General features: G+C 45.7%; 2 protein-coding genes across 3 annotated transcripts; both read left to right on the forward strand.

Moving 5' to 3' along the window:
* The first annotated feature begins 6,295 nt into the window (after positions 1-6,295).
* LOC135903625 (uncharacterized) lies at positions 6,296-26,201 on the forward strand. The gene is made up of 4 exons (XM_070531581.1): positions 6,296-6,321; positions 21,919-22,246; positions 24,200-24,492; positions 25,877-26,201. The coding sequence occupies exons 1-4, from the start codon at positions 6,311-6,313 to the stop codon at positions 26,001-26,003; spliced, it is 759 nt and encodes a 252-aa protein (XP_070387682.1). The 5' UTR covers positions 6,296-6,310; the 3' UTR covers positions 26,004-26,201.
* Positions 26,202-28,041: 1,840 nt separating this feature from the next.
* On the forward strand, positions 28,042-52,706 carry LOC135904306 (cholinesterase-like). Of its 2 annotated transcripts, none has more exons than XM_065434931.1 (10): positions 28,042-28,210; positions 32,265-32,419; positions 32,509-32,909; positions 34,246-34,379; positions 38,469-38,808; positions 40,328-40,540; positions 41,072-41,264; positions 46,983-47,095; positions 49,777-49,952; positions 52,032-52,706. In XM_065434931.1, the coding sequence occupies exons 1-10, from the start codon at positions 28,146-28,148 to the stop codon at positions 52,204-52,206; spliced, it is 1,965 nt and encodes a 654-aa protein (XP_065291003.1). In that variant the 5' UTR covers positions 28,042-28,145; the 3' UTR covers positions 52,207-52,706. The 2 variants fall into 2 exon arrangements, with proteins under 2 accessions (XP_065291003.1, XP_065291011.1); XM_065434939.1 differs by having other exon boundaries at positions 41,072-41,193; positions 52,032-52,293.
* Positions 52,707-66,181: the final 13,475 nt, after the last annotated feature.

Raw genomic sequence — 66,181 nt, forward strand, 5'->3', positions numbered from 1 at the left:
TTCGCCCTCACGATTTCTTTAAGTTCAGAAGTGGCCACTGCCGAGGCTACGAGCATGAGAACGCGACCAGTGGCCAGTCGACAGTTTAGCGGTGAATTTTTAGAATTTTATATCGACATTCGAAGAAGAGCGTCTGGCCTCATTCAGTTACAAGATTGCTGGTCCATGTGGTCTAGGATCTGTCATTTCGCGAAAAAATAAACAGATGATCATGAAACATGCTCAAAATAGTTAATAAAGATTGAATAAATCTTTAAAGAAACGATATGGAGAAATACTAAAATATCACAGGCATAATTATCGAACAAAGTGCGTGATAATAATCATGGCGCACCTTGTACAAACCTCTGTAATGTGCGCTGACTGTTTTCTGAATACAGGCCCCGTTTTTTGTCCGTGGACCTGGCGTATAGTCACGCCAGCTCGCATTTCCTCCAGCTGGCGTGACTATACGCTGGCGTGACTGTATGCCAGCTGCGACCGCGAGCTCAGTGGACCTCACAGTGGAGAGACATAGGTATTCCAGCAAAACTTCTTGTTGGGCTAGTTGGTGCATTACTGAAGTACTGTAGCGCCAAACAGACGACACAGGAAGAAGAGACGCTTGTCCGTGTCTCTTCTTCCTGTGTCGTCTGTTTGGCGCTATAGTACTTCAGTAGAGACATAGGTGCCATTTTTTTTGCTTTTGATGCGAAAGCATCAAATGGCCCAGTGAGCAAAAAAACGGGCGTCAGTAGGAGCGAAATGGCGCCCAAATACCCGTCGGATGCGGCGCCGCGTCACGAGTGCGCCTCGACGGAGCAGGGCGGCCGACACGGCGCTGCGTGCGGGAAGAGGGCGTCACCGCAACGCCACGTCACATCGCACATCGACGGGGCAGATGGGTTGTTGACGAGACGGGTTGTTGTCGACTAGGCAGTCGCAGGACGCGCGCGTGCGGGTGCTGCCGTCTTGCGCTCGGAAGACGGCGCACGGTCCGCATCTCTCTCTCTCTTTCACACGGGGCTTTGCTGCTGCGCGCGCCTGCAACGCCACCTACACTAGGTGGCGTTGGCGCCTGCCAGCTTTGGTGGCCGCTGCTGCTTCCTCGGTCTCTCGTCCCGCAGGACGTCGGTGGTATGCGGTGTTGGCACCGCCGGCTGCTGCTGCTTGCCGACTCGGGCAGCGCGTACCGCTATGGTACATCACTCGCAGCGAAAAACTCGAAGGATTGCTCAGGAACATCCCGGCTACGGCGGCCGCATTTCGATGGGGGCGAAATGCGAAAACACCCGTGTGCTTAGATTTAGGTGCACGTTAAAGAACCCCAGGTGGTCAAAATTTCCGGAGTCCTCCACTACGGCGTGCCTCATAATCAGAAAGTGGTTTTGGCACGTAAATCCCCAAATATTAGGAACATTCAGTTGGACATTAATGCTTTCGCATTCACAACTCATAAGAAGTGCTTAGGTGTCATCGGCTTTCTTTTATTCTTTTCTGCAGGTCTTTAATGTAACTACGGATGCTTCGACTGGCAAGAAGTCAGCTTCTTTTTTCCCGGCATGCGAACGATCATCGAATTCATTCTCAAAGGCGTCCAGATACCAGGATGCTATTCTTGGTACCTCTGAATTACACCATGTTATAACGTTTATAAGTTATAAGTTATATAAGTCAAGGAGGACGCAGCAGCTCCGTGAGCCAATCAGAACTGAGAAAAATGATGAATTATACAATATGGCGGAATTCCTCAATGTCTAGAATATCCCTTCCGATCTTTCTCAGGTCGCGCTCGAATTTCCAGCCTGCTCTGTCATCCGCTCTTTTGGCCGGCCGCGTGACCGAGTCTGGGCCGGACCACGTGGAGTCACCTCATCATATGACATTTTGTGCATGGTGGCGCCATGTCCGGGGCTCGCCGTCTAGAAACACCATAAAGAAACCCTTCGTCCTGACGGCGAACAGACGTAAGCACGGACGCGTGAACAAACGCACAATATTAAAACCTATGAAATGGCAAGGCAATGTGGGATTTGTCCGTGCCACTTGGTTGTTATACGAATATTCAAAAAACCTTAACTGCACTACAATTGAGCGGATATGAGAGAGAAAAAAAATTGTCCGTGAAAGCAACAGCGTAAGATATAGCGCACACGTCTTGGATTCTTCGCATTCTGCGCCGACCCCGTCCTACTATTCATCCGGCGTTCCTCTGCGTCGAAGCGAGCTGCTTCGTGAGCGATGAAGAAAGACGTCATATCCTTTCCCATAAGACTTGCGTTTGCAAAACTGGGTTGGTTGGTCAAGTTATGAAGCAGCGAGAAAGCCCGCGACTTCACGCTGAGCTCTATCCTCCGACACCCCTTCTCTCGTATCCTTTTTTTTTTCTTTCGTATTTCTTCTTTTCTCACCGGCTGTGCTTTTAGGCCTCCCTGAAAGGAGCGTCGAAGAATGCAGATCGCGGGGAGGAATGCATGGCTTCGAAGAATGACGTCGCTGCACTTTCTGCACTCCTGTTTGTTTTCATTTGCCGCAATTTTCACGTTTTATGAGTCTGTGTTCTTGCTAAGAATAAACTTTACGGAGCTTGCCTCTTTCTTTCTTCTTGGTGCTCAAACTCTAGATGCCTTTCTGCTCGCCCTACGTTTCTCAGTGCCTTTCGGCAGCGCTATGTACCCGCCTCCTGCTTTTCGCGTCCTGATCTTGCCACGTTTCTTTTTTTTTTGTTTTCTTATAGCTCTTGTACTTGACTGAAATGAAGGCAAGAGGACACAACAAATTCTTGCAGTGAAAGGAAACAAGCTGTTTTTCTTGGGGGGCGGCAACGGGTCATTAGGCACACAACCATTGTGAAATATACGAGTATATAGACGAGCTTCAAGATTGCCCTTTCTAAAGCAGCCCGTCTTGGCTGCCTCTATCTTTTGTCAAAATATATAGTTTTCTTCCCACGACTCGCAATATGTGAAGTATTGAAAATGCACAACATTAGTAGCCCCTTTGTAGATACCTATTTTTTTTTTGTTTTTCATTCGCGAAGTCGGACTTCATAACAAAATGACTTTGGAACCATATGTGTCCGAAGTTTCTATGAACTGTGAACCAGCATCACCTTAATTTTTTTTTTTGCCGGCTGACCTAGAGTACCTTGGTGGAATTAACCAAGAAAGGATGGAAAAAGAAGAAAAAATAGAAAAATACTGAAAGTAAAAAGAACAGCAACGGCAAAAGCACAAGATTTACACAAACATGTTTTCAGAAACGCACTCCTTCGTACTTTCTTCTGTGAACGGAACGGGGTCCCAACATGAAGCACTGAACGGGAGCTACTCGCCTTCATCTTCTCATCATCAGTGCTCGCGCAATCACTGATCAATGTGCGCGAGGGGCGTCTGCAGTGTTAGAAATGAAAAGCTTCTTGGTTATGGAGGTCCATTAGCGGGACCCGTGCTGTCGGCAGTGCACGCGAGTCTGTGCGTCAACTACGTTGTGGATGCGCTGTTATACAAATCCAAAGCAATCGCCCACGTGGACGACAGCGCGTTGCGAAAACGGAGGAGAGAGCCGGTGCTGTTACGCGAGCACGCAGCACCCGACTTCTGCCCGCGACCTCGCAAGACGGCGAGCGCGTATTCTGTGCTCGCGTGTACGTCTTCGAGAACGGAAGGCCCTCGTCGGGCGTGTGGGTGTCGCGGGGCCTCTGGTGAAGGCTCAGGCGACTCTGCAAGCTTGGCTTAACATTGACCGCAGTCTGTGCAAGCTCGAGTGTCAACAGTGCTTTGATTGTCGATGGCCTGATTTGATTGCCAACCAGAGTGACTGGAGGGACAGCGCTGCCGGTCGGTTGTGATGAGACAGCAATGCACGCGACGAACAGCGTGACTTGGCGCGACCGATAAAACGTGAGAGAAAGGGCCGCAAGCAATGCTGCGTTTGCGCACTGTAAGGAAGCGACGGATTCGCTAGCGTAGGCCCACGGCAACGACGTTTACGTGACTCGAAGGATTTTCTCGACGACTGTCGAGCCGTGCAGTCTTTTGAGCTCCGAAGTTTCCCTTTATCTTACCGCTGCGTCAAAAAAAAAAAAGGAAAAGAAAGAGAAAAGAAAGGGGAAGTATTCACTCTTAGCGTTCGTCAAAAAAGAGTCAAGGACTACTTTATTCAAGTAAAAGTGCTTACTGAATATCTCGATCGAATCTCTCTTTTATGTCTTCATCAAGACCTTAACTTCTTTTGTCATCCTAATCTAGCAGCACCTCACGAACAGCAGGCACATACGAATTTACTACTTTGTGAAGCTTTTCTGACTGAGATGTGACCCCGTCATCCAAGGCCCACGTTCAGAAACTTATTTGTACACAATAACGGCTCGAAGAAACTGGCGCCGGGCAAGTGTGATAGCGAGCTAGATGATTGCAATATCCCTGCGGCTAATGATACAGGAATCTACGCTTCAAAAGCTGTGCTCCGTCCCCTGCGTGGCACCCAGTCCCCCTGACACAGCATTTCGCAGTTTGTCGTGATTGCTTTGGGCGATTTGTAGTCAATTAAAAAGCGCTATGCTAGCCACAGCGTCGGCTGATCACAATTTGCGCTTACAGACAAGCGGCTTTTAATGTTCCGCTGTGTTGTGAACATCGGCCGGTGTTTTATCCATGATCGTCTCCTCGCATGTGCGTGCGAATAAAGAGGTTGAGACTTGGCCGCGAAAAGATAAACAAATGTGAATGGCAATAACGACACAGAAAGAAAGAAAGGCGACGGAACAGCGATACTGGTGAGACGAGTTACCGAGCGAATGGGAGCAGGCGCGCTACAGAAAACGGAGCTGACCGCTTTTTCGGGAACCCCGTGCAACCAACCCGATCTGTGCGGAGGGTGAGCGATGGGCGCGGACAATGGACGGCGGGAACCCCGGGAGAATGGGGCTCGAGGGAAGGGAATACGAGCCACTGCGAGTCTCGGTCGAATTGGTTTCGGAACCACCTGTCGACGCCACAAGCCGTCCGACAGCGCCTCGGGAAACTATGCACAGCGCCGGGCTCCGAGCCACGGTTCACGCTAGTGTTCGTCGGCACGCACGCCGGCTGTCTTCTGTCCGGAGCCTGATTACGTATGCATCGGGCGGCGCTCCTCTCTGGCGAGTGAGCCGCACGCGCGCCGGCTCACGCATGTTGCGGGCTGCCGAGTCCACGAGGCGGGCTTCGATTTTGTGGGCGCCACTCGGAGGTTTAAGTAAAGCGAGAATAAGGGCCATCGCCTGGTTCAGTGAGCTTGTGCGTCTCCCCTATTTCAAGGATGAAAAGATGGGTTTACGTGATGGCTCATTCTTTTCCAGGTCTTACTCACTTACATCTTTCGGGAGGGTTGGGAAGAAGTCTAGTAATGAAGGATCAGCAGCCTAAAAAAAAAAAAAGCTTTCTGCTCCTAGGCGGCCTCAGGAAAGTTGGTGTAACGCTGTCCTGCGCTCTTTGACTAAAGATAACTTCCAGATTTTTTAAAAAAGCGCGAACACTTTCGTCCATTGCTTGCAGATAGTATCTCGATCAGCAGTAGGCGAGGCATTTATATAGCGTACACGTAACGGAGGTCGGTGTTCGTGACAGTGGCACTCTGGTATACACTCTTGCCTTTTGTTTCCTTGTAGTGGCTTCAATGTTTCTTTGCCGAGTTAGAAACGACAGAACCGCCAAACTGCTAGTGTTCGGTTTTCATGAGCGGCATTCCGAAACATTTCATTACAACTGAGAAATCAATTACATTTGATATATGCAATGCATGCAGCCGCCCTTTCTTAGGATTTGACTGTATTATTCTCCGGTGCTCCAGCGTATAAAATTCGGCAGCGGATACTTCCACAGTGAGATGAATTACATTTTTTGTTTAAGTCTCCCGAAGTTTTTTGCAATATCTACGCGTACTTCTGGTATATACATATATATCCCAGAAGTACACGTATATATATATATATATATATATATATATATATATATATATATATATATGCAGGGATTTGCAGCCGACTGTTCGCAGCTCACGCATGTTGTTTCATGTATCATAGGCTCTGACAATTTCGAGAAGCAAGCGACCAAGCGACGACACGAAGATTGTGGCGCTCCAAGCTGATAGCTGGTCATCGGACCACCTGCCGAGCTGCCTCGTGGCTACAGCCTGATCGCCTTCCATCACGCAGGCGATCTGCGCCCCAACCCACGCAGAAGCGGCTGACATCGCAAGGAGCGCCCTCCACTCAGTCGCCTACAAAAGGGATCGTCCACAAGCACCGAGCGGGATTTGCAGCCGACTGTTCGCAGCTCACGCATGTTGTTTCATGTATCATAGGTGAGTGGGTTGTGACGAGAGCTTCTTCAACTTCGGTACTGTTTAGGCTGCAAATCCCGAGTGTCGTTTGATTCACCATGGGCATTGATCTGTGTACTTACCGTGCGCGGATAGGCCGCTTTGTAGCGCATGGCCATTTTGCCAGTGGTTGTTCGCCAATATGGCTTAGGCCTGCCTTGGCTACTAGTTGCTGGCGCATGGGTGGACGCTGTTCCTTGGTTTTGTTTTGTATTGCTCATTTGATACTCTGTGCTGGAGACGTAGAGACCAACCCAGGCCCGGATAAGGTGGACCAAGTTCTCGCGCTTGTTAAAGAGTTAACGTTGTCAAATGAAAAATTTCAGAAAGACACTTGAAACAAACTAAAGGATATTCAAACGAGCGTCACTGACATCAAAAGGCGACTCAGTGGTGTCGAAGAGCGACTAAAAGCAGTTGATAACCTGTGTCATGACGTCACCACCGTTAAGTCAGTCGTTCAGGAATCGCAAGAGCAGCTGAAGACCATAGAAACTAAACAAAAAAACTAAAAAAAAACAAGAAACAAGAAACTAAAGAGTTTTCTTGAAGACAGCGGCATTGCTGGAAGTTATTAGCGCTTTCATTGTTCTCTTCATTTCATTGTCACTGTGTATATCCATCTGTTTGTGAATTATGTTATGTTGACTGTTCTGTTGTGACTATATGTCATAATGCATTTACATAATGTATGCACCACCCGCTGACTAGACAATGTGTTATTAGGCGGAAATATCTTTTGTACTTTTGAGACTTTCATCTACATAAGTGTGGAGACATATACATTGTATTTTGTATGTACCATGTGTTCCTTACGTCATGGTGTTCCTGTGGAAACGCTGCGTGATAAGTCATGGTGCTTGTGTGAAAAGACTATTTGATATGTAACCTTGAACCTTGTACGATGTGTGACGGAACCACTCAAGAGATGAGGAGTAGCCGGCGCCTTAAATTGTGCGCCAACATCTCCTTATATCATATCAATAAAAAAAAAAGCAGTTGGAGCAGGCCAATCTGGTTGTTGATGACCTAAATAACCGCATGCGCAGAAATAACCTAATATTTAAGGGAATCCCGGAAGAACCAAAAGAAACATGGGTTGACACTGAACGCATCATCAACCAGTTTGTGTTAACTAAGCTAGGCTTCAAAGCAGGCGAAATTGAGCGAGCCCACAGAATAGGTCGACCTAAAGCCGGTCACATCCGACCAATTGTCGTGAAATTTCTGAGTTTTAAAGACAAGAGCATCATTTTAAGAAATGCTTCCAAATTGAAGGACCTGCAGAAGCCACGCGTGTGGATTGAAGAAGATTTCTCGGCCCGAATTCAGCTCATCAGAAAAAAACTCAGAGATTTCGCTCGCGAAGTACGTAAGCCTAACGAAAAATATACTGTGGTCTACGATAAACTTCTTCTTGGAAGCAAATGTTACACCTTTGATTCATCGCAAAACAATGTAACCTGTCTCTCAACGCGCAATGAAGCCGAAGTATGTCGGCTGAGTGAGCAACCTACTGTTGGCGCACGAGGGGACGAACCTAACCAGAATGATTGACACAGTCATGCTAATCAAGGCGATTCATTGTCACTCCTGCTGTGTAACTTTAGAAGCATGTTTCACAAACAAGACCAGCTATGTGCATTTATTGAGGCTTGTTCTGTAGATATTGTTCTTGGGACAGAAACTTGGCTTACACCCGATATTGGGGACAACGAGCTGTCGCTCTCTAGAAACTTTACTATATTTAGAAATGATAGGGTGGGCGCACGGGGAGGCGGTGTTGTAGCTGCCGTGAAATCTAATCTATGTGCTCGCGTTGTTGACACACAGTCAAATATTGAAATTTTGTGGATTTCACTTCAGGTCTGTCCCTCTGTGACTTGCGCAGTCGGGGTCTGTTACCGTCCGCCTGATGCTACTTCTGAATTCATCGAGAGTCTTAATCATTCCCTAACTTTAATCCAAGACAAGTATCCAACTTCACCTATAATCCTTGCTGGCGATTTCAACTACCCCACAATAAATTGGCAGACGTGTACGCCCCTAGGTTGCGCAAGGAAGAGCGAATGCAAGGAATTTCTCGATGTTCTTTGTTCATTTGATCTGCATCAAATAGTTTGCAAACCAACACGTGGAAACGCTATTCTAGATCTAGTCCTCACAACCGAACCGGAAAATATGCTTGTTCACGTCCTTGAATGTATTAGCGACCACAACGTAGTACACTGTGAATACCAATTACAAAGTAGTAAACCAGAAAAGGCAACGAAATCTATTTACGATTACTCCCGTGCAAATATCGACGCAATTCTTACAGAGCTGTCATATTTTTCTGTGTGGTTCTTGGAAACCATGGCTTGTCGCAATACAAATGATAACTGGCTCGCTATCCGAAGAAAGCTTATTGAACTGAAACAAAAGCACGTTCCAAAAATTAGAATAACGTCATCAACACAGAGCACATGGTTCACGTCCCAAGTGAAGAGAGCAATAAATAAAAAGAAACGCCTTTACTCTAAAGCTAAGTTGTCCCACTCGGATGGTGATTGGCAGCGATACCGAGACCAATCAAATAAATGTAAAGCTGAAATTGAAGAATCTAAAGACAAGTTTTTTAACGGTGACATCGCCAGCATGATAATGAACAATCCGAAAAAGTTTTGGAAAGTAATTAACCCTAAGCACTCTTCCCAATCCACTATACCAATCGTTAATAACGGTGTGCTACTCTCACCATCTGAAGCTGCGACTGAATTAAACTCGTTTTTCAGCTCTGTCTTCACAAACGAAAATCCAATTCCACCTGACCTTACGTTTCCTTCAATTAACTCATCTATGAATGATCTCATAATTACACCAGAGGGAATAGAATCGGCCAACGATCGACTTTCGAATAACTCAGCGCCAGGTCCAGACGGCATCTGCACAATGATGCTTAAAATGACTAAACCTATAATATCTCCCGTATTAGCCGCTCTTTTCCAGCAATCAATAGATACAGGAATTGTACCAGATGACTGGAAGGTCGGTCGTATCACTCCCATTTACAAATCAGGTGACCGATCAGTGCCCTCAAACTATAGACCCATATCCTTGACTAGTATTCCATGTAAATTACTTGAGCATATCATATCTTCAGCAGTTATGAAATATTTATCTGAACATAACTTTTTTTCTAACAATCAACATGGTTTTCAGAAAGGACGCTCATGTGAAACACAGCTTTTTGAACTTATAACTGATCTTCATCAAGCTGTTCACGATTCCATAAAAATCGATGCCATATTTATTGACTTCAAGAAAGCATTCGACAAAGTTCCCCATTCTCGCTTAGTAATGAAACTTAGCCGGCTTAACATACATGGTAAAATTGTTAATTGGATCTCAAGTTTTTTAACCAATCGCTACCAATTTGTTTCCGTAAATGATCACTTTTCCGCTTTAGCACAAGTTAAATCTGGCGTTCCTCAGGGATCCGTACTTGGCCCAATCTTATTCTTAATTTACATTAATGACATCAGTAACAACCTGACCTCAACAGTTCGATTGTTTGCAGATGACTGCGTTCTTTACAGACAAATTATCACCTCTGAAGACACTAATATTTTACAGGCCGACCTAAACAAAATTTCACTTTGGTGCGAGCAATGGCAAATGGAAATTAATGTTTCTAAAACAAAAACAATGACATTTACCAGAGCCAGTAACGTTCACTTAAGTTCATATTTTATGAACAGCATATGCATAGAGAATGTGTCTACATTAAAATATTTGGGAGTCCATTTAACTTCTAACCTTACATGGAATGATCACATTGATGAAATAATTTCGAAAGCAAATAAAACACTTGGATTCATTAGGCGAAATTTGTATTTAGCAAATCAGTCAACTAAATTATTAGCTTACACAGCTCTAGTTCGCTCAAAGATTGAATACGCTTCCATAATATGGAATCCAAATCAGACTTACCTAATAAACAAGCTGGAATCTTTACAAAATAAAGCAGCACGCTTCATCACTAAAACATACTCTAGAACATCCAGCATCACGGCTATCAAAGAGTCCCTCCAATTACCGTCTCTAGAAACACGACGACTGTTAGCACTACTTTCCCACTTCCACACATTGTATCATACCCCGTCATCCTTCACAGCATCCCATATCAAACCCCCACAAAAGATTTTCGCCCGCCTCGACCATCCCTTCAAAGTGCGTCCCATGTTTGCGCGCACGAATCTCCTACGACAATCACCGCTCTTTCTAGCTATTCATCACTGGAATAAGCTGCCAAAAGAAATTGTTTCTATACGTGATCATGACTCATATGTAAGTAATTTGAAGCGCAGTTTTACGCATGCTGCGTAAAAGCAAAAATTTATGCCTTTGACGCATTGTAAGTGTATCTACATGCTTTGTACGGAGTGTTGTTGTTGTTGTTGATTTTTTTTCATCAATGTATGCAATTCTCTCCTTTTTTTTCTTTTTATATTTTCTTGTTGTATTCGGTGATCTTTCCTACGCTGTTCTATATTGCCTTGCCCCCCTAATTGTGTTTGAAATATCCTGTTGTTAACGCCCCCCCCCCACCCCCCTATGTAATGCCCACAAGGGCCTTTAGGGTATCTGAATAATATATATATATATATATATATATATATATATATATATATATATATATATATATATACCCGCCGTGGTTGCTCAGTGGCTATGGTGTTGGGCTGCTGAGCACGAGGTAGCGGGATCGAATCCCGGCCACGGCGGCCGCATTTCGATGGGGGCGAAATGCGTAAACACCCGTGTGCTTAGATTTAGGTGCACGTTAAAGAACCCCAGGTGGTCAAAATTTCCGGAGTCCTCCACTACGGCGTGCCTCATAATCAGAAAGTGGTTTTGGCACGTAAAACCCCAAATATTATTATATATATATATATATATATATATATATATATATATATATATATATATATATATATATATATGCACACCCACCGGCTGTTTCGCATACCTTGGGCAAGAGTTCGAAATATGCACATCCTACGTAGCTGGACAGTACCAAGCTAATGTTATTTGCCGTCACTTGGAGATAGATTATTTTTGCATCCCACCTAATAGATCATTAATTTTAATTAATTAATTAATTAATTAATTAATAATCAACTTCTCTATTATTATAATTGGATGAAAAAATTAATGAAGAAATTGTGGAGCGACATTAGAAACTCCCGATACAGCTTCCTGTTGTTCAATACGCGCTACATAAAAGTGTTTTTCCAAACATGATACTTACCCGCGAATACACGCAAAGTGCATATATATATGAAGGAAGTAGTTCTTCGGATCAGGTGTTTAATAAGCTGAAAGAAATGCAGGCGCACGTAGAAAAACAAAAAGCAAGCATTTCATTCAGACGTTTTGGCCAGGGTCCGACTTTGTCGGCCACATCAGGGTTCGGCCTATATATGGCCAGTATTCTTTTCCTCTTATTCTATTAATTTCTCATCTCCCACCAAGTGGTGGCAAGTCTTGGCGATTGCAGGGACGTGGCTTCATGTGAGCCAAGACGACGGGGAAAGAAGACAAAAAAAGAAAATAAAGGAAAAAGAGAAAGACAAACAATGACACGACCCGTTAGAAAATGCGACTCCAACTGTGCCGCAAGCCCGCGTCAGTACAGATGCGTTTCGTGGAATGTCGGAAACGTGCCTTGTTTGAAATGCCCTTGCCGAATTTTGCAAGCCGTTATGAGGTGTACGAAGAACACTGCCAAAGCCCGTACTTCCCAGTTGCGCCCCATGTATATATAACTACAGCTACTGTCGCTAGCGCCACAACATTCTTAATTCACCGCTGCTTGTACATTTTTTCATCTGTGTTGGTGCGAAACTCATGGTAATTTTGGTTTAATTGCGTGCATTGGTTAAGTACTTTTGTTGGATGATGTTGCTCTGAATATGGCTGATTCGCACTATGTGCGATTTACCAATCTTTGCATAGAATTGGATTGTTAGCGAAGGATAAAAAGGAAGAAAGAAACAACGAAGAACTTGCTTACTCATGCTCGTGCGGTGTGCTCTACGTGTAGAATGAGAATGATCCTCGTTCGCTTCGGTATTCCTCAGCTACGCGCGGGCGAAAGAGCAGCGCGCGAACCGCTGATGACGAGAGTATACGCGTGCGAAATAGAATGATCTTCCTATTTCCTATCGTGGCACCCGTTACGGGGCGCAATTACAGGAATGTTCACACTGCAATGAAAAAGAAAAAAGAAAAATATATTATTCTCTGAATCTCGTCGTTGATCAGCCTAATTTTATAAGTTTATCGATTAGATGCCACAGAACGTGGCATCTTGATCGACTTGTCGGTATTGGAAGGTGCCCACGTACTCCCCGAGAACTCCAGCGCAGAGCACTCCACCTCGTAAAGCCGCTTAAGAAGTTACCGCCATGGAGCACGTTTGACCTTTTCCGAAAACTCGTTCTGTGGACAACTGGCCGCCGATTACTTCCCTTAGTGGGTTGAAGCCGAAGTTGTCCCTGACGCGTCCATACTGATTACACGTAGCCCGAGCTCCCCAAGAGCGCGGCCCACGAGGATTTTCACTTTTCGCACTTTGCGAAATGCGGCTATTGGAATGCATGGAATCGGATATGTAAATTCTTTACCTGGACGTACTTGCGCATTGTCACTTGATTAGCAATTACTAGCAAGCGAAAAGTTATCAGTGCTGCGCATATTTCATTCTTCTTGGTTTGTACCTCACCTGCTCCATTCATACTGCTGTCAGGCCTGATTATGTCAACAAAATAATAATCATAAAATTGGGGTCATCAGCGAATGCCATAGCCGTGCGCTCTGCCACCACAGTGGTTTACGTATTTTCGAATTTTATTATTTTTCTTCTACCGCTCGTGACAGTCTGACTGTTTTCAACTTCGAGGTTTTCACCCTTTCATTTAAGGTTTCGTGGATATTACTCAAACTTAGGAACCCCCAAATACAGGTTCCCCCTCATATTTCGCCGATGCCCCACAGTGTGTACGAGCGACAGTTGATGACGATGATTATTAAAACGTGGCCAGGGGTCACAGAGGGGACGGGCCAAGAATCTTGCGGTTTGTACGTGCAGATAATTGCAGGGACGAATAAAGACCTAGAAAGCGTAAAACTGGGAACAAACGATTATAGCGTACCTGAGTAGTCAGGCGAGACGAATGGATGCATGATTACAGGTAAAAGAAATAAAAATAACGTTCACCGATTTAGGCAGAAAAGAATTTACTGGGGTGATCGTCATTGTCTTCACTATTTTACGCGCCGCCCGTTCTACGTCACATGGCAAACTATCATCATCACCACCACTCGGGCCACCATTGTTGGAGTGCGCGTTCCGCTGTCTCACTAAGCTCGCAAGTTCACCCATCGCCGGGAAGAAACGAAGCGAGACTGCATCAGCACCCAGGTCCACATCCGCCGGTGCCGCGGAGCCAAAAAGCGTCTTGACATGTCGACGAAGTGGTGGCCGGTCGAGTTGACGACGGCGCACGGTAAAGAAGAAGCGGTGGGTGGCCGGCGCGGCATTGGGGGCCGGCTGTGCAGGAGTTGTCGGTGGCACCTGTTCGCCATCGTGGCCACGGGAGCTGGCTGCATGGCAACCGTGGCCATCCTCGTGTACCAGGAGGCGCAGAAGGCGCAGTGGCTCGCCGGATCTCTCGCCGTCCAGAGTTGAGGTGCATCGCGTGCCTGGCGTGGTGGCACGCATCTCCTCGGTCGGCGTAAGATACTTATCGCCGCTTTTTCGCCATGGGGAGGGACTTCGAGACTTTGAAGCGGCTCTGTGGTGGACGCAAGCGTGGCACGAAATAATAAACAAAGAACAGCCAGAAAAAGACAGTGTACGCAAGACGGGAGGGAGTTTCGTTGGTCGTTGTGGGTACATGTATTAAGTTTTCTCACGTGTTACGACCAGATGGTACAGGCTTCTGGCGACTGAAAATCGTGGTTTTGCAAGTTCAGTGTTTGCTGTGCCAAGGACATAAGGAGCACACTGTATTTATTTTCCTTTTTTTTTATGGCCAGAATTATAGTAGGTGGAGATATATGCCTTTGCGAGATGGTTCCGTTGGAGTGCTGAAAATAAGTAAATGATTCTACTTAGCACTATCCCTATCTAAGGCGCACGCACGTATGCTTGTACATAGTATCCCTTCTCGCTCGCCATTCACACTGTTCTTGTTAAATATGTTTACCAACCGAACGGGCAGGACACGTAGTATAAAAAATTCGCGCAAGCATTCCGCTGAAGTTGGCTAAGTATCCATAAGCATTGTGACACTTGCTCATCTTCACGCAGCTCATTGTCATTGTCAATCTTATCAAACTCGAACCGACAAGTATAAACACTTATCAACCCTTATCGGTCGTAATCAACCTTATCGGACTATATCCGACCGTTATCGGTTATCGACCGTATTGCAATCAATCCCATACTTGTCAACCCTTATCAACCTTATCGGACGTGATCCGACCCTTATCAACTATCATCGATCCTTATGAACATTATCGGACTCAATCTGACCATTATCTGTCCTTATTAACCTTATCAGAATTGCTCCAATATAAGCTCTTATCGCTATTTAGTAGCTTATCCATGCGTGTCGAATCATTATAAACGGTGACGAGACCCATATAACCCCTCATCACTCCATATCATTCTTATCAACTCATTGACTGCTTATGTGTCACTGCTGCACTACGCGAAGCGCATAAGCCCTCAGAGCTTGGTGGCATTTCGGTCGGTGATGTAATGCCCCAGCGGAAGGCGTGTCCCGCGACCACCGAAACGCATCGGGGATGTGGCGTGTTTGCCACAAATATTTGCAAACTCGGAATTTTCTTGATGTTTACAATGCTCCAAGTCGGCTCTACATGTGGTTCTAAGATGGCTCTTATTCCACCGGCGCAAAATCTTTCGAGAAAGCCTTCATAGAAACCGTTCTTTGACATTCGTTTTGTACCGCCGGTAGAACACATTCATATGGTTCAGATATATTTACTTTCTACAGGGGTGGGTGTTTTGTCCAGTGGGTAAGGCACTCGGCCTCTGAGCGTGTGTTCACCACTGCATAGCGTAGAAATGATTACGCATTTGAAAGCAGCCGCCAAGTACGCTGGTGTGTTGTGTGTCTTCATTCGCTGTGGCCTGTCGCATCCAAGCGAGGTAGGCAGCCCACTATTGTCACCAGCCTCGCGGCCGGGAACGACGAAGTGTAGCAGCGGTGCGCACGCAGATTCCACTGATACAGGTCTGGACGGGCTCCTCGAGCACTGTGCTCATTCTACGGCGCTCCAGAGACAATGGATCATTTCTTTTTGCACTGTAGAAGTTTCCCTATAGTAAGAGAAAGATTACTACAAACTGTACAACGCAGTGTTGGTATAGGTTTGTCCGTGCCGCTGATTCCGTATTTTGGAGCCCCTATTCTTGGTTTAAGGGACAGAAATGTTTGCTTGGTAATTCAAAATTTTCTGACTGAGTCCAATCAATTGCCCTGCTAAATTGATTCCTAACTTTTAAATTATGCGCTTGGAGTTATTTTTTTAACTCCTCGCGTACGCTATTCTTTTGATCTATAATTAGCAATTTATATTTCTTTAAAGTACCTCTCTTCTTGTTTTTTTAAACCACCTGTTTCATAGCTCTATGCCATTGTGGGTATGTGCCAGAATTATTGAGGACATCAATAACAACAAGAAATGCCGGCCATTATTACAAAATGACTTTTTTGCCAGGCTATGCTTATTACCTTGGTGACAAAGTTTTGCTGCTGCTGATTCTGATGATGATTTAACAATGGCACAAACCCGCTGCGGGGGAATAGGCCAGCATATTTCACAGTTCTAGCAACTAACTAGTCCGATTCTTACACATTAGCTAGTGTTTCTCCGACAGCGCTTCCGAAGCGCAACATAAAGGGGCAGCGGAAAAGTTTCCGATTGAATACAGTACCATTGAATGGCACTACATGACTCTCTCTGTGGCTTTAATATCACAAGGTATACCGGCATGTATGTCCTGTTAATTTGACCCTTGAGAGACCACAAGATTTGGTCGAATTATCCTGAAAGGTCGAAATGACGGCGGTAAAATGTTATGAATTCAAAATGTTTATTGCTTGATGCAGTCTATAATGTCTTTTGGTTCTTGTTCATGAAGCGGGACTGAAGCAGCCTGTGAAAAAGAGCGCTGGCATATTTAAACGCTGCTTCAGCGTTGGACTGAAAAAAGAAAGTAAAGTTCCACATCGTTGAGCGCATTCTCAACGTCAGCCGCACTCGGTGGCTTCACCGGGGCCCTGTGGGCAACGTCGTCAGCGTCGCTGTCGTCAGCGCAGTCTACGAGGCCGGGGGTGTTGCCGACGTTGTCGTGGTTGGTCAGTGGCCCACATACCTCAACACTGCGGTTGGCGCTGAGAAACTCCTCAAAGGAGATTTCCCAAGGCTCAGCGCAAGCCGTCATCCTTGAAACGTAAAAAGAGGAGCAGTAGTGCCGTCTGCAAAATTTCATGTGTTTTCAAGCTTTTAGAACGCGCTGCACGCATGAGGGGCCGCCATGGATATCAAATTAACCGAAGCGGCATGCTTTGGCATTAAAACTAAACCAGTGTTTCTACCATATCTATGGGTTGCCTCTCACCGGAGCTTTCTAGTAGGCTGAAATTAAGCAAAAATTCGAATTGGCAGAGGTTGAATTGACGGGAGTTGACTGTACCATATCAAAATGAGGCGGGGAGGTGCCTTAGCAACAGGACTTCGCTCGAACGTTCATATATTGAAATTGTCACTGCGCTCATGACAAGACCATGATGAAATCGACCACCGCTCAAACTGTTACTTCGAAGGTAAAGCTGTCGGAATATGCTTGAGCAGAGTTACAAACATCTTTGCCGAATCCTTTCACAAACAAGTTACATTGCGAGAAGTGCCTTGCAATGTTCGTTTAAGGAACGCTGGTAAATGAGTGGAATACTGGTCGAGTAGAAAGATGCGCAGCAAGCAGGTCTATATAGCACTGGTTATAGCATGTCCTGCGGTTTTTGCGTGCACTGCCACCAAGGTTTCCCTGCGTGCTCTCGGCTTCGGTTCGCCGCCACCGTCACCGCGTGCTTAGGCTCAGGGCGACGTGAGCTAGGGCGCAACGTGCTGTATAAATTGCAAGCAGCAGGTCGGCCTGCGTTTTACGACGTCCATGCCGCCAGTGAGCAATCTGCGGCAAATCCATTTGCATATCTTTGGTGGCATGTCAGGCACGCAGAAGAATGATCAGTTGCCGGAGAAAATGCGCTTGAGTCGAGAGGCTTCAGAAATATCAAAACTTTCCGAGATGATGCTCGCCACATTGTGAAGCGCTAGCAGTGAATTCGTTACCCTTTGAGAACCACAACAGAGGAGACTCACTTTGGTCGATAACATATTTGAACGTGAATGACCTGGGAATATGTCGGTGTGGGTCGGGCGCTATCAGACGCGGTCCAGACGGTGTTACATGGTTCGCAGCGCGCAGCACAATGCCGTGAGGAAACAGCCTCGCTGGCGGTTTAGTATAACCACGCAGGTCTTGTTATCGCCTCACTCCATGACCGTTGTACACTTACGAAAACTTCTTCCATTAGCTTTAAGACTGTTAGCATAGCCTGTGTTTTCGCCGCAAAGCGTCGCTCGTGGTTGTAAATATTGCTGGCAGCTGCAGGTTATGCGCCTGTGTGGGACTGCTCGAGCGTAGTAATGATGCGACAGATCCAAACACAGACACAAGAAAAGTGCTCTGCTAATAAAAAACATGGAATTTAGCAATGAGAAATCGATCTTTTCGTCGCCACTCTACTTCAGAATGCTACTTTAATGTAAGCACAAATGACAATAATGAAAGAATGAGAGTGAGGAGGGGGGTGAGAAACATTTTATAATAGGAAAGGTTTAGAGGCCGACCTGAGATGCTTGTCTGGCTTGCCACTCCACAACTGTAAAGGGTAGGATTAGGAAGGGACAAGGAGAGGAAGCGACACAAATGAGGTGATGATGCAAAACTACATTGAATGCTAATGATCAGTCCAGTGTACGCTATATACACACTATGCGCCGTTTTTACAGACACACGACACGTGGTGTCTTCAGTTCATTGCAGAGCAAGAGAACTATATGACGTCCGTATGTCTATACGTGAATGCGTCCTACGTACAATGCAAAACGCTCAAGTATAAGAGCACATGATCGGTATCGGGATGACATACACGAGCGCTTTACATATATGCATGCGTCACATTGGCAATCAAGCAAACAACATTTGCGAACTTTTATATAAGAGCTGATTAGCGAAGTAGCATTACTAAGTGGTCTCTTGCAGCTAAAGTGCATGCAGGCCGTTCCTACTGGGGCACCGCTTAAGTATGTTGCTTTGCTTTGTTTTTCTAATCCGGAGTAATCTAGGACAAAGCTGTGTTGACATAGTAGCAATATATGCCTCGAGTTCTATGTTATGGTACAAACGGGCTCATCTAAATTCAATAAGCGTTTACACGACAAACGAAATAACTTATTTTCGATGTCATTTCTTTTCTCTTTCATTTAACACATTTTTCCATAAATGCGCACACGGTCGGTACCGTGCTCCGGCCGGCACGTCTTGCGCAAGTTATACATATCACATATCGTAAGCCGTAGCAAGCATATTGCCTCACCTTACACAACTCATTCACGCCGAAGCTGTGCCCACCTCACGTAAGCAAATGACAGAATAGACAACGGCTTCCAGAGCATGTAACGCACTCGCTTCCTAAGCGAGCGCTCTGCGCTGTCTATACACGCACCCTCTCTTCATTGGGGCATCTTTGTTTGATCTTTTGTCAGACAAAGAAAGTAAGTATTTGAACTCTAGAGCTCTACAAAATGGGTTGTGTGCACAAAATGCATTTGCAATTATTTGGGGTGAATTCAACAAGAGCGGCTGTGATTGTCGCTTTCTTTTCATCATTTTTGTTCACCTGCATTTAACGTCGAAGTGGAAGAAGGTGAATGATCATGCCCTGATTGCCGGCTAGATTTTTATGATCATGAATTAACAAAATTATTTATTACGTATTATCTACCAAGTAACGTCGGTTAAGCTAACTATGACAATCCCTGATTCGAAACCTTCAATGCCATCATGTCCACGGCATCGTAAACATGCTTCGGTCCCGCTTCTCACGAACGCCGTTGCTACAGCGGATCGAAGTAGCCTATAGTAGCGTAGCAGAGAGGCCATGATCATTCACCCTCTTCCGCTTCGACGTAAATGCGGGTGAACAAAATAAGCCCCAGTTTCGCCCGAAAGGCGAAGCAAGGATTGCGATAGCAAATTAGTGGGAGCGTGTACGAAGTAAGGATAGCAGCTTTAGCGGCCGTATTAACTTGTAAACATTCGCTTAGTAACAAAGATAGGATGTGTAAGCGTGACTCAATGAGGACGTAGGAAGAAACAGACACACACAGACAGCCCATTCCCAATATCTATACTTCCGCAAATAAGTGGATCATAGTCGCGACAGATTGCTTCACGCGATATGCTGAAACCAAGGCACTTCCTAGCAGCACAGCAGTCGAGGTCGCACAGTTCATCGAAAACGTCGTCCTGAGGCACGGTGCTCCAGCGGTCATCGTAACCAACAGGGGAACCGCGTTCACGGCTGAACTTTTGCGAACTGTACTCACCCTCAGTGGCACGGCACACAGAAGGACGACAGCCTATCACCTGCAAAGCAATGGACTTACGGAGCGCCTCAACAAGATTCTCGCAGACATGCTGTGCATGTATGTCGATGTGGAACACAAGAACTCAAGCCTCGTGTGTGCAAGCGAGGCGCTAGAGAAGAAGAAACCTGGACTGAGGGCTTGCTCTAATTCTCTGGATTAAATACCGCTCTCCGCTCTTGTCTCCAGTGAGCCCTACATAACGTGGGCTTATAATATGGCTCGGCAAGAAACAACAAGAATGACGCCATTCAGTCTCCTCCACGGTCGAGAAGTGACTACAATGCTGCATGCTATGCTTCCTCATAATTCCAGCGATACCGAGACTGACGCCGCAGATGTTACAGAGCGCGCCGAAGAAGCCAGACAGCTCGCGCGCGTTCGCATAGCTAGCCAGCAAGACCGTGATGCCCGATGTTACAATCAACACCATCGATGCGTCGTCTACCAACCGGCCCAAAGAGTCTGGGTTTGGGCTCCACTACGCCCCCGAGGCCTCGCGGAGAAACTTCTGCGCCGATACTTCGGACCGTACGAGGTTCTACGACGCCTTAGCGACGTCAACTATAAAGTCGTTCCTGACAGCCCATCTTGCTCAAGGCGCCGTCAGGACCTGCCTGAGACTGTGCACGTGGTGCGCATGAAACCTTATTTTTCTGAATGACATGGACACTCTCTTGTTTGCTGGACACCGGATGCTACCCTCCGAGCATCGGGACGATGCTTCTTGAGAGAGAGAGAGGGAGAGAGAGAGAGAGAACAACTTTAGTAAATATGCCTGCAGAGTCGGTTAGGCTCCCTCCACGCAGGGAGGGCAAGCTTTTACCGCGACGCGGCCACTGGAGGGGGGCAAATGCCGCGACGCCATCTGTGCCCAACCACGTTGACGATGAAGACGACGACCTCGTGGGTGCAAGCGAGGCGCTAGAGGAGAAGAAGCCTGAACTGAGCGCTTGCCCTAATTCTCTCGATTAAATACCGCCCTCCGCTCTCGTCTCCACTGAGCCATGATAATATAGGAAATCCTGAATTTACCCACCATCTCACGTGTAAATATTAGTATCAGGTCCACTTGTGAATTTCATCTTAGTTTATTTGTATGCCTCCACGAGTGGCTTATACCCACTATGGGGCATTGCCCAAGAATCTGGTGACTTAATAAAAAAGATTGAAGGAATCTAAAAAGTAGCACTATAGAAAATTTTGAATAGCTGAATAACTAAAGTGAGATAAAGCTTTAAAATTTATCAAATGAATCGTTCTGATTAAATTATGCATCTTGCAACAGCTGAACCAACATTCCTATGATAGTGTCCCAGAGAACAGGCTCCGAAAGATATAATATCAGGAATCGTCATATACAATCCAGCATCATGAAATTGCCTTTCTAAAGTATGTTTACTTTTTGATGAAAGACGGCGACATGACAGGAAGAAGTGGTGCGCTGTCTCAAGCTCACCACAGTAATAGCTCAAGGAGGAGTGCGCCAGGCCAGACAGATGCCTATGATAGTTTAACGTAGGTATTCGACATCTAAACTTTGGAAACAGGATTTCAATTTTCCTATCACGGCAGTAGTTTCTGCCCCATGGAAATAGATTCGTTTTAATTCTTTTTCTGGTCTTTTTTCGCACTACTCCGGAATCTTTTAATTCCATTCCCCATCGCTATGCAGAGTAGTATGCCAGCGGTTGTACACGCGCCGGCAAAAATCTATGTTTTTCTTGTAAAGAGCAACTTTCTCACCGTCTCTCTATCATAGAACTTTCTTTTCTTCCTCCACAGCGTGCACGGGCCGTTCGTGCTGAGGGAGCGCAGCTGCAGCAGCAGTATCAGAGCGCGTGAAACCGTCGCCACCAGCCGCCGATTCGTGATTCTACGTTTGCCTCGACGCCCAGACTCCAGCGTCACCATGGTGGCAGCCGCTCCAACGGCCGCAGGAAAGGCCCCGGCGCTGAATGTGGCGCCCGCCGCTGCCCCCGTCAAGGCGACCCCCGCAGTGGCCATGGCGCCCGTCCCTGCCCCCGCAGTCGGAGCGCGGCCGGCTGTGTTGGCGTCCCCCCATGCCAACACCCGGGGCGCAGAATCTTCCAAGATGCACAGCGACGTGCAGGTGAGCTGTGCAGAAAACTGACGCCTCGTTGTCTCTCAAGGGCGCCCTAAACAAGTCAGGTCACCTGGAGCCACGTGACAAGTATATATATTGTTCTAACTATACCTCGTTCAACTTTCATTGCTGAACCATACGTTTACTGACGGATTGTGCGTGAATTCAAACAAAAGCCCACGCTTGACACTCGACTGCAGTGCGGTATTCCTCGAAGTCCACCAGTGACGTCATTGTTACAACGTCAACGAATGAAACACTTCGCCGTGGGTTACAAGAAAGTGCAGGTGCTGCCGATGACGACGAAGTTATCGCGTAGCAAAAGAAAACAAGAAAACAAAAACGAAAAAGTGCAACGCCGCATCTTTCTCAAAGATCTCGAAGGCTGCAGTGCTTCGTGCACAAGATCCTCTTGTAGTGTTAGGTTCAGGTAGAGATCCTCGGTCAGCCATCGATTCATTATCCACCATTTCGTTAGCCATACTTGAAAAGCACCTTGATATGGGTTGTCGAATAGCAATATTTCTGAATCGAATCCGATATAAACATTCGAGATAAACTACCTAAGAATATCAAATCAAATATCGAATATTTTGTCATTTGTAGACCAACAGAAATACAAAAGATGCGTGGAGCCCGTTTGGCAAGGAAATACTCATTTAAATTTTTTGATACGTTTAGCGCATTATTAGAACTGTGCGCACGGTCAGCTGGAGAGCTTGTAAATGGGCAACAACTGAAAGGCGATCGATGGTGTAAAATTTCCTCAGCACGAAGAAGGAAAAAGGAAGAAGGATTTCAAGGATTGGATGTGACTAGTGTCTCTTACGCTGTATTTAATAACCATATCACCTTGTGTATATGCATGCGTGTGCTTTGTGACCAATAAATTCACTAGGTAGTTAACGCTCGTGTTGTCCTCTTGCCATCCCTCTTCAATCGTCCTTTTTTGTCTTTTATTTTCCCGCACTTCCGTACTTCGCGCTGCAGAAATTTTACACCATGTACCTAAACCAACTCGCCCACAGCGCTATTCTTATTGAAAGGTGATCGTACGCGGTGAGCAGGGGCAACGAGAGTAACGATACAAATGAACACCAAGTTAACAGATGTGTTTTAACAGATGTCGTTTTAAAGGGAGGCAAATGGGGTGAGGCTGGCTAAGCAATAAATTTCTTCGAATTAATCGAAACAGTAAATTTGCAGGCTATGTGAAGTCAATGTGCAATTTTAGACCGAGTGAAATTTATTGAACCGAAGTCTGCTCCAAACATTCACTCAAGGAGTGATACCTCGGCGCAACAACTATGGCTCTAAAGTGGTTAATTTAATTCCAGGAATTCCGGGGCGCAACGCCAAACTTTTGCAAAATCTAGTGCGTTGCAACTGGGCGGAACAAATCAGTAATACCGATGACACGTGGGGCTTGAGAGAGCGCCATGGCTGGAAAATTCGATGCAGCTGCAGGGAATTTAGCTGGATCAATGCCGCCTGCTTATGTGGATAGCGTTTGATACCAACAGAGGCCGCACCAAAGCTTTTGCAAAAGCTGTTAAAATGCGTCATTCGACCGCCTTTTTTAAAGGCAGCCGGGCTTTTCTCGGAACATCTAAAGTGATATGTATGAGGGCTCGCATTATAACTAATTTTAAGACAGCCACTTTCTTCTTTCAAATCGTGTCAAAAAATTGGCTTTAGGATACAATCACTGAAACTTGCCGCTACGTGCTTATCGTTCCAAATGTAAATGTGTCTGTGAAATCAAAGATGAGAAATAGTCTGATGCAGGAAACGAGTGACGACGTAATGGAGGAGCCATAAGTATTGTATAAATGAAAAGAAGAAAGAAAAATCAGGGAAAGCCCCAGGAAAGCCAGTTCGGCGCAGCGTATAGCCCCAATTGGCCACCCTATATAGTCGCCAAGTGCAGCGCCTTCTCCTTTCCACGCATACACACAGGTGCTTATGGTGGAACAGAGCGGCGACATGGCCGAGCTGGGCTCGTACGGCGCTTTTAACATTTGCTGCAACCTGTTCATGGGTGCGTGCATCGGCGCGACGACCGTGCTACTGGTCATGTTCTTCTTCACCGACTGCCGCTTCGTGATGACGAAGAAGAACGTCGATAAGAACAAGTCGCGCGCCGGCATCGAAGAGTTGGACAGTGCCGCCCACCTCGGCCTCGCCGGAACCACGCTCACGGTGTTGGCGCTGGAGGACGCGACTGAGCTGCCGTCCGCCGGAGAAGAAAGGTGCGCTTGCTCGAGACGTGGTTACGCCACGGCGCCCTTCAACAATGCGTACGCTCGTTGCCTAGAAGACCACGCGATTGGAAAATCAGCAGCCCACTCTATACGCGAGCGACATCAACTGTGTGTCGCAACCAGATGATATACCTGTACTGAGGAGAACCTCTGATAAAATCCTAATTAATTATTCAATTAACCAATCGATTGATAATTACTGTAACATTATTCGCCTAATTTTCTAATTAGGTGAATAATTGGTGGCGGCGATAAACGGGAGCATCAATAAACTACTGCGCCAAATGATTCACACGAGCTGTCTGTTAGTTGTCTTTCCGAACCACAAAAATCAGCCTCTGATATGGAAAGGAAAGGGAAATAACCTACGGACGCTTCCGAGCGTCACGTTCAGCTTATCTATTACGCTCAGCACTCTGTAATCCGCAACTTTCTGCTTGATACGTGCGTCTTCACGTTTATTGTTCATGTTGATGTAGTTATGGGCAGCATGAACAAGAAATAGAAACACCACCAGATTGGGTATGTCGGTTTCACTTCCGTTATTACGTTCAGCGAAATCAAATAATACTTTGACTCTCTAATGGGAGCCGCATCAACAATACGGCAAAAAGTCCCGTGCAAGAGAATTTGATTTCATTGTATCAGCGGAGCCACTGATTTTATTCGTTTCGTATAGGCAATAAGACTGCGCTTCAGTGGCAAATGTGCGTCAAAGACAAGGTCACAGAACTTCCACGTGGAGAGTGCTCGCACAATGCATTATGCGAGATGCATTATGCTTTTATGCAAGCCTGGAGAGGCGGTTGGGCCGTTGCAAAGATTATTCATCCCTACGGCATCTCTGCTCACTTTCTATTTTTCTGCGAAAACTAAGCCCACGTAACGCTCTTCGCTGCGTATTTTTTTACGTCACCCCTACATTTCAGTAAGCGTAGCACAACGCTCATACCCCCGTCACTATCATAACTTATCCCCCATCTTCTTTTCAATATTTCCGATTTCCTTACTCTCACATTGCTTCCATCGTACCCGCTTAAGCTCCTGGCTTCTGGGGAGAGTGAGCTATACAATAAGCGCGGCCACAGAAGAAGAGTTTTACTCGGATGAAGACAAGTCTTGTGTAAACGTTGGCAGCAAGCTGCGCTCGTCCTTGCTCGACCTTTGTGGACCACTTCGTCTCCACGCCTCCGTGAACCCATTGTCAAGTTCAGAAAACTGTTGAACGTATTTCACGACAGATTAGTGTTACAAATTTTGAGTGCGATAACCTCATTATAGGCATGCGTGACTTCGAGCACTGCATGCCGCTCTTCCGTTCCGTAATGGGATGCGCGCGCCCTAAAGTGAGCCCCTCTCGGACTGTACGCAGCTCTCCGGAGGAGGCAGGTTCGTCGACGCCCCGCGAGGACGCCACGACGAAGGGCGTCCGCAAGCGGCCTGCCACCGTGCACGCGCCAGACACGGTCTACCATGAAGGCCGACCGCTGAATGAGTGAGGAGCGACGGCGGCGAGCTGGGGCTACGCGCATTGGAAATAAAAATTGACCAGAATGCCTGGGGCGAAGCTGCGGTGCGGATGTACGCCTCAGAGACAATATCTAGCGAATAGTAAAATGCATCGATGACGCTGCGCGTTATAACTGTTCGCGGTATGTTACTGCTTCATCGATAAACCACCTCTTTCACAAACGCTATTTTGAGCTTATTGTATATACATGTTGGTTTTCTCGTAAAATTTGATTTTCCTGATAACTTACGCCTGTTTAATCACTGCTGTAATGAGCACGATACAATGTCTTCATATCAAAGTTCAGGCTGAACTTCTCAATAGCACTGTTTTAATCAAAGTCGCGACAGTTCGACACGAATGTTGAATATTTCCAACGCTTACACTGTCATGTTTGCCTCGTATTTTCTTAAATGTGCTGAAAATATTCAACGATAATCATTTCTAAGCTACCTGTAATATTGTATGCAAAGTAATCCGGTTTTCTTACGGTAATGCTGGTCCTTTTACTTTTACTCACAAGTGTCATTTTACAAACGTTTCTGTGATATAGTGCTGCTGAAGAGCGCGATTTTAATGTTCTCGTTTCTGCACCGGGTGTGCCGACAATTGGGCACATTGCAGATCCCAGGGCCTAATGCATTAGTTTGTCACTGCAGTCAGTGATAATGCGAAAGAAAATGACTTAAACGATTCTAAACTGATCTGTTCAGACATTTTAGTGAGATACTAATTAAGATGCAACTAAAGGCCGACCATAAACCTCTCAAGTCTACTCGAACAGGTTGTGTCTATCGGAGCATTAATAGAGGCCCGCACTTACCCGTCCTGATAGATTTTCTCTTGCGTACTGACTTCCAAAATATATAGTATAGCACACTAATGTAATACACTGCGTATTTTTGGAAGCATAAGCCGTTCTTAAGCTCATATAAAAGATGGGTACAGTGGTGGTCGGATTTAGGCCCTTTTTTCGCCCTCTTTCGACATTGCGGAGTAAAATGATTAGTGACGGCTTCTCTGTTGCAGCTATCTTTGAAAGCAAATTAGGCAGCCAGTAATATAGAAGCCAGGCTCGTGACTTTTTGTTTTGTTATGCATTCTTTTTTGTCGGAATCTCGTATCACGTTGACGACACATCTTCGGGAGGCATAATAATACACTTCATAGATGATTGCCATTCGGCCATTAATTGGAAACAAAAACTACCAGCCCAAGCATTCCGTACAGATGGTTAACCAGCGAAGCTGAAACGTGCAGCCCCGGTGTTTATCAGTGGGTATACCCCGACGGTTCATTAAAGGCTTTCTGAATTATCGGTTACGTCTTTGTGTTCCTAATGAGGTTAAACACACGTTCGGCTGCAACGGAGAGAACGAGCTCAGTGATGGTATGCCCGCAGTCTGTCTCGAATTTGCTCGATGGCGTGGTTAGCAGTATTTGCCCGGCATTGCCGCAATCTGTTCGTCACGTAAGACAATGAATGGCTCATAACCCCGTAACACCCCCCCACATTACGACGACAGAAAAGAGAAATTCTGCACTGGAATGAGGAGCGGCAACGAAGCCAGCTGTGGGAGAAGACGACGACGACGAACGCGGGAGCAGTGGCACGAGCGCGAACCCCGAGGGGCGCCAACGAGCCAGCTTTGGAGGAAGACGACGACGTTCAAACCATTGCTACTGATGATAGTTTTTTTCTACGGACGGATACGATAGTGGGGAAACTAGCCCTTAACGGCTTTGCTGTAAGACAATATACTGCTTCCCAAAGAGACGAGTGGTCCACGTCACTGCCCCTCCTATAACAACTCCTTTTCTTTATGAAAGAAAATTCCACTCGCTTTCTAGTAAACACGAGGATAGAAGAAGGCGATCGCCGCGCATATATTTACTATTAATTAAATGGGTATAGTACAAATAAATAAATTAATAGGAAGCAAGAAGTTCATATTATGTTTCCACTGAGAACCACGACCGATCCCCCACTCGTGCGGCACGTGCCAAAATATAAAAAAAAGGAGGAGAAGAAGAAGATCGAGCGTGCCGCATGGTTCAGCTCGGGGCGGGGCGTGCAGCGTGGTAAACGCAGCAGCTTGCAGAGATCACGGCCACCGCTCGTCCTCGCTCCATGGACAGGTTCCTGCTGTCCGAGCGGAACACCTACCTCGGAAACACGGGTGCCGAGCGAATAGAGTGAGTTATTGCGACGCTATTACACACGGGTTCCGAATGGGTTGTTCGCAGAGTCTTTCCCCGACTGCTTTCACACTTTCACTATTTCAGATGTTTCAGTGGCTGTCCACTGGAGATACTGTGCCATAGTTTGTTGAGATAACAGTAAAAAGAATAGTCAGAAACAGTCTTTGTTGGCTTGAGCTCCTTGCTGATGCAATTTTCAGTATCAAGCTGTAATTGAGGCTTACAACAAGCAAGCAAGCAGTATACACACAACTCAGAATTGCACGCCTAATTTGTATGTGAATGAATGAATGAAACCACGTTTATTCCACATTAGAATGCGCCGAGGGCGCTGCGGTGGAAAGGGAAGGGGTATTATTGCAAAAGGGGAAGGGTGACGCTACCCTCAGCTATCCTCAGTCCAGGACTCCACCGGCTTCCTATGCCCGCCTGATCTGTGATCTGGCCGAGAAGGGCTGGTTGCGCCTCTCGGTCTTCGCTGGCAAGCGGAGTTTTCCACTGCTCTCGTTGAAAGATATTTCCAGGCAGGGCCGGTTTGTTGATTTTAGGGGGGAGAGGGGGGGGGGGGCGAGATGTGGGCCATAGTGAGCCTGCCTCCTTCCACTCCACGCAAACATATTGGGGTAGTCCGATGGAGACATGGCGTGTAGACGGCGTAGATTACGACACGTGTCTGTCAGGGTTATATACGCAAATGGTGCGAGTCCCGGCCATCCAGATCTGGATGGGGGAGCGCGCATTCCTGTCGCTGGCGACGCTGTTGTTCTAGGATGTCACGCGGTCTGTCGGGAAACTGATATTGGGGATTGGTGTTGAGACGGAGTAGCCGCTCCGTGGTTAAGCTCGCGAGCTGCGCTATCCGCTCTTTCGATACATGCCAGGCCTTCATGGCCCGGGCACCAAATCAGCTAGTGCTGGTGGGCTATCTTATCCCTTAGGATTTTCTGAACTCGCCACTGAACTCTCCCTATCACAAAGAGCCGGTATGCTTCCTGAGAGTCTGCATTACTACCGAGGGTCAGCCTAATATGTTTTTTGGCACAGAAAGCCAGGACAATCGCCATCGTCTGTGTCGTGTCTGGCGCTTGAGTGGTTGCAGTTGCGCAGGTTATGAGACCAGTTCACTGTCCTTACCTACTTCCGCTAGTACGTATCCGTTTTTCTCACAGTATGCTACGTCAACCACTTCGCAATTATTCGCATACTGTTTTGCAGATTCTGGACTCGCGCTTGTCGGCGGGGGCTCATGTTTTTGGGGATGGGAAAAACTGCTATGTTCACCCTCACTTATTTGGTAGTTACGTTAAGTCTTCGTTTGTGTACTGCGGGTTCTGGAGTAGGTCCAGCCTGCTTAATATTGCTCTGCCCCATTGGGAGTTTCTGAGGCGCTTCCACTGCGACATTCACACTGCCACCCGCAACTCAGCAATTATTCAGGCCTACAGCTAGTAGCCTTTCCATGGGTGTTCCATTTGGGAGACCCAGTGCCACCTTGTAGGATGTCCATATCATGGTGTCTACCTGCCGCTACTCATCCTTACTGAGCTCATGCTATGGTAGACTATATGTTAGTCGGCTCACTACGTGGGGCCTGTGCGAGTCTAAGCGTCTCGGTTTCTCCAAAGCCTTTCATATTACCCTATGTATCATACGGAATATGTTTTATTGTTGTTTCTCGTGAGGTCTTGATGGTCTGATCAGCTTTTGACATTGCTCTGTAGCCAAAAGCCGAGAATCCTCGCTTTCTGAACTTCGTTGGTGCTTTGATTACCCAGAAAAATGCCAATGGTCCAGTTACTTTTGTATCTCCGTCCATGTAGCCTTATAAGCTCAGATTTGTCTGTGGCGCATTCCATGCCACTGCTCCGGGCGAAATCCGAGATTAGCTCTGCTGCCTTTGCAGTGTTTGTTCTTTTTGGCCGAGGGAGCCGGATGTTATCCACAGCGTAATGTCATCGACGTATATAGCACACCCTAGGCTGGGTATCTGATCTAAAACTTTAGCGAGTTTCCTAATACCTATGTTGAATAGAAAGGGTGATAGTATTGCGCCTTGCGGTGTGCCTTTGTTCGGCATGTCGACTGTGGCCTATCTCGTCTGACCAAGACCGATGGTGGCTGCGCAATTGGTTAGAAATGACTTGACATAGTTTTACATCTTCATGCCACAGCCAATCTCGTTTAATTCAGATAGGACGGTGTCATGAGCCATTGTGTCAAAAGTGCTTTTGAGATCTGGTGACAGCGCTAGGTGCTCTCCTCCTTGAGTTTTGTTCTTTATGACCTCTTCCTTTACTAAGAGGAAAACATTTTAGGTGAACGGGCCCTCTCTGAAACCAAACATGTACGGTGTTCGTTCATGTGAACGCTTAGTTGCGAACGTATTTTTTCGCAGAGTTTTCCCATACATGGCGTTAGAGATAGTGGTCGCTGTGACTGAAGGGTAGGCGCTTTGCCTGGTTTCGGAATTAGGATTATTTTAGCTTCCTCCCAGCTCTGTGAGACTGCGCCGAACTCCCAAACTTTTTTATTAAAGAAATTGGTGCGTTGGTCTAAGAGTTCATCGACCATGTTTGTCAGGATAGCTTTTGTTAATTAATCCGGTCCCGGAGCCGTATTCCGTTTCGTTGCTTGCGCTGCCGCGAAACGCCCCGCCTTCGTTATTGATGCATCTAACTTTTGGTTTTCTCGTCCGTTATATTCGTGGTTGCACGGAGGGATCTTCTCGTTTTCTAGATATCGCTTAATTAGTGCTTTGAAGAGCTCCTGGTCCGTTCCTGCGAAATCACTGCTAAGTTTCTGAAGGGTGTGGTTGGTAGCCATCTTGGTCCCATTTGGTTATAGCATGCTGCGCCGTATAGTCCAGGTCTTAGACGAATTTGCTGTCTCTAAAGGAGTCGCAAAAACGAACCAAGCTGTCCGCCTCGAGCTTCCACGCATACCAATTGGCTTGCTCTAAATTGACCGCTATTCAGTTCAAGAATGCCCCTACCTCGTTACCATACTAGTGTAAAATGACCTTTGGTAGTCGTGCCTGTCAGGACACTGTTCAAAGGGTATTATTATGTCATTAACCACAAAATGCGACATCTGTACTCTCATGTATGCGGTATTTATGTCCTCGATACGGAGTTTACAATGTATTTCTATGCCCCCTGCCAAAGTCTGAGAAGATGCTTCTATGCATTATGGCTGCTCGTTAACTGTGTTGTTAGTATTACATCATATATAATTGGTCGAAATTTGAACATGCCTCGGTAACTTTGCGCTTATTTTTGGTTTCCTGTCATTCTGGAGGATATGACGTGCGTGCCGCTTACAGTGTTTATATAATGAAGGTGTAAGAAAGAATAAGCATGAATAGAGTACCCGATTAAAACAGCTTGGACGTGTATGCACAAACATTTGTTCCCGTCTGTAGCACCGTTATTCATTAAATGATCTTCAGTTTGCTTTGAAGACAAAGTACTCGTCAACACGTCATGATGTGCACTGATCATCGCAGCCACATGGTTTCAATTAAGTCAATCTTAGTCGCGGTCGTACGAGCAGTTGGTGCCATCGCGATGGTAAGCTTTAATGTATCGTTGACGCTTGAATTATGAGAGCGTAAACTTTATTTTCAAATCAATAAGATTTGAGTCCGGCGTCCTTTTAGTGGGTCAGGGCACCCGCCGCGGACGCGTTTCCGAGACCTTGTCTCGAAGCGGTTTCCTCGGCTCGCTGGACGGCCCAGAGTTGGGCTGTCATGCAACAGGTGGCAAAATAAAGAAAAAAAGAAGTGATTTAATTGCACTGCCAGGGTGTCTTGATCAATTTGTCTTTTTAGAGCCACTCTGTATCAAACGTATGTCAAAACTATACAAAAAGGTACTTTAACTTCTTGCTCTTTAGTTCTCAAATGTTCTTACTGTTAAAGTCATGAAACTTAACTAATCAAGTATCCGCTACCTGGAAATGACGGAAGGCACGCATAGTACTCTAGGTGCATAAAAAACACGAGCTGTCTGGCGGTATCCATTGTGAAGTGTGTGCATTGCGACCGCAGCAAGCTGCTGAAGCTGTTGCCGATCGTGACGCTGGTGGTGACGCTGGTGACGTTCGTTGCGTTCGTGGTGGCGTACAAGAACCGGCAGGAGCGACCCGCCTACGTGGTTCAGACGCACGAATCGCAGATCGAAGGCAGGGCCGTCATGGTCGAAGGTAAGCCGGCGCACGGGACACCACTGTAGCATCCCAGCACCGTGATGCTGTGGGACGCACGCGCGACATAAATTTGCACCTTCGCTCAGGTGTCCAGGTCGTGGAGTTCCTGGGCATACCGTTCGCCGAAAGCACGGCCGGCTCGAGTCGCTTCCGCAGGCCAGTGGCGCGCTCGTTGCCCCGCAGGCTGAGCGCTCGCCGGTGGGGCCCCCCGTGCATACAGCGGAAGGACGGCGGCTCCTCGACCAATTTCTCTTCGACTACGGCGACGTACGAAGAGACGGCGACGACCGCGAGTGGCCGGGATCAACCAACGTCCGATGCCCAGCCCACTTCGTTGCCGTCTGTGGCCGCCGCCGTCGTCTCGGAAACGGGAGGAGAGGATTTTCGCGGTACCAGCGGAGTCACACCGCCAGCACCTGGAGTGTTGGACGCCCGCGAACAGCCTTCGGAGGACTGCCTGCATCTCAACATCTGGGTTCCCCACACGGTGAGGACTTTACACACCTAACCATGTTAATTGAGCTGTTATAATTGACGATCAAATACACTGCAAAACATGACGAGAAAGTTTTTTTCCTGAATAGAAACGAAATTTTCAATGCGACATCGATGTTTTGGGCGAGATATAAAAAATGGCGTGCGCGTACGAGCCTAATAAAGGCTGCGCTAGCACAGCATGCAAGGTATGTGCATCCTTCAGCGCAAATATAATTCAGATATGAAGCGCGCGTCTACTAATTAAGCCGCCTTCATTTCGTAACCGAAAAAAAGAAAAAGAAAAAAAAACAACAACTTATAGTTCAATCTTCTGGGAGGGTATCCTTTTTAAGGTTAGATAGCCTATCTCCTTTAAACAAGCCAGGAGCCGTAGTATGATTATTAACGCCCGACTTGGAGCCCCGTGCTGCACAGTTTTGTTGATTCATTCAGGTAAGGGGGCACTGCCCATTCGTGGGTGACAAAACGTGCAGACCTAGCTTCATTACCCTGTCTACGGCCAAGGTCGGTCAGTTGCGTGTATGGAGCTTTCGCGAATTGAGCTTACATAACACTCAATAATTATATAACTAAATAGAACATCCGATTCTAGTGAGTGTTACAAAACTGCCCAAAGCAGAAATTCTAAAATAGTTCTATGGTCTAAGCTGCTATAGGCAACTGTGGTGAGTCTACTTTAGGATCCTGCATTGCGTAGCTGCCCTTGAAGAAATTGGGGCTGGAGTTAGTTGTAGAGGAGTGCGTGGCGTCGTCAAGCGCAGTTCATTAACCGATATCGGAGGCAATAAAACGGGCAACTGCCACTGATGCGGTGACTCGTTATTGCACTTGAACAGGCTCAATGACCTGCGATAAACCGGGCTCCGGGAGGGGAATGCCTCTGTGAAGCCGCGAAGAAGAAAACGGCCACAATATCTCATATGTGTAGTATATGTTCTGGCGCAATCGCTGAGGGAATTTCGACTTTGCTAGCATTGATATTGATCAGAGAGAAATTATCACAACAAAAACAAAGAGAAGAACGCAAACAAAGGAGCACCTACAGAATGCACGAACGCGCACTGCAGAATATATAAAAGTAGAAATGTAAAAATTACAAACGGAAGCTACCTAAAGACGTAAGAATTTATTTAAGGGACAAATATAACGATGCAACAGCGTCCACGAACGTCGCAAGTGCCCGAACACAGGGTGAATTGTGCACCTCGACACCATAGGCGAATTCTTTTTCTAACTTGACTGAGACCACTAAGACTCAGTCCCGCAGCGAGTAGCTTCGCTGCTATGTAATATGATATGCCGTTGGCGAATCCTATGCTGCGCAGGAGTCTGGCAACTCCAGCACGTCGTCAGACTCGGGCGAGGTGAAGCAGCGCGGGCCCAAGAGACCTGTGATCGTCTTCTTCCATGGCGGTGGCTTCCAGGAGGGGTCCAACAGCGATCCCAGATACGATGGCAGGTAACTCGTGTGCCAGCGCAACAGTTGCACCAGAAGCGAAAGTTTAGTTATTTGTTTGTTTGTTTGCGTGCTTGTTTGCGTCCCGCCTGCAAATATTAATACGCCAGACATCCTGAACAGGGCAACAACGATGAACAGACAGGGAGCGTAGCAGACGCGACCACCGTGTTTCCTGCATCCGTCACCTTCATTGAGAAAGGGTGTCAATAATATATATATATATATATATTAGTGCTGAGACGTAGAAGGGCAGAAAGTTCGAAGCTGTCAAAAGGCGAGAGAAGAGCGCTCACTTATTGTTTGCTTATGGAAGAGTGATGAAAGGGCCAGTTAATGTGCAATCAACCCTTTTCCTTGCTCTGTGTACTGGAAGACACTAGCAGAGACATAGGCATTGCTCACACATGCATGCACACGCAGCACACACTAATAGAAAATAGCGAGCAGAAATGTGAAAACACGACTGCGTGAACTATATAGTTCACGCAGTCGCAATGCACCCTTGGGTTCGTTTAAAAATGTGCTTTGATCTGACAATAAACCAGTTGGTAGTTTGCGCTCCCTCGTGTCCCTTCGTCTCTTCTTTATAACCAGTGTTAGTTTCGTTCCTGTTGGTGTCTCCCAGTACATAGCGCAACGAAAATGAACATTGTTTGCTTACTTTACATTTCACATATGCTAAAGAAGACACCAGTTTTTCTGTGCATGGGAACTTGTGCGAAGAGCAGCGGCCACTTCAAGGTGAGCAAATTATCGCGCGAACCAAAGGATTCACATAGCGTTCCCAGTGCTGTGAGGTCGGTCTGGCCTGATTTCTATGTACACAGCATGTGCTCCGAGCAGGACTGAGGTTACATTTGATTACAGGGTCATGAAGGTTGATGTCAGGAACACAAATTTCAGTTTTTAATTGGATTGAATACTGGAGTTTTAAGTGCCAAAACCAGAATTTTATTATGAGTCACCCTGTAGTGGGAGGGCGGGGGGGGGGGGGGGGACTTTAACGTGTTCTAAATTCACGGGACACGGGCGTTCATGCATTTCGCCTCCATCGAAATGCGGCTGCCCCGGCCGAAATGCGATCCTGCGACCTCGTGCTTAGCAGCGCAACACCATAGTCGTTGAGCAATGGCAGCAGGTATCCAAAATTTGTAACTCGCTTCCGTTATTGTCGGCGCGTGCCGCTACTTGACAACGGCAAGTATACATTGAGGTATAGTACACAGCGCATGAGAAACGTGTATGCAAACTAGACTTGTAGAATATACTGTCCAATCAATCAATCAATCAATCAATCAATCAATCAATCAATCAATCAATCAATCAATCAATCAATCAATCAATCAATCAATCAATCGATCGATCGATCGATCGATTGATTGATTGATTGATTGGACAGTATATTCTACAAGTCTAGTTTGCATACACGTTTCTCATGCGCTGTGTACTATACCTCAATGTATACTTGCCGTTGTCAAGTAGCGGCACGCGCCGACAATAACGGAAGCGAGTTACAAATTTTGGATACCTGCTGCCATTGCTCAACGACTATGGTGTTGCGCTGCTAAGCACGAGGTCGCAGGATCGCATTTCGGCCGGGGCAGCCGCATTTCGATGGAGGCGAAATGCATGAACGCCCGTGTCCCGTGAATTTAGAACACGTTAAAGTCCCCCCCCGCCCTCCCACTACAGGGTGACTCATATTGATTGATCATATTGTCACGTGGTAGTGACGGTAAAGAGAGAACACAGTAGCAGTACTGTGAAAGACAAAACTAGCTTTTATTGGGCGAACCTGTGCCCATAAAACAGGCTACACTTAAAGCACAACGATAGCGGCGAACACAGTCGGCGATCGTCGAAAATCTGATCAGCGGGTCAAGCGCGTCGGCTTTTATAGATCAGTCGTCGAATGTTCCAGATTAACGGATGGGACCCGCGTGTCTTCCACAAAGTTCTACACTATTCGTGTCACGCGATGAAATCTGATACCACAAGGTTCGGCGACAACAGACACGCGGATAGTAGCGTCGATAACTTTCCAGAAACGTCGGATACATGCAGGCGCGTCCCTCGCTCTGCGATTACAGTTGTTAAGCGGCGAAACGTAGTTGCCCGATAAAGATAAGTACACGTGTCAATATGATCAATCAATCAATCAATCAATCAATCAATCAATCAATCAATCAATCAATCAATCAATCAATCAATCAATCAATCAATCAATCAATCAATCAATCAATCAATCAATCAATCAATGACTGAATGAACGAATGAATGAATGAATGAATGAATGAATGAATGAATGAATCTTTGTTTTATAGTGTACACTTAGTCGTCTGCTATGTGCCGCTACATCTGGGAGATGCAGCGAGTTCCAAAACGCCGGATTTTTTTTTACACATGACTGCCTTCGACGTGACATTGTAGCCCCTGTCTTCAAGTGACCACGTGACATGACGTCATGACACATGCTCTTCCCGGGAAATTTATTTCGGGTGCTCTGAGGTGTAACAGTATTTTTTCTAGGATTTCGAGATCCAGGACTACCTTTCAACGCAAAAAAAACTAAATAAAAAAATACCATGTCGGCACTCTTTTAGTCGAACTCGGTTAAACCTAAAATGACCACCTTCAAATTGTGCACGTGTGTAATGCAGAAAAGGAGTGCCCTGGCGGCGCTGCGTTGGTGGAGGTGGCTCTTAATGGGCGAGGTTTTACAAATTCAGAGCCGAAGGGATGCGTGTTGAGCCCAGAAGTCGCTGCATTTGCATCGCGGAAAGCTCCTGCTGGCAGGCCGTTGTCCTGCCTAAGTTGACAAGCGGCTTTGCGGATTCAAATTTCAGGACGTCCTCTGCACCTGCTGAGTTGGCGCAACCGCTGCTCTCCTTCCATCTTTTGCAATGACCACCACGAACCCGTGGACTGTGTGCTCTCGCTTACGACACCCAACTCGTTGGGTCGGTGTTCCAGGTCACCGATTCGGCCTATTTCCTAGACATGGCACGGTCAACAAACTACGCGTAAGGTCGGAAAACTTTCTGTGCGGTATGCTTGCAATGGTAAGCTGTCAGGCGGATGGGGCCAGACGGGCTTTCTGACCTATGCGACGCTCCTTGAAGGCAGGTCGCGTACCGGTGCTTCGGACAGGCAATCGCATGGCTGCACTGCTCCCCTTTATGGAATATAGTGAAGCATGGCTATGTTGACAAGCCAGCTCGGCCGACTGATTTTTAAAGTTTGTGTTTCTAGCATAACAGCGTGGTTATCCTTCCAGAACATGCATCCTGTAAAATGCTTTCAGGGGCGTTGTAATGCAGGAATCCCTTTCGTTCAATTAAATAGGTTTTTTTATCGTCCATCGTTCACAACTAACCAGTTCTATTAGTAACGTGAGCTACGAAACGTAAGCTCAGAACACTGGCAAAGGCTAGTATGAATAACATTGGAATCACATTTTCCGATTATTCCGCACTAGCAAAGGCTGTTACGCATGTGCAACGCTATTGCTGCACAGGAAAAGTACCTTGGTACACTTTACAGGCGTTAGTTACGGTGGCCTACTGCACTTAATATTGCCGCATTGACTGTCGTACGGAGAGCGACCGCAATGATTAGCGATAACTGACCAGAACATATGTTCTCTGGCACTATCAACTGCCCGACTAATAATGAAATTTAGATGACGCAGCCTGTCGGAATCTTGGTGGGGAATGACCGCACTTCATTTCCTGCTGTTCTGGTGCTGCTGCTTTCATACGAATCATCTCGTTATTCTTCGCCAATCTGGGATTCCCGGAACGCTGGAGGAGGAGATAACATTCTTCCGGCCTTTAGTGCAGAAACCATTCCTCCTCCGTGCATCACTAGCATGAAAAAGCTTCATACGGCTCGCGACAAGACAAATCATCAGTGAAGAGTGAGTTAGGCGAGTCATTCCCGCCACTGGCGTGTCACCGTCATTTGCTGCTGACGACGGCACGAGCTTGTACTTGGCACTCGCGATTTGAGAACACTAGAGAAAGATCTCGCGCCAGCGGAGAAGAGGCAGCTCGCACAGATGACGGGCCCATTTTGTGACACGCGCAGGTACCTATCGGCGCTTGGAGGCGTGGTAGTGGTGGTTCCCAATTACCGTGTCGGTCCCCTCGCCTTCATCGGCTCCGATGACGGCAACGACGAAGATGAGCCTGGGAACCTGGCATTGCTGGACCAGCGGATGGCGCTGGAATGGGTGCGCTCGTACATCGACGACTTCCATGGCGACCCCGGCTGTATTGTGGTCGCCGGAGCCGGCTCCGGGGCCTCGTCGCTGGCGCTGCACCTCGTGAGCCCCGAGGCGCAGGGGACACTGATGGACCTGCGCCGCTTCGTTCTGCACAGCGGCTCGGCCTTCGGCCCTTACGCTGATCACAGCGGGCCTAGACAGGTAGCCCACTCCCCCACCTCTTCTTGCAGACGCAATGTCGGCCTTTTTTACTCAGTCGAACACTTTTTAATATCGTAGGGAGGGGCTGGAAAACTGTTTATTTTCGTATCGCATGACTGATGACGTCATTGCATTGAAGGTTAATGATGACTGCTCATTGTAAAGTGTGGCTTGTTCTGTAGGTTACAGTAGATGAATAGTTTAGGTTGGTTGAAATCAACTGTTGACTCGTTTGTATGACCCTGCTGACGGATATTAATCCAGTGAGGTGTGCTGTTCCCCTGGCATTCATACTGCAAATTTTCTCACGTCACGTTTATAATACATTACGAAGAGGTGTATTTTTTTGTGTGTGTGTCCGCGCAGTATCCTACGCTTCCCGAAGTGTCCTTAACTTGAAGCACATATAGCTAGAAAAAGACGCTGCCTGGCCTACGATGGGGCAGCCCTAATAGAAACTTTGCATTAATTGTGATAAGTCGGAGCAAGTTGACCTGCGTATGCAGATACAAAGTATATGTTGGAATCCATGTGAAGCGGAGATTTAGTGATGCGGTGAAAATATACATTAAAGTGCGGTGCTTACAGTTATGCGCGCGCGTGTGTGTGTATGTTCCTTCTAACGAGTACTTCCATGTAATGTTTAATTCATGCACCGGCAGTAGTAGAAAACTGTAATACCATGCAATACCTCTGTTTATGCACTACACCATTCAGAAGCAATGCGCAAATGTAAACACAAAATAAGGCGGACGCACAATGTCACACATCGACGCAGCGATGTCATGAGGACGAAGGCTATGTATGGTGCCTGTCGAAGGAAGAATGTTGATGAGGGGGCGCATGCATAGAGAAAAACAAGACTTACGTAAACACATTTAAGGCTTCTATACCGCTTCTGTCACACAGTGCGAAAACTTTCACGCTTGGCGTCACTTTCGCTGTCTGCGATGAGCAGGCACTCATGGTGCATCGCTTTTGTCTCGACGAAGCAATACGACTGACGGAGCTTTGCGGTGTGTACTTTTACTTTTGCCCCCTTCGATCGCAAAGGCGGGTCCTGCACTTTTCGTGGTTGTGCTTTTAGGCTCACATAATCTGCATGTGAATTGTCTTAAGCGGGATTGGACAACGTCATCTGCGGGAATTCGAGGCAACTAACTGAGTGTGGAGAGGAATCGAGAACACGACAAATGTAAAAAGACGGTCAAGTCTCTTAATGCATTGGTTATTCGCTCGCCCTTGCACGCCGATGCTGCCCTCCTCCCGATGCCTTTAAAGCTGCGAATATCCTCTATAACTTCTTTTATTCCTAGCGTTTTTAAAGGAGGATGTTCATTAAGATGCATCCTGCAGCCGCTGGCGTGATATAGATTTTCGTGTTCGCTGTGTCATAGGGTCCCTTTCTAGGGACAGTTTTGTCGTATCATACGCGCTGTGCGTCACCGGCGTAAGTGTCGCGAATTGTGCGCGCCCGTGCAGTCACTCTCCAACCGCTGCCTTGCCCTGTGTCGCGCAGTCTACGCAGAACCTGGTCCCCGTGGCACGCAGCGTGGGCTGCACCGGGAGCGGCACGGCTGACATCATTCGCTGCCTGCGCACAGTGTCGGCCGACGCGCTCGCGAGGCTCGAGCCTGGACCGGGCGGGCCCTTCGAGCCCACGTTCGAGAGTCAGTACCTGCCGGACACGCCGTCCGGCCTGCTCCTCAAGATACCCCCTTTCCGGAAGCAGGCACGTGGCGCCGCTGCGTTTGCCTCCGCGCGTGACTGCGCTGACTTTGGAAACCGCGATGTGGAGCCTCTTTGTGTATATAGCGGAGACGGTTTTTAGTGGGAAGGATGCTCTCTGTTAAGCATGCGCCACGGGTGCAGAGCACAACGCAAGAATGCAGGAATCAATATCAAGATTTGATATGCTTACATTTGTTTCGTTTTTGCTGCTTGAAGATGCGCTCTGCATGTGTTTACGAAATGTTACCCGCTTTAACATATATTTTTAGTGTTTCCTATACATTTACATTTCGCAGTAAAAAGAACATTTTTAAGAGATTCGACCAATGCTTAACCTCAATGTGTCGCTTAGTGTAGCCATTAGATTGAAGCCCCTGAAGTGCTGCGGAGCTTGCCCCTGTGTGCGACGTAACTGAACGGAAATAATTTGGGACCATTCGCGCTGCACGAGGTCACCGACCGCCTAGTCTTCGGCACTGTCTTTCGCAAATCTAAGGCAATTGGCTTCAGCTTCTATCGTGCCGACTTCCAGGTTCTCATGGGCAACGTGGCGGACGAGGGCCTCCAGGCGTTCAGTGCCTTCAACGAAACCCTGCCCGCGGGGCTTTCTCCGGAATCTGCGCTGCACGAATTCCTGCCCCAGGAGCTCGCAAAGTATGGCGTGCACGACGAGGCCAAAGCGTTGCTGCGCGTCTACCTCAATGACACCGCAGGTGTCGCCGCCGGTAAACCACCCCGAACATCTACGCCATGCTATGCGCGTCGCGCCACCCAAAGCTTACTATTAATATTACTAGAAGGAAATCGTGAGAATTATGGGTGGCTGCTAACTTTTTTTGTGATTAGGCTCCCATTCATTGGCAAAGCACACTGCTGATTCTTTATTATTTCCTTATTTTTCAGCCGCGATTCACGTTAGTAGAAATGTAGCGCAAGGACGCCACCACAATGAAGTGTGCTCATGCACACATCACAGGCGCATGTGACCTACTTTCTGTGTTTCTGCGAGAGTGTTCTGAACTGGGCTGATTGGTTTATAAGGTAATCGAACAGGGCTCCAGACAGGACGAAGTGAAGACGTCCGTCGTCTTTGGTTCTGACTGAAGCGTTGTTCGGTTACTTTTTGAGTCTTCTTTCATAGTGGCCTGTGCCCGTTGCGCTATACTATGTCCTTCAGAAAACTTCAACTATCCAGAAATAAGTGAGACAGCGAGAGTCGTAGGACGTTTCTTTCGATGAGCTGCGTTTTTTATATGAAGAAAAGAATAAACCACGTACTTTGTGAGTGTCCAAAATTCAGATGACACTGGGGCAGCAAAGCTCCCTATAGGTGAATTTTTATATATTATTTGTTCTATTCTGGATGCGGTATACGATGCAGAAGTTAGGTGCAAAAAGGGGGAATAATCATTGCCACGCAACAAAGTTGCGATGATGAATTAACTTCAAATAGCCTAAATAAGAATTTATAACGTTGCTCAAGCGAAAAATGAGAAGCTGACAAATCTGTGTATTTCCAATCAGTAATACTGAATAAAAAAACTGACGCTATTCGTGCCTTCATCTAAATACACGCGCGTCACGAGCCTCATTAAAGGCAAGTCATAGCCTGGCAAAATGGTAATGAAAAATGCACTGCTGGCAGCATAACTCTAATCGCCAGCAGCAATTTATCAGGCAGCCAGCTGTGTTTAAAATTGTGGTCAACCAGGGCGCCGGCAAAATTGAGGAGAGGAACAGAAATGCATTTTTCAACAATTGCAAAAGGAAACTACAGAAAACAAGTATGCCAAAGTCAAGTAAGTCTTCAAAATACTTTCCTACAAAAGTTATAAAAGGGAACTCTGGGGATATCGACTGCGGAAGCTGCAAGCGTGACGGTTCAGTCAGCATGACTATGACGCGTAGTGCGTGGATTTGCCTAAACTTCGTCCTTTTGGCTTCAGACAGTTTTGTTAGTTGGCAAATTACATATTTTGAATGAAATATTCAGTTATAAGTGCAAAAATTTGCAATGATTGCGCATGTGGGCAGAGAATAATTGGCTCGCCGTGCTTGGAAAACTACGAGTGCTTAGAAATTTGGAAATTTAAAGCGTTATGAATAGTGTCAGAAGAACATTTGAAGCCATAAGCATGAACAGACAAATCCGTGTAGTTACTGTCATTTCCATGGCAGAGAAAACAATCGCAGCTTCAGAGTTTACCATACTAAGCAACTGAACACAGCATAGTGAGTAATATGCACATAAAAAAGTTATGACAGGTTGTACAACCTGAAGGCAACATAATGTACCACCGTGCTATATTCGAGGCTACGATTTGGCGCCAACTACAAAAATCAGCACGCTCGATAAAAGATAAATCCCAGTAAGAAGTTTACTTGAATAGTCTGGACACGAGTTCGAGTGGGCTCGTCAGGAGCACCGCCTGCTTGTACAGGCAGAAAACGTTAATTTTAAATGGTTAACGAGAAATCAAAACTAAAGATCAGTTTTGATAAACGATGCTTTTGGCTCCTAACCTTCCTAACAGATACAATTTGTTTTAGATCACCAAGATAGGTTGAAGCAAGATTAACAAAAGTTTCCGGAATAGCATCATTCAACGTTTCATTAGTAAAAAATAACTATGGTTGACGTTATAAAAAGGTATTTTTACATTTAGAAGACGACAGCATAAGTAAATCTTGGTTAAATAAAATATAATAAATTCAAAAATTCATCAGAGGAACCTACGGGCGTTTATCATGTAAGAAGCCGTTGTATTGGAAGGAAAATGCTGTGAGCATTTAAAAGCGAAGTCTTGTGGAATAAATCTTTTTCTAATATATGAAATACACATGGTTACATTATTGTGTGACGATCACTTTCAACCATCTATACTTTGCATCTCGTAAGAAAGTCGTAAGCCACCCTGAAAATCCCGCTTCATTTCCTCTTTTTCTTTTTTTGAGAGGGGGGGGGGGGGTTATCGCTCAGAATAATGCGATTTAAGAACGCCAGCAAAACATTTCTATTCATTTCAAATTTCTAAGCCGTTCCTGAACAGAAATTGTGTCGACGTGCTTCTTGGTTGGATACTAGACTAAAAATAGTTGAGCCGAGTTCAATCTAAAGAAAAAAGAAAAGGCAGCTGGACACACAAAAGCAAGATAAGTGCAAACAAACTGTAGTAATCAATATATCAACATTGGACGGGCGTGGAAAGAACGGGTTGAATTTGTCTGAGATGCATCAGCTCGAGAAAAATATAAAAAAAAATTATTGCTATTGCATTTAGTAGTAACATCATTAAAATGATTAGGTGGTCGTTTTTTTATTTTTTAGTTTGCTGCCTCTTAGCGTGCCAGAAAAGCACTCTGAAATATTGCGGCATTGTTCTCTGCTCCTTAGTTTTGCTTCATGATGAGATTGACAAGCAAAAGCGCACACAATGCGTTTTACACATCAGAAGATCTCCCTGCTCAATGATTGTTGCGCGATGAGGGGCGACCGCGTGACTCATTGTCTTCGCGGGGCTGGTTCCATTGATTCATTAAAATTAAATGCTGGCGTTTCACTCATCAAAACCAAGACGCGATTATGAGGCACGTCTTAGACTACGTAGGGTGCAAGCACGTGCGCGCAACACAGGGTACACGGGCGCTTTTGCATTTCGTCGCCATCGAAAAGCGGCTGCCGCGGCCCGGATTCAATTCCTCGTCATCGGGCTTCGCAGCTTTCATTGCTTGTGGCTGAAGTGTTTGTCGGCACTTCGGCTTCAGCAGATCTACAGGCGGCAAAGTCCTATCTCCACCAGCGCCTGTGGATCAGCGCGCAGTTGTTGAATGTCAGCGCGAACGTGCGCTCTCTCCTGTCTTGAATAGCGCACAAGTGGTGAGGTTGAGACACTGTACAATATATTGTAAAATTGTACTGTACACGGTATGCCCATACAACGCGGTTTACTACGTATACTGTGGTGAACAAAGGCTCGGATACAATATATGTCGCGAACTGTTTTCTTATCTTTTTTTTTTCGTCGCAGCCTAAGCACGCAGGCTGAAATCGTGTGCATATGTGTGCCTGCTCGACAAAGGTATTGCATTGAGACAATTCCACGTTGCACGGTAGTGGTAGATTTTTTTTTGTCGGTGCTGTGGTTTCTAGAGTTTTGCTCCCGACTGTACTTATTTGAGTAAAACGAAATACGTGTTCTCACTGCTTAAAATACAGTACTTTAGTGAAACAACCTTGCTTATTCTGGAACACAATGATACTTCTTCAAATAAAGAGCGATAGCCAACTGCCATATTACTGACCTGACTCATTTCCAAAGCCATAAGCCCATCGTCGGACGTCATTCCGTTTCATTTTTTTTCTTTCCTCGGTTCAAACCTAGCGAGCCTCAGCCGCAACGCTCTGGCGTTAGCACGTTCACGCGTCGCGCTGTTGACCCAGCGTGGCACAAGCAGCACTAGGTTCTCTATCGTGGTCGCCCCACGACCGGAAAGCAGGCGATGCAGAAAAAAAGTAAGGAGAGCGGGAAAAAGCTGTTCGCGAGGACAGCGTTGCCCTCGCGTTTCGCCCTGCGCCCTCGACAGGGTGCGTGCGCCTGAACAGCCATTAGAACTGCGCAGCATTTCTCCGCGTCTGTCACGAGTACTTCCCCGAAGTAACGTCAACAAGTGCTCCCCCCAGAAAAAAAAAGAAAATAAAAGGGAGGTTACCGTTCCAAGAATGAACCAGCATCAACTGACCCAAATTTCTTACGTCTGCCAGAAGCGCAAAGCCTTGTCACAGCCTATGATCGCCGTTCTCGCTGCGCATTCCAATGACAACCTAAGCGCACCAAGCCCGCTCCAGCGTGGCAGAGTTGGAGATAAGACTCGTATAAAATGTGACCTCGTGCTACCGCATCAAAGCGTGTATGTGTATTTTGCGCACATGGCACCGCTGCAATATTCCGCAAGATCCACAATTTGCTAGTGCACGTGCAACTCTACTCCATCTGGAATTTGTTTTTTTAAATACTTTTTCTGGTGCGCAACTTACTCAACATACTGGCTGCAACTGAAAAGAGGGACGTTGGAGTTGATTTAGGCATAACGAAGGTTTTCGTAATATTACAGTAAGGTTCTGCGTGAGCGGTAGTTCAGGCATGCTTCACTGAAATGCCACATGCATTTATTTTAATGATCAAGGCAGGTTGGTTTTTCACAATACTTTAATATGTTCTTATAGGTTAAGATAATTTGTTGCCGGGCCCATTAGCTGATTTAGAAGGATATAATGCTTAATGGCGCAGTCTTGAACAAACACGAAGCAAAAAAGACAGGTCGCGCTCTGTAATTACAGCTATTCTGTTTCTTGAATGGAAGCTAGCGAATATTCACGACATTTCGCGCACATACTCATACAGATCATTAGCATCATTGCGAAGTGTGACATAGATATAGAAATCTGAAATTCGCTTCCTAGGAGTCATATGCAACTGTCAGTAGCCGTGCCTCTTAAAGACTTCAATAATTGCCTATACCGCTAGAAAGCTACAGAATGTCATTTATATAAACTATATTTTGTACATTTTCCTTAGTTTATTTACAATTTTACATGTGCCCAGTGGGCAATGATGGTGAACTATTAAGAACTGTCATGTATTGAATGGCGATACACTTAATATGAAACTCGTTCAGGACAAGTACGACATTTCACCGCATATGAAAGACAAATGTCGAATAATAGAACGTAGTACTGGGCTAGCTGGCTCATACATCCACGTTTCAACAAGCGCACATCTTGGACGGAAGAAAAGAAGCAAGACGCTTGCCTGCCTTCCTCTAACTACGCTCTTGTCTTGTGCCTGTCACATTTTGTCCCTTCCAAGGCGTGAGCTTGGTTAATCTGCAACTAAAAGACGAATGCTATGGTCGAAGTTAGGCGAGTACCATTACGTGGATGTCACAGCTCCACAGATAAACTAGGTTCTCAGATCGTGCAGTCGTGCGGACAATGCAACCAGAAAATTTAGCCACTGTGTAGGTAAAAAAAAGAAGAAACAAATAAACAAAGGTTTGAAAGGAGAAGGAGGAACATAATCAAATATCGTGTAATAAATGACACCAATCCAGTCGATACCAGTCGACTGGTGCAATATTACCGAGACGCAGTATCGTCCCCAAATTGGTATTAACAGCCTACAGAAGCTTGATGTGGGCGAGTTGGTGTAACATACTTGAAGAAAAAAAAATCAGCGCTGCAAAGACGCGGTCTAAAAGAACATGTACGATGGACAGGTGCTACATCCGTCGTACATGTTGTTCTTTTAGTCCGCGTCTTTTTAGCTCTGTTTTTTTTTTTCTTGAAGTAACAGCTTACCACTCGCTAAATAAATCTGAGCACAATGTTCGAAGTTGTGAAAGGATGCGCTCCTTGAGTGATGTTCAGAACCTTTTCGTTTCAGGGTTGACGTGGGACGAGACACAGAGCGTAGTCTCTCACCTGCTGGGCGACCTACTTTATGTGTGTCCTACCGTTTACCTGGCACAGTACTTGAGCAGGGGATCCGAGAACCAGGTAAATCATGCAACGAGCGCTAATCATCACGCACACACACAGACGCACAAACACGCACGCATGCGCACGCACAGCGATTAAGAGGTCCGACAGTGGAGCCCACAAAGAGGCAATACCATGAATGTCCACGACATAGACGCTAACGCCACATCCCTTTCCCTTGTAAAGCGCGCTCTGCCTCTATCTAAATCACTCAGTGGCAAAGCGAACCTTTTGTTAAAGCTTTTTGAATAAATTAATGTAGTAGATATATTTTATCCGTAATCGTTGTTGATATTTCGACATTTCCTCCATTACAGTTAGTGGAACAGCGAAGCCTTCATCCTTTAAAATATGAATAACATCTTTTAATTTAATATTAAAAATAAAGTCTTTGCTTTTAGGATCACAGAGGTGGTGACAGACACTTCGTCAAGGTTTATACTACCTGCAAATATAAACACGTTAAGGGTCCCGTGTCGCCTAAAATCCGATGTCGGCGCCTTGCGTCGGACGTCGTTCTTCGAAAAATGGTTCCGCACCCCAACCACGCAGGCTCGTCGCGTGGCGCATAGGCGTTACTGAAGTGATTGAATTCCTCAAAATAAGATGCGTAAGTAAAAATGTAACGTACAATCTAAACACAACCTGCAGACATGATAGCATCGTATTGTAATTTGAATATACGGGAAACCGTAATTCTAAAACATAAACCCCATTTCCAGCGTTTCTACCATTCATAGAGCGGCGCACTGCGCTTTTTTACTTGCAACAACGGCATCCAGATGGCACTCGCCTCCACGAATCTGCGGCCCGCGCTAGAGGCTGCGTTTCTACCAAAATACTTGAATGCTCGCCTTCGTGCATAGCGTTCGCCGCCATTACGGCTGCATGAGCTGAAGTTGCCGGGAAGCATGAGAAGCAGACGGGGATCTTTGAGCGCTGTTGCGTTTCACTCTTAAAGGCGAAGCTTAAAGGTCCTCCAAGTTTTGGAACTGTGCCGATTTTTACACCTTTAACCATCCATACCATTGAACGTAACATAGTAAACCTGTAATAGCGCTTTTTTTAAACACCATCTAGAACTGCTCAACACAGATTTGGATAAATATCTTAGGCAGGCGTTTCAGAGTGTTTGCCTCTGCCCCGAGCCAACTGTCACTAGTTCAGAAGGGTGCTATGATGACCTGTCATTTCCTTCAATAATGTGGTTATCGAATGCAATAGCATCTGATAAGAAAATTTGGTAGTTTATATTGTAATATGAGAGAAAGGGACCTCGCTCGGTTACTTACAGTACATCTACCGACAACCGTAACGATCCCGCAGCGCATTGTAATAGCACGACACAGTACTAGCCAATCTACATCTGCGGCAGCCGGCCAGACGAATGTAGCTAATGCCCGAGAGGCTTTGGTAATAAGGTCAGGATACCCTCGTGTGGGGCTCAGATAAAAAAAATAAGGAGACAGAAAAGATAGATATGCACAGCAGTAGCCAGCACCAAAGACACGTTAGCTGTGGTTTCCTCGAAAAGGAGATCGGCAAAATAGAAGAAAAACCACCACAGTTTCTTCTTTTTTTTTTAAAGCTTTGTCTGTGCACTTGCGCGCAGCGGTCGCACTGGACGTGACCGCTGAGCGAAAGTATGCGCTCGGTGGAGGCGCTAAAAAGACAAACCACCATTCGCTTCTCGCTCTTCGTCCGTAAAACCCTGCTCGACGCGGTTTCTCGTGCTGCGTAGGGTTCAACTCCGCAGTGTCGTGCCTCTTTCTTTGGCCGTGAAGGGTAGTTTTGGACGCTGGCTGAGAGTGGTGCTCCTTTATCGGCTTTCGCTGACGTTTTCCAAATCTGCAGAGGTCCGGTTGTACCAAGCACGAGACGGCGGGTTGTGGCACAGGTCACAGCAGCCGCATTCTGATGTAGGCTGAATGCAAAAGCTCTAGCCAGTCACATATGACGAATTCCAAATGACACCGACGTCGAGTGTCACTCACTCAATGTGACACTAAATTTACCCATATGAGGTGACTGATGCCGCCAAAATGAACTTATACATTAGGGAGACCAAAAATGAACTGAAATAAATCATTAAAAAACATACTTTGCGAAGAAGTCGAACAGGGAAGTGAGATAAGATTGACTACTGACTGCCATATGAGTCAAGCGCAGCGTCATCTTGTGATATTGGCACAAGCGATGGTTGACTGCATGTTCACTTTAGTGTAGCCGTATTATGAAGATCTTAGCTCACTTTATCAATGATTTTTGCCAGAGCTGAAGGCGACAGTTCTTGACAAGCTGAGCTTTATATTTTTTGATAGAACTGAAGTGCCGAAAAGATGCGGACAGCAAAATAAATGCAAGGACACAGACAGCCCTGTGCTTGTCCTTCCTGTGTTGTTGTCCGCATCCACGTAGTGCTTAATTTCCAGAGAATTTTGAACGATCAAGCCCAACAAGGAACAATTCTGAATCTGGGCTAGTTACTAACCTTGACACTGTCTTTATTTATAGCGCTGTTGTTGCAGTATATCCCTTATAAGCGATCAGGTATGTGTTTTACAGACATATTACATGATATTGACCTGATTACTGTATACCTCAAGAACAATATCAATATTGTTTTTGTGCCACACTAACGTGGAACTATTTGTGAGGCTGTTTTACTCAGAGAATTCTAATCAAGCCTACCTGCGCAGGTGTACACGTTTCGAATGAACCATCGGCCATCGTACGGCACTGCCGAAACTATGATTCGGTACGAAGACGTGGACCTTGTGTTCGGCCGACCCTTGCGGGAGCAAGGCGCCACGGATGCCGAAAAAAGCCTCAGCCGCGACATAATTCGAGCTTGGAGCAATTTCGCAAAGTTCGGGTGAGCCAGCCTCTCAAGCATGAGAAATGGCATCGTTACTGTACATCACTCTTGATAACGTTCTTGTGCAACATAAGCAAGAGTGACGTATGATTCACGTAATGTATAGCAAAAAAAAAGTTAATACGACATAAAGGAAATGGGTAGTGTACCCTTATAAGTAACTCCAAATGGTGTACGAAGTTAAATATCATAACAGGAGCAAGCTAGGGCCAGCAAAAAAATTAAAAAGAATATCAGGACCGAATGAACTAATGTACAGCTTTTAACATATATTTATACGTTATATGCCTTGGCGTAGCTAAATGGCTGTGGCCCGGTGAACGTATTCTCTCGGTAAGGTTTTCAGTAAAGCATTTCGCATCACCAAGGCGAAGTGCTGTGACGCTATATGGAGGCATCTTTCGTTGGTCTAAGCAGCATCGGAATAGTTAGCTTATCTAAAGAACACCAACAATATTTCACTCATATTTTGTAATGTAGTTGTCATTTGACTGAGCGAGTACCAATGTTGCCATTTATTTTTTCCGACCGGTGCGACAAATAATGCCTCAGTGAAAGAGCCATTATTTTGTCACCTTCTTCACCAGGACAGTCGGATTTCTCCAAGACGATAATTGCTTTTCGGAGTACTGACTTTGAACCTAGAATCTTCTTTCAAATTTGTGTTGCATTTAATTAAAGACACCGTCGTTCGTTGAATAGCAGCGTTTCTAGTGCCACTACGAAGACTTCAAGTCTAGAAGTGTGAGCATCTCAAGTGAGGGCGTGATGGATCGTTTAACTGCATGGCAACCTTGGCTACGTCATTCAGTGCAGTCAAACCGCTGAATGACACAGACGACTTGGTGGAAATTTTGCTAGGCGTAAGAATGATGATGGCCGCTAGATCAAAACGCACAAGATTTTTGGCCGTTCTTGATACTTGTGCATTGTTCTGCAGACTATAGTTACTAACTGGAGGAGTATGACCATGCTTTTCACATTAAGAGGCAATGCATACCACGGTGTTCTAGTGGCTATGACGAGTTGCTGCTTGTCCCGATGTCGCAGATTAGATAACCGGTCGCGACGGCCGCATTTCGATGGGGCAAAACGCTAGTGTACTTATAGTTAGGTGCATGTTAAAGAACTCCAGGTGGTCGAATTAAGTACTGAGCTCTCCAATACGGCGTCCATGATCATTGCCACAGTGTCACCTTAGGACATTAAGGCCTATGAATAAGGAAGATTGAGATGCCATAATGGCCTATTTCGCCAAGTTCGTCATTGGCTTAGAAGTGCGAACGGTTCATTCGTTTTACCTATTAAGTTCACGAAATTTCAAATGCGCTTCGCTCTAGCATTTCTGTTTTGTGTTTTATCACTGAGAAGTTTGCATTGGGAGCTATTTACGTTACTGTAGCGCTGACGCGTTCGGGGTCGAAGAGATGATACAAAGGTCGCATTTTTTGCGTGTCAAAAAGGATAAACACGCACAACGTACTCCTCAGCCTGTCTTCTTCAAAATCTGTCTCGATTATTCTCATTAATTACGAGAGAGAAAGGGGGAGAGGGGATGACATCTATGAAAGAAAGAGCCATAGGGTAAAATAGTTTGCTTTTTTTTAGGGTGTTGCTGGTGACCTCAGATGTGAGATGTGAAGCTGAGATGTGACCTACATAAGTGGACTCTTGGGGAAAATAAATCTAATGGGAAAAAACAACGGGAAATTCCAAGATGGATGTTGAAGACTTCTTACTACTTTGACTTTTCTTCTGACGACATGAACTCTAGTAATTTATAATTTAAAAAAATTATATGTCACGGCAAATAAAGAAAAATGTGAAGCCGTAAACTTCTGTAGTAACTCATCAGTCAGACAAAAAAAGATATTAAAGAAGAAACACCTGCGAGTACACAAGAATTACTGTCCCAATACGACTTCGTAACTGCCACGGTTTGCGAATGAGATTGGGAAGTTTTGGCTTTGTAACCCTACAATAAATTATTACTTTTGCCTGTATACGAACGCCGAGTTAGTTTCTAAACTGCACAGCTTAATGTGGCGTTTGTATTACTAATTTGGTGTTTTGTAGAGTCCTCCCTCTGGTGAACGATAGTTCGTCGGGGTCTACCATCGAGTGGCCGGCTCATTCGGAGAGCGAAGAAGCCACGGTCGACATCAGCACCGCCGGATTCAGCCTGGTTCCCGACGAGCACCGGGGCCACTGTTTGCAGCTGCAGGCTCTGGCTGCCGACGACGTTGTGTGAAAACGCCATTCGGCCTCGACCACAAATGGCCGGCTTACCGCGAAACTTCGCTTCGACGAGGCAGCACGTCTCGAAAAAAAAAAGAAAGCATAGAAAGAACCAAGTGGAGCGGATGGCGTAGCAGCCGCCAATGCAGGCGCCTCGGGCTTGTTTCGTTCTGTTCTCGCAACAGACCCGTTTTGCATACGAATATGACGAAAGGCTGTTTGGACTTTCTTCTAAAAAGTAAAGGCGGAATCCAACGCCGCACACGACACGAGCGCCCTCGCCCGGCTCTCTGGTGTGACACACGCAGTTTTTGCAATCAATACTGCTATGTGCACTGCTGTACGCTTGGTTTCGCGCTCTAAATTTGATTTCGGCATTACCTGACGCGGTACCTGAATTAACAAGCCGTAAATAATTTTGTTGCCTTTCATGGCTGCTATTTATTTCTTGTTTTCTTGGCTGCCATATTTGCTTGCAGCGGCACTTTTAATAAAGGTATATTGTGAAAAATTTATTAGTGTGCAAAATAACTAGCGACATAGGACTAGCTTTGAAATGGATTAATCTTTTCTTGCACTTACGTTCTCGCGTGAGTTCTAATATATACTCTTATAATATATGGGTTAAGCGTTCAATAAAGACAGACTCATGTTCTGAAATCTTCATTTCTGAAAATTATTCATCGTCACTTTCATTTCTTTCTATATGCTCCCCAGTAAATGAAATGCACGTGTCCCAACATTTATACCACCCCTGCATAACATAAGACAAGTCATCTCTCGACACTATCTTTGGACGCGTGCATTGGACTTACTGGGGAGCGCATAGAAAGGGCTAAAAGTGCCGATGAATAATTTGCAGAAATAAAGATTTCAGAACACGGGGGGGGGGGGGGGGGGAATATTAGTTTTTATTGAACAATTGATGCGTAATGATTTTAACTACACCACTCTTCCTGTACAACAATGACCTTAGGGGTAGCCCGCCTACACTGTCAACTGAGACGGCCGGTTGGGAGTAGTGGATAAAAACAGGGTAAATATGATAGTCTAAATAAACGACCGTTAAGTCGGTGGCATAAACAGATTTATTGACCAGATCTATTAACACAACCGAAATAAACTCGATTAAACAAAAGAAAGAAAAAATCCTGTGCCATTGCTAGCAATCTCCTTCGGTTACAAGTACTGTCGGCGCCGTCAACGTCGTAGTCACTTACAGTGGCGATAGTCCTGCCGTGTGCTGTGCTCTTCGACGTCATTATCCGCCGGCGCTGCACCTCCGCTGTGCGCCTAGAATGTAACGTAGCGAAAAATGTGTATACCGGCACAGGTATCTGTCCAGAGTGAAGTAGCACGGCATACATAGCAAACTTGCACCGTATATGCCGTGCACATTTGCGTCCTGACCTATAGAGGCGCTTGCTCGGACTGCCAGGCCACCGCTTGTGATGAAACGATGACAGAGTGGTAGGCGATGCAAAGTTACCAGACCAGCTACCGTAGTTAGTTTAGTGTAGGGAGGTATCGTTCATAAAAGGCAGCAGCGAAAGCCATTAGCATAGCGAAAAGCGCAAGGAGCGTAGACGAGCCTGTCTGGAGACGCATGTTCGAAGCAACTCGTCTCGGACGAACGGCCTTCTGTATAGATGGCGCAAACGCACTACTGAGCTCGCCTCTTCCGTGCCCTATAGACAAGTGTACTCGAGACTGTACTCTACTGCGATTGGAAGTCGATGAACAACGCCGTAACCTTAATCTCTTTCACTGGATGGAAGAACGGGAGCAGGAATGGCAGTGAATGCATTGTTCTCGGTGATCTGCGCGCATGGAACAAGAGTTGCAGACCGAGGATCAACAGCGCCGAGGCATTGTAAAAACAAGCTCACTTACCCGCACTGAATGACCACTGCATGTCAAATAGACTAAAAAGCAGAACAGCTTGTATACATATTGACAAATCAACTGGAGCTCTCTGTAGTATGGCTACTGCGCCGCCCAAAACATCTCGGTTTTCACTTTTGGGAACAGTTGTGTTCATTTCACAAATGTTTTAGGAAGGTTGCTTATTGTTGAAAGGAATCGATGAATGAATGTGTCACACGACATCAAATACGTAGGAGCTGCATAGAAAAAACGTTTTTGTCGTGGAATACGAAAATAGCGCTACTGCTTTTTTCACTCGCCAAGCACAGCTTTCCACCGTCTCGGCCCAAGCTGTCCGAGTGGCAGGGCGTGAACGGGTGCCATGCGCGAAGTGCTTATCGGGCTGTCGCAGCGCAAACTCGAGTCCGATCCGGATTTGCGAAGGGGGGCAACCGGCGGCGGGTGAAGCGTATAAACACGGTCGCCCGACAATCGTCGCGAGAAGCGGAAACTGGGACATCCGGTGACCGAGGCGCGCGGCCGTTGCTGCGATAAGCTCGCCCTGGCCCGTGGTGTTATAACGAGTAAGAGCGAGCAAGTGCGAACCAAGCGCGAGAAACGTGGCAGCGCGCGACGCTGCGACACGCGGCCGCGTGGGTGGCGAGGCATGCCGGCCGCTCTCGCCCCGCTGTTGGGCCACGACCCCGTGCGGTGAGAACACGGAAGTGCACTCGGAAGCGCGGTCGTCGAGATGGGATTAGCGGCAGCCGGATAAGGGCCGTCCTAATCAAGCTCCGCCGGCGCCTCCCTAATCAGCTATAGAGAATCGCCGCGGGAAGGACCGCGCTGCTTCTTATATCGCTGCCTTTGTTCGTGCTGCACGCGTTCACCTTGTTTTTCCGTTTCGCTGCCTGACAAAAAAAAAGTAAGCAGGAAAGATGACTGTGAGACAATGGGTGAAAAGAATGACGTTTCCGAGATTTGAGATTTACTGCGACGTCAGTCGTCCATGTTGATCGTCTCGTGCGTGTTTTGTCGAACAGAATTATTCATATGAAACGGACCTACACACTAATATTTAATTTGATACTGTGCTTATGCTGCGTGGCAACGCAAGCGAGTTAAAGAAAGTTATTGATGTTGTTACGCTGTTATTCTTCCACGTGCCTAGAATAATATTTGTTGCACAGAAAGGTGCGCAACATGACTCTGACAGCATTTGTATTCGTAGCCTTAAGGCTAGTTGAGTATTCGTAAAAAAAAAAAAAGCTTCGTTAGTACATGGTCAGTTAGCGAGCGCAATATAAGCATGGAAATTGCAGCATGAATGTGGGGAGGACAATATCGACAGTAGTTTGCTAGCACAAGATCAATATGGTGACTGGTTGTTCCCTGAAAAGATGAACTTCTTGAGCAATAGTTCAACATTTGACAGACGCTTAATCAGGCGAGGTATATTAATATAGATTTTTGCGTCAACAAATGAATTTGTACGGCGGACGTAAACATTATTGGTTATCGGTAGATTATAATTTTTTTCTTCAGCCTGTGCAGCGTTACGCCTCCCTTTGTTTTTTTTCTGTTTTTTGCGCTCATGAGCTCTTGTAACTTATTTTGTGCACTAATGATGCACTTTTATTTTACGTAACGATGTTATATGACATTATGCTCAGCTTTCTGGTAAGTTCTCGGGAGCGTGAGTTCCTATGTGCTGATGTAATTGTTCGTGTAGCTTTTTTTTTGCAGAACTACAGCGCAATAGGAAGCAAGAGTGTGGCTCTATGATTCTATGCACTATATTTTAGGTGACAATGGAACACGTTAAAACATAATATACAGAGTGTGTCTGTAAAGTGTGGTATTTTCGAGCCTCAAATAACGTAAAGCCTCCAAAGTTTAAATTTTTGCACAGAGAGCCAATGTGAGTTGCCCAATGAAATGACGAGTCGATAGTCGAGCCATAGTAAGCATCGGCATTCAGTTTCTCACGAGCAATTGTTTAAACATAGAGCCCACATGTTTCAGGCACTACAGAGGCAAATAACTTAAAACGCACCTAGTTTTCTTAATCATTTAGAATTTCCTTCTAGTTATTTTTAGCGAGCGATTCTGCTTCCTAAATAGAGCAGCGTGCTATTAGTAAGGCAGTCTCATCTGCATATATAACTGCGTGAGCGTGGCTCAAAGACATATGATAATCACTCATGTAGAGAGAAAATGAAATTGGTCAAAGTACTCAACCCTGTGGCAATCTCGCTTCTACCAATTTTCTTGCTGAATCCAGCGACCTCAGGCAAATAGTTGTGAAAAAGGTTTTGAATCGAACTCCCAAAATCTGTAGCGCTCGAGGTTGTACAGCAAAATATCCCGGTTCACCGAGCCGAATACCTTTTATATATCTAAAACCTCTGGGACAATTCGGTTATAATTTCAAGCCCTGTTTGCTGTTTCTGCCACCAAATTTACTACAGTAGCTGTACAGTATCCCTTTCGGAAGCGATCTTCATTCGCACTGTATCTGTTAATAAAAACTGTCATTGTTTTGGCTGTTAGTTTCTCAGAAATAGTGTTTACGCTTGATGAATTGTTATAGGGCTACAAATTACGGGACATTCACCTTTGTGTATTGGTTAAACTGCCCGGACTACACACCTGCCGTGAATGGCTGAAAGGCCATTACTCATAAAGACTTGCATAATGTTTGAGTGTTCTCCTTCAGTATATTGACTGTAATTCCATCATGACCTATTACCTTGTTTTGGGGCATTGGATGTGGAACTAAAATGATTTCAGCTTCTGTAATGTTTTGAAAAACGAAAGTGTCCTTGTTGAGAGCAAGGCATGATAGGTCATGTTCTTTGTCTGTAAAAGCCGCCAACTGTTATCCTGTGGTTACGAAATTATCATAGAATAGTTCTGCAAGTTTCCCTTCGTTACAACCGAAAGCATTAGGTCAAATAAAACTTGTTGTTGTGGTTCTGGTTGTGTTTAGCGCATAGTGAAGGCAGTCGCCTTTATTATGCGCTAAACTTTCTTTGCATTACCATCAGCTTTCACGATACGATTACTGCGATGCTCTCCATTCAACTACCTCATCATCGATAATGATAGATTCCAGGCGTTTTTTGTGCCGTTTTTATAATAGCTGTTATCTTTATATTGCGTTATTTTGGTAGGCCAGCGTTCTGTCAGTCTGACAGCTTGGAGTACCTACCTCGTTCATCTAAGGGTAAATTCGTGGGGACAAGTACGCTGACCTGCGAGATTCGCGCTCTATTTTTAGGCATCTCGATTTTTAGCAACGATGCGAAGTTTGTGTAGGCCACGTTAACATTTTAATCATTGAGGCCTAAAAATTTCGTTTCTTCAATCGCGCTTCCAGCTTTTCGCAATCCCTTTATCAACGGGTGAGGCGTGGTTTGTCTTTCTGTTTGTGAATGAGCCATAGGAACGCAAATTAAAATCAGAAAATGGTCCGAAACGTTCTCGTTATTGCGCTGGCTGTAAAGCACTTGTTCTTAACGTTCGCCAAAATGTGGTCAATTGTTGTAGGTGACTTTGGTGTAAATCTTATCGGTACTTAAGTGTGACTTCCAGCGCGATAAATTAAAAATAAGCGCTGATACTCAACGCATGTTCGTTTGACCGTGCCTATCTGAAAGTCTCCGCACAAAAAGACTTACCTTATGTTCCCTTGCATAATATTGATGAGTGGGCTCTAATTTTTCTAAAGGCAGTTGAATTTTCTCATTTGATGGCCTGCATACGACACCCAGGATGACATTATTTAGCATCTATAAGAACAGCATCTTTAGCGCTCCTACGTGCAAGCTTTTCCAGATTTTTAAAAATTTTATACGATGATGATGATGGTGATGATGATGTTTATCCACCTTTTGAAACGGGGCAGGGACAAATAGTCACTTAGCCTTCCTGGTTAATTCAGGTTTTACTACGTCTATCGCTATCCAGTTTTCTGCTTACCTGATCTCGATTTTAACTTTCGTATATAAAACCACTATCCCTATACTGTACCATTACCTATACTTGCAATGACTCCGCTTCTATCAACCTCTTCACCGCTTTTATTCCACCAGTAATCTAATCGTCTCTTACTTAGCTCGACTGCTGACCAGTAAATCCTTCCACCATCTTTGAATCTCAACGCTTCTAGAAGTTCATCATTCCCTACGGGCATCACTGGTGAATGCCTTGGTGTTCCATTACGATGCGCTAAATCGTTTCCGTGATTTATTTATTTATTTATTTATTTATTTATTTATTTATTTATTTATTTATATTTATTTATTTCAGCCCATACGTCTCTCATTCTCTGACGCATATTTGCTCAGGCATGTTTTTGTCCTCAGGTGGCAAGCTTGGGGTTCAAATAGCAAAACAGCCCCCTTTGCGTTATCATACACATTTTTCCTTCTAATTTCTTTCTTGTCGTTCTTGTAAATCTCCATGGTCCTTTTTTTTTGTTCCAGCCTTTGCATCCAAGTTACGGTAAAGTTTCTCTCACCTTCTATTCTATGACTCTTGGCTGTCCATCTACACTATCAATTACCGTGCACTTGGTTGCCAACCTTCGGTTTATGAAACAAATTGATGGCCACTAGCGTTTATAAATTCATCATATCTTAGACATGTTTAGGATAGCGCTATAACATCATATTTCATAATGTGTCGACTAATTAGAGCTATCAGTTCTTAATAATGTTGGGTTAAGCTTCTCGCGTCACAGTTTAAGAGGCGTAGCGTTGTGGAACTGGTATATCTCAATCGTGTGAGGGGGGCACAACAATATAAGCCATCGCGCAGTTGGTCGCAGTCAATGAATTAGGGAAAATTACGCCGTCTTGGACAGGATTGAATGTGTAGCATTGTGAATTGCGCTCGTGTTTTGCGCTTTCCTAGCCAGTATTTCGGGCTTGGCAAGCTGCCCTTTTCATTCTTTCTGGCAATAGCCACGCCAAGCAACGCTCTGGACTCTGGACAAAAGTGCTCGTCAACGTAGACAGGAATTGTGTCTGCAAACTTTACATTAATAGGTAAAAGCCCGCTTTTTTTTCTTTCTTGCTGCTTGGAGCACTTTATCCCGCGTTAGCCTGCAGACGAAATTTAACGTCTATGCTTTATTGTCTTTCACTGCGTTGTAGGCACGCGATGCACCACGTCTGCATTAGGTGGTGCAGTGTGTGCTCCTACTTTGTCGGCCAATTCTCAGAATCCTCTCAAGCAATGACTAGTTCTGCAATTGTGGAATGCCTTTGATTTGGAAATAATTGTTTGTTGTTCACACTTTAAGCTCACTGCCTTTCTTCTCCGTAGCGGAAAGCCTTACTCTAGTTCTACTTTTAGCTTCCTTGAGGTGGCATGCTCTTTCTTAAACGGAAATAAATTTTTGATGGGTGAAGCCTTACAGAACCATATTATACCATACAGAATCATATTACAGAACCGCTTGGCGTTCCTCGTCATAGACTTAGCCTCTAGAACCTCGTGGAGATGCGGGAGTTAGTGGGAAACGAAGCACAGCAGTTCTTAGGGTGACAGAGAGCTCGACATGGATGCTGGGTTAATCATAGGTGCAGAAACGGACGTCGGTAACGATTGCGAGGACCACACCCCATCACGACGGCGCTAAAGCACTGTACGGCGCCCCTAGAGAAGTTGCATTTATTTTTCAAGGGTGGCCAAGAGAGCGTCAATCTTGAACTATTCGTTCGCTAAGGGAAGCGGCAGCTTGTTAAAGCGAAGGTTTCTTGTCGAAGTCGAGACATTGTTTCGTACTTATCGGGCATCTAGCGTCCAACGTGCTTAACAGGATGGGGGCACAGTTTAGGGACGGTGCAGCGAGAAACTGTTTACGGCTCTACCGTTTCAAGCATAGAGTTGCGTTCCTTTATATTTACTAATGAGGAATAGCCTACAAATCATCGGCGAGGCTCTAAAATGGCCCAATCAAGGAACATATTTCTTTGCAAGAAAATGTATAAGCCGTACTACTCATCATCCTCATCGTCCCCTTCCAACATTAATGCTTCACAGCACATACAACAAGTGTGCAGTGGTGCACCCTTTAAAGGAAAAGAATACACCAGCAGCAATCGAAGATATGTTACACTCAAAGTGCTGAGATGATGTGATTTCAGTCTTTCGTATACATAAAATTGTTGCTTCTTAAGTTGTTGTCAACCTACGATGAACCAAGATCTCAATGCGGGTCCGTCATGGTATCTTGCAATAATTCAGCCGCTGCCTTTTCAGATTTTGTTGTGAGTATATTCGACGAGCATGATCACAACTTAAATAAATTAAAAATAATAATAATCAAATTCTGTGGTTTTAAAAGCAACAACTCTATTGTTATGAGTCCTGCCATAGTGGTTGACTCCGGAACAAGGATCGCCAGCTGACTTTATTTAACGTACCCCCAATGCACGGTACACGGGCGTTTTTTGCATTTCTGCCCCATCGATACGAGGGGGCCACGGCTGTGGCGCCAAAGCCACTACGCCGCCCATAGCGCGGAAATTTAAAGATAACAACAACATTAATGATTTTCCAGCCTTCGCGTAGGGCTTATGGCAAGCTGTAGTGATTTAAATATACAACTACGGCATATTTGCGGAAGTCAACGGGTATGTGCAACCACACAAATTGCATTCTCTGCCAGCGATTTCTTAAAATCCGCACAAACCTATTGGTCTTTAACAACTGCTCCTTCATAACTCACACTCATATAAGGTCACCACAGTCAGTGTCCTTCCCTTTCAGAGTGCAGCTCTTAGGCGCCCGTTCCTGCTGCCAGCGTCGGCGTTGTGCCTCGTAACCGAGCGAACGAACACAACGAAGCATGAAATGGAACGCAGAGGCCAGCGGGAGATAAAAGACTGCGATATTGAACAGCGCGCGAGGAGGAAGGCGGAGGAAGGCGGAGTAGGAGGGTGCAGCGGAACCATGAGGCGGAAAGCGTAGGTGGAGCGGATGGCGAAAGGGTGAGAAGAAAAGCGTAGTGCCGCGCAAGACGGGCTTTACGGCGACGATTGCTACGAGATGGCGCCAGGGTAGCACGCATCGTCTATGTGGAAGCAAAGCGCTGCATGAACAGAGGTATTTGCTACGGCGGCTGCTGTGACTCGTGCTCACGCGTCACCCCCGCGCAGCCTCGTGCCATCTTCCTATAAGCGGGGCAGCCACGCCAACAAGTGCAGCGAAAAAGCAGTTTACGGCTTTACCGTTTCAAGCATAGAGTTGCGCTCCTTTGTATTTACCAATCAGGAATAGCCTACAAATCATCTGCGAGGCTCTAAAATGGCCCAATCAAGGAAAACACTTCTTTGCAACAAAATGTATAAACCGTACTGCTCACCATCCTCATCGTCGCTCTAAAAGGGGAGGACAAGGACAGTGATTATATTATATGAGAGTGAGTTATGAAGGAGCAGTTCTTACAGACCAATATGTTTGTGCGGATTCAAAGAAGTCGTTAGCAAAGAATGCGCTTTGTATGTTTGCACATACCCGTTGACTGCCGCAAATATGCCCGTAGTTGTATATTTAGATAACTAGAGCTTGCCATAAGCTTAGATGGAAAATCTTCGCTGTTGTTGTTATCTTTATATTTCCCCGTTACGGTGGCGTGGTGGCTTTGGCATTGCGATGCTAGACTCGAGCACACAGGATCAAATGTCGGTTGTGGCCCACGCGTTTCGATGGGGGAGAAATGCACAAAACGCCCGTGTACCCTGCATTGGGTGTACGTTAAATAAAGTCAGCTGGCCATCCTTGTTCCGGAGTGCACCACTAGGCGGGACTCATAATCATAGGGTTCTTCTTGCTTGTAAAAGCACATAATTTATTTATTATTTTAATTTCTTTCGATTGTAATCATGCTCGTCGAATATACTCACAACAAAATCTGAAAATGCAGTATACATTGTTTGCTCCATTCGCAATGTGCCGCACTAGGCAGATTGTCCGCGCCAGGCAATATATCGCAGAATGAAAACACATATACACCTGCACTGAAATTTCGCATTAGGGAGTATCGTAACAGACGGTAATTTTTTTGTCTAGAATGTTTCCTTTCTTCACATTGACAAGAAATTTAGCCTTTGGAAAAGAAAATGCACGAATGAAGCTTATGTGCGCTCGTCAGAGAAGGCCGTAGTAAAGCATTATATTTCTCTTGAGCGCTTGGGCTCCTTCGAAATATACAGTAATGTCCGTAGACAGAAGCTTTCCCGCAGCCCCAGCCATATTCCCCATTCATATGCAACAACTGCTGTCAGGAATGAAACCATGACCTTAGTCGTAAAGCAACACAACCTCCAAGTCACATTGGAAGTAAATGATGGATTGCCAGTGACATGCGTTCAGCGTAAAACTCTATCCAATATGTAACTGTAGCCTCGCGTATGTTTCTATTTTTGTCACCCCAGCACTCGTAGCCAGAGCACACACGTCGCCACCTCCCGAGAAAGAGGCACAATAATATTGATTTTGTTGTGAATGAGTTCGTATTGAGGGCGAAAGATGTCGCTCTTGATGCATTTTATATTCAATGTAGCATAGCGTGAAAACGTATCTAGAAATTGGATAAGTGGGGTCCACCCTTGAAGGGAGCACCTATTTTTCCAAACCAACATAATATAATTTTATCACGAATTTCATCAAAAAGACGTGCTTAATGTGATGCGTTAAGCAGAACATTGCTGGTTAAAAAAGATGTTACCTGTGCCTTCGTGTCAAAACAGAGCTGTAATAGGCCGCGAAATATTAATTTGGCGTTTCAATTCACAGTTGACTGCCCTCTACCCTTGTGACTGAAGAAACTTAACAAAAAGGCCGAGTACTTGTATTCTGTGGTACGCAAGAAGGGTAGCTACAGTGAGTCGAGCAGCGTTGTGACGATCAAGCGAGGAAAATGTGATATAAAGGAAAAGTCGTCCTATTAATTAATTAACTAATTTATTTATTTATGTATTTATTTATTGACTTATTGATTACCAACAGCACATCATTGTCATTACAGTGGGGAGAATAGTAAAACATAAGCATAAGAGTTGAAGGCGCAATAATAAATGAAATCCACAACGACACCACAGCATTATGAGCAAAACAGAAAACAAAAACAGTGTCACCAACTAACAGCGAGAAAAGAAGGCGAGTAATTCGACGCCGGTATTGGCCGACGGGGCATAAGAGTTCTTCGCCGTCAGTGACGCAAGTACTGACGGCGAAGGCCCGGAAGAAGGTAGTGTATATCAAATTCTGAAGGATCGGGTAGCGAGCTATGTGACGCAAATTATAAAGAATATAGCAAGAAAGCCACAAACAGGAAGCTAGGTCGAACCGCGGCCACGACGGCCGCATTTCTGTGGGGGCGAAATGCGAAAACACCCGTGTACTTAGATTTAGGTGCACGTTAAGCAACCCCAAGTGGTCAAAATTATTCCGGAGTCACCTACTACGGCGTGCCTCATAATGAGATCGTGCTTTTGGCCCGTGTAAACCCATTATATATTATTTAGTACTACAAATCGAGTATGTCGTTATTTGTCGCAGTGGATTTTTGTCGTGTAGTTCGGAAAGTGCTGCTACAAATTTAAAAGACACTACATTGGACGAGCATTGTTGGCGCTTTACGGAACCTGAGTGCCTTTTTTCTATCTCCAACATATACAAAATGCGCCCATGAGTTACTCGCCAATGTATCGGGCGTCTTGACGAAGTACGCCATTTGCCATGTCAAATTCTCTGGCGCAACCAACGTCGCTTCGGTGCAATCGGTGCTTCGCAGATTCGAGCTTCCAGGCTGAGTGAGCATAGAACGGAAGGTATTTTGTCCACACATATTTGTTATTAGCCTCGTAATACATTCAATATGATTACAATTCAATTCTTTTAGTGACTTTTATTGAAAAAGTCACCGTATAGAGTCACGGTGTGTTGAAACTTGTGCAAAATCTAAAGTCGACATCAGCAAACACGTCCACTGAATGGCTAAACTCCTCATTAAATCATGCCCAATTGATATATTCAAATACTTAATACATCTGTTTAATCTCTCTCTTCAAAGTTCCGAGTTGCTGGTGGATTGGAAAATGGGCAGCGGGGTACGGATTCATAGGTCAGGAAGCCGAGCAGAAGTATCTAATTTTGGCCCCTTTTCATTGACCAGTGTGTGCTGCAAAGAGTTATAGCACATTTTGTACGAAATATATTTAACCATATTCAAAACAATTGCTTTTTCATATCGCTATCAGCATGTTTAGAGATTCGGTCGCTCTTGCGTTACCATATTTACGAAACAATTTGATAGCCACTAACGTTGATAAATACATCATATTTTAGACACGTTTAAGATAGCGCTATAACATCCTATTTCACAATGTGTCGACTAATTAGAGCTGCCAGTTGATAATAATTTTGGGTTAAGCTTCTCGCGTCACAGTTTAAGAGGCGCAGCGTTGTGGAGCTGGTATATCTCAATCGTGTGAGGGCACAACAGTATCCGCTAGCATGCAGTTGCTCGTAGTCAATGAATTAGGGAAAATTACGCCGTCGTGGACAGGCTTAAACGAGTGGCATTGTGAATAACGCTAGCGTTTTCCGCCTTCCTAGCCAGTACTTTCAGCTTGGCAAGCTGCTCTTTTCATTCGTTCTGGGAATAGCCATGCCGAGCAACGCTTTGTGCTTTGTAAAAGAGTGCTCGTCAAAGTAGTCAGGAAATGTGTCAGCAAACCCCCTATCAGTAGGTGAAAGCTCCGTTTTTTTTCTGTTTGCTGCTTGGAGCACTTTATCCCGCGTTAGCCTGCTGACGAAGTTTAACGTCTATGCTTTATTTTCTTTCACTGCCATGTAGGCACGCGATACACCACACCTGCATCAGATGGTGCAGCATGTGCTCCTACTTTGTCGCCAATTTTCTGAATCCTCTCAAGCAATGACTCGTTCTGCAATTGTGGAATGCCTTTGATATGGAAATCATTGTTTGTTCTTCACACTTTAAGCTCAGTGCGTTTCTTCTCCATAGCGGAAAGCCCTTACTCTAGTTCTACTTTTACCTTCGTTGAGGTGGCATGCTCTTTCTCAAACGGAACTAAATTTTTGATGGGTGAAGCCTTACAGAACCATATTATTATACAAATTCAGATATATAATTCGTTTACCTGTAGACGAAGACTACCGTACCTTTTGCGACTAATACCAGAAAAAAAGAAAGAAAAGAAAGAAAGAAATTGCAGCCTATCCCACGAGCTGGAATCCACACGCAGCGGAGCTCTGTGTGAGTGCAGAAAGAGTCGAAACACGAGTTCGTCATCCTCTGGTTCTCTTCCTTTCTTTCCCCCGAGCGGCCGCCACCGCCGCTGCCGCCTCGGATGCGCGGAGGCGAGCGCCAAATCTGGTGGCGACGCAAGGAACCCAGCGGCAGTGACATTGCGCGCGTCCTCTACTGCATAAAAAGCAGAAACGCGAGTTTTTATTTTCCCGACTCTTTTCTTTTTATGTCCCCCGCACAGTCACCACCGCTGCGAATGCGTGGAGGCAAGTGCCATCTAGTGGTGGTAAAGGAACGTAAAGGGGGGGAGGGGGGGGCACGTTGCGCGTGTCCTACGGTGTGACTGGTTGGCCTGTTGAGCGAGAGAACAGCCATTCAGAACCCATGGTCACGAAAACACGGCGAGGCTCGCAAAGAAAAGCTTCCCTTTTAAGAATCTCTCCTGTTCTTCTTTTTTCTTGAGTGACATTGGTAAAATGTATTTGCTTCTAAGCGCGTTTCATTTCAGTCATACTGTGTATGAAAGTGCCGAGAGGCTCATAAATGTTAAACGTTTCATATCATTCAAACATAGCATATCTTCAATAAGTATCCCGTTCCAGTCGGCGTTGTGTTGACCGAAGAGGTCTGTCAATGCAGCAATCACGAATAGCGATCACGGGAAATAGGTCACATTTGTTGTAAGTTCCGCGCAAAACGCACGTACATACGTTCGCCTATTTGTAATTCCGTTCGATCTTTCTATTTCTGCGCGATTAACAAAAAAGTCATTTTTATTCGGTGACCGCAAAATTTTGAGCCGAGTAACATCACGTTGTGAGTTAGCTGA

This window comes from Dermacentor albipictus, chromosome 1 (assembly GCF_038994185.2).
Source record: "Dermacentor albipictus isolate Rhodes 1998 colony chromosome 1, USDA_Dalb.pri_finalv2, whole genome shotgun sequence".
Lineage (NCBI taxonomy): Eukaryota > Metazoa > Arthropoda > Arachnida > Ixodida > Ixodidae > Dermacentor > Dermacentor albipictus.

Coding starts and splice junctions, on each gene's coding strand:
- LOC135904306 (XM_065434931.1), top strand. CDS start 28,146: ATGGACAGGTTCCTGCTGTCCGAGCGGAACACCTACCTCGGAAACACG. Junction 47,096..49,776: donor GCAGGGGATCCGAGAACCAG/GTAAATCATGCA, acceptor CTACCTGCGCAG/GTGTACACGTTTCGAATGAA. Junction 49,953..52,031: donor AGCAATTTCGCAAAGTTCGG/GTGAGCCAGCCT, acceptor GGTGTTTTGTAG/AGTCCTCCCTCTGGTGAACG.
- LOC135903625 (XM_070531581.1), top strand. Junction 22,247..24,199: donor AGATGCACAGCGACGTGCAG/GTGAGCTGTGCA, acceptor GCATACACACAG/GTGCTTATGGTGGAACAGAG. Junction 24,493..25,876: donor CCGTCCGCCGGAGAAGAAAG/GTGCGCTTGCTC, acceptor GACTGTACGCAG/CTCTCCGGAGGAGGCAGGTT.